Source organism: Aquarana catesbeiana, linkage group LG07 (genome assembly GCF_042186555.1).
Source record: "Aquarana catesbeiana isolate 2022-GZ linkage group LG07, ASM4218655v1, whole genome shotgun sequence".
NCBI lineage: Eukaryota > Metazoa > Chordata > Amphibia > Anura > Ranidae > Aquarana > Aquarana catesbeiana.
In genome coordinates, this window is record NC_133330.1 from 302,113,393 (window position 1) to 302,174,340 (window position 60,948).

Consider the following 60,948-nt stretch of genomic DNA (forward strand, 5'->3'; position numbering starts at 1 on the left):
ATCAGTGTATGGGTACGGACCGTGTGGCATTAGCGGTGCCGCTGCGGTGCTGCCTACAGGTGTCATCCCTCTGGCAGGTGTCACCCGGTGCGGGCCCACACCCCCCCTAGCAACGCCACTGCCGGTCCATAAGGGGAGTAGGGGCACTGCCCTCCCAATGTTCCCAAAGTTAGTTTGCCTATAAAGAAAGCTAATCATAGAACGATTTATTTTTATACAACTGATAAAATGACTAACATTTTTTAACATCTTAAAGTTAAAAAATGTTAGTCATATTATGATTTATTTAAAAATAAATTGTTTCATGTGTGTGCGGAGCGCCAGACTAATGGGTGTCCATTAGGTCCATCAATGTTTGACAAGCATGTGATTAGAGCCTGAGGCTCTAATTGGCTTGTCTTAGGTTGTCCTCGGGGCGCAGAGCACTATATATTCGCCATTGTATCACTTCTGGTTTCTGGCTTCTCGCCCCGGCCAATCGGGAGGCTGAAGATTTGGAACCCGGAAAGAAGACAGGATTAACACAGGAGGCGTAAGAGCCCAGCGTCCTCTGGTGAGTGTGGCCTTGGAGTGGTTTGTTTGCACCCCCCCCCAAAAAAATGTATAGCACCAGCCACCACTGCATGTGAATGTGCACTGCTGTGTGCTACAATTAAATGTTATTACAAAGTGGAGCTTTCACTTTTTTAACTTTAAGTCTCCATTCCAACTAGTGCAACTCCAAAGTCATGCAACTTTGATGCAAATTTACACTCTCTGGCACTCAAGTCACAAGAAGGTTGCATTCAAGTAGTGCAGGAACCTTTTCAAAGTCGCATTGATTGGAACAGGTGCATTGAAATCAATGGGCTGTAACTTGCAATTTGACTTTATGTGTCCAAAGTCGCAGGACAAGTTGCATTAGTGGAAACAGAGCCTAAGATTTCATGCACACTCAACTTTTCTCTATCTCTCCTAGACACCTTTCTTCCTGGCAGCGGCATTTTGGCAGAAAAAAAATTAGATGTTTGGGGTGTTATAGAAGTTGTAATTCTATGCATTAGGATAAAAAGCCTTCTGTGTGCAGCAGCCTCCTAATACTTACATGAGCCCCATCTCTATCCAGCGATGTCCATGATTGTCTCGGCCATCCGAGACTCTCCCCGATTGACTGAGACACAGCAGTGGCGCCATTGTTTCCTTGGCAGTATGTTTTGGGTCATTGTCATGCTGGAAGACCCATCCATGACCCATCTTCAGTGTTCTGGGAAGGAGAAGAAGGTCCTCATCCAAGATTTTATACATTACATACATTGCCCCGTCCATAAGCCCCTCAATGTGCCAAAATCAGCCTATACCTTTAGCAGAGATACAGCCCCAAAGCATCATGTTTCCACCTCCGTGCTTGACTATAGGGATGGTGTTCTTAGGGTCATAGTCAGCATTTTCTTTCCTCCAAACACAGCAAGTCGAGTTAATGCCAAAGAGCTCAATTTTGGTCTCATCTGATCACAGCACTTTCTCCCAGTCCTTCTCTGAATCATTTAGATGCTCCTTGGCATGACTGTACATGTGCCTTCTTGAGGAGGTGGATTTGCCATGTTTGGAGCAAAAAAAAAATGATGACTTTGACCCTAATGGGGTCAGACTTTTCAACTACAAAAGTCCGACAGCCCGTCCGACAAACTTTCAACGGACTTGCGGCGGACTTTCTAACGAACGGACTTGCCTACATAAGATCACACAAAAGTCAGACAGATTCGTACGTGATGACCTACGACCAGACTTAATAAGGAAGTTGATAGCCAGTAGCCAATAGCTGCCCTAGTGTGGGTTTTTGTCCGTCGGACTAGCATACAGACGAGCGGATTTCTGGGTCCGGCGGAGTTACGACGTAAAGATTTGAAGCATGTTCCAAATCTAAAGTCCGTCAGATTTGCGACTGGAAAAGTCAGCTGAAAGTCCGGGGAAGCCCACACACGATCGGATTGTCCGCCGGATTTGGTCCGTCGGCGTCCGTCGGACTTTTGTAGCCAAAAAGTCAGACCGTGTGTATGCCCCATAAGAACACCATCCCTACAGTCAAGCATGGAGGTGGAAACATTATGCTTTGGGTCTGTTTCTCTGCTAAAGGTACAGGCTGACTTTGCCCCATTATGGGGTCAATGAATGCAGGGGCGGATCCAGGGGGGGGCAACGGGGCAATTGCCCCCTCCGAGAATGTGGGTCAGTGAGTGGGCGGGCAGGCGTCGCTGTGGGTGAGAGGGTCGGCGGGCGATTCCGCGGCTGAAAGCGCGGGCGGCTCCAGTGGGGAGAGACAGCGGGCGGCACTGTTGGTGAGCAGCAGTGCGGCTCGGTGACAGCGTGAGTGGCTGCTGGCCAATCAGGGAGCCGGCAGGCGGAGGAGCAGAGAGATAACACCCTCTCTCACTGCCCAGCGCCCGCCCTGCATCCCTGCAGTTCCACCCTCACTGTGTGTGCAGTGTGCAGGCAGCCGCGGCAGCAGAGAGATCACATCATCTCTCTGCTGCTTGACTGGGACACAGCAAGAGATGATTATAGCAGGCAAGTAACAATCCGCAACGTGTGGCATGGGACGTGGCAAGTGACAATCTGCAACGTGTGGCATGGGACGTGGCAAGTAACAATCAGCAACGTGTGGCATGGGACGTGGCATGTGACAATCTTCAACGTGTGGCATGGGGCGTGGCAAGTGACAATCTGCAACATGTGGCATGGGACGTGGCAAGTAACAATCCGCAACGTGTGGCATGGGACGTGGCAAGTGACAATCTGCAACGTGTGGCATGAGACGTGGCAAGTGACAATCCGCAAAGTGTGGCATGGGACGTGGCAAGTGACAATCTGCAATGTGTGGCATGGGAGGTGGCAAGTGACAATCTGCATCTGGTGACAGGCGACGTGGCAAGTGACAATCCACAACGTCTGGCATGGGACGTGGCAAGTGGCAATCTGCAACATGTGGCAAGTGACAATCTGCATCTAGTGACAGGCGACATGGCAAGTGGCAATCCGCAACGTGTGGCAGGTGACAGTGGCAAGTGACACGCTCGGGGCTCCCACTGATTCTGCATTATGGTGACTTGAACTATTTCTTTTTTTATAACAATGTAATAATAGTAATAATGCGCTTCAATCATCCTGATACCATAACAACCGTGGTGCCGGGATGATTGAAGCGCTAACAGCAGCCATTTCCCCATTAAAATTACCCCCAAAAAAGCATTTTCTGGCAGTGCCCCTCCCGAGACTAGGCTCTGGATCCGCCCCTGAATGAATGGGACCATTTATTGCAAAATCTTGGATAAGAACCTTCTTCCCTCAGCCAGAACACTAAAGATGAGTCGTGGATGAGTCTTTCAGCATGACAATGACTCAAAACATACCACCAAGGCAACAAAGGAGTGCCTCAAGAAGAAGCACATCAAGGTCATGGAATGGCCTAGCCAATCTCCAGACCTTAATCCTCTAGAAAATTTATGGAGGGAGCTGAAACTTCGAGTTGCCAAGTGACAGCCAAGAAACCTTAAAGCGGAGTTCCACCCTTTTATATGGGTGGAACTCCGCTTTAAGGATTTAGAGAAGATCTGTAAAAAAGAGTGGACCAAAATCCCTCCTGAGATGTGTGTAAACCTGGTCACCAACTACAAGAAACGTCTGACCTCTTACCATGTTTTGCTTTGGGATCAAATACTTATTTTACTCACTGAACTGCAACTCAATTTATAACATTTGCATCATGTGTTTTTTCTGTATTTTTGGTTGATATTCTGTCTCTATCATTTAAAATACACTTATGATAAAAATGATAGACCCCAGTGGCGTTGCTATGGGGGTGCGGGGGTGCGACCTGCACCCGGGTGACACTCACCAGAGGGTGACACCCGGCTCAGACTGGCACCGGTGCTGCATTGAGAGGGGCGCCGCGGCTCCCTCCTTCCCTTCCGGCATCTCCTCTGCTCCATACGATCTGCGGGGAGAGTGGGGGAGGAGGGGGTGAAGCAGAGATAGATCGTCCGATCGTCCCCACACACCTCCACACAGCGCGGCTGCAATCAGATCTCTGTCCCCGCTGGTTGCACTCACTTCCGCTTCCTCCTCGGCTCTGATGTGTACACAAGCAGGGAGGAGGAGCCGAGGAGATGGAGGGAACCATCCACGCTACAGCACCTGCCCTGAGGTATGTAACAGGGGTATTGCAGAGGAGGGGGACATAGTGGTGGTGGTGGTGGTGGGGGGGGGGGCGGTCATTGGCAGGTAACAATTATGCTGCCAGGAGTGATTTTAGGGGGGTTAGTGAATAGGTGCTAGGGGGTACTCTTTGTTTTGGGTTAAAGAGGACTTGTACTAGAAGTAGGAGGGAGGCAGATTTGAAGTTTGACCCCCCTTTGCAATTCCTCTCCCCTCCCAAACCACATATGCTTTAACCCCCCCAAATCAAAGATCCCATCCTGGCTCCACCCCCCCCAATCGCATCCTGGCTCCATCCACCTCCTGATCCCATCCAGCTCCACCCACCCCCCAATCCCTTACCGCACATCCATCCCCACTGATCCTGATCCTATCCCAGCTCCATCTATCCCCCGATCTTATCCCGGCTCCATCCATCCCCCCTGATCCCATACCTGCTCCATCCCCCCTGATCCTGATCCCATCCCGGCTCCATCTATTCCCCGATGCCATTCCAGCTCCATCCATCCCCCTGATCCCATCCCGGCTCCATCCATTCCCCCGATCTCATCCCCGCTCCATACATTCCCCCGATCCCATCCCGGCTCCACCCAGCCCCCGATCCCATACCCCCTCCAGCCATCCCCCTGATCCCATCCCGGCTCTGACCATGCCCCCGATCCCATCCCAGCTCCATCCATCTCCCCCGATCCCATACCCGCTCCATCCATCCCCCCTGATCTTATCCCCGCTCCATCCACCCCCCTGGTCCTATCCCCACTCCAGCCATCCCCCTGATCCTATCCCTGCTCCATCCATTCCCTCTGATCCCATACCGGCTCCATCCATACCCTGATTCCATCCTGGCTTCCTCCATCCCCTTAACCCATTCCGGCTCCATCCATCTCCTAATCCCATGCCAGCTCTATCCACCACCCCAATCCAATCCTGGCTCCATCCATCCCCCCAATCCCATCCCAGCTCCATCCATTGTGGTAGGTAAGGGGGCGAGAGCCGCACCGACGCACTAGCCTGCTTAGTGCTGGGGGTTACACCATGTATTACCGCACCAGGTGACACCAACCCTAGTGACGCCACTGCGATTTCCCCCTACTGCCTGGGCTTCCCCCTCCCCTTGTTGGCCCCCGCAGTGCTACTGGTTTCCGTCTTTTCCTCTCCCGCTGCTGCAGGGAGATGTTTCAGCATGGAGAGCGGGGGGAAGGGGCTAGTAAATATGTAGTTTACTGGCCCCTTCCTTTTCTAAGTGAACACAGTGAACACACTCGCTCACTGTGTCCATTCATAACTGAAGCATAGCAAATGCTTGAGTTTGTGAATGAACAGAAAGCCGCTCAGCACAGAGCACTTCCCATTCATTCACTGTCCAGTGCAGCTGTGGCTGCAGAGAAAGGTATGTTTGTTTGAGCTTTGGGGTGCACACCCTAAGGCAATAGGTTGAGCACACCTATGATGGCTAGGTCCTTCAGGATGTCAGAATTGTTGCTGACACATCAATTATCTTAAAGCAGGTTGGGGTGAGGCAATCAGTTGTTAGGGGTATCGGATTTTATGAGGTCAGATGATTTGAATATTAACCCTCCCAACCATAATGTCTCCATCCAATAACTGCCACCACCTTAACGCCTTTCATCATGAATGGCTTGTTCACAAGGCTTGCTAATTGTGATCAAGCCATTTGTGATGAAATGCATTAAGGAGGTGGTGGTTCTTCTGTGCAGACATTAAGGTTGCAGCTGTACTGTAGTTTTGAATAAAAAAAACTTGAAAGAGGGATGAATGGAGCATGACTCTTATTTATTTGATTTAATGATGAGTGAAGATGGGCACCCTGTCAGCGCATGGACAAGCAGGAGGAACAGGTTTTGGAGCAGTGCTGTCGGCTTAGATCATTTTCAACCCGATTTACCCACTACTGTTATATAAGTCTATTAATAAAGCAGTGAATGTGACGGTCACTAAATATTCTCTGGTGGAGAATCTTCCAGGTTACAAAGGTTACAAAGAACTTACCGCCGGTTGCTGACATCTTCAGGCAGCCAGCGGTCTCGATCGGTGGCTGCTGTCATTGGCCCAGCCAAGACAACGTCACTTTCGCGCATGCTCAGGAGTTCTGTCAGGTTCGACATTGCAGAATTTGTGCAGTTTCCTGTACAGGTACGGACAGGCAGGTAAGTAGCTGTAATGCAGAAGAGACAAAGCATGTCTCTTCTGCATTGAAAATCATGCTTGTCGGCCCATTTTCACTTTGGAGCCAAAAGTTTCACTTTAACCATTTCCTTACCACGCTATAGCCGAAAGACGGCCACATCGGGACTCTGTCCATGGACGCCCCCCCCCCGAAACCAAGCCCCTTGTGGGACCCCTGGGGCACGCATCCAGTTTGCTTTGTGATCACTGTCGGACACAGCCGATCATAGATCGTGGCAGCGGTGGCCCGTCCATATGGGGTGCAGGGGCACCAACCCCCTAATCCATGCACCCGGCCCCTTATTTACGTGCAGGCTGCTGGACGCATGGATCCAATGGATTTTTTAGAATCACATGATTAGAGCCGGAGGCTCTAATTGGCTTAAAAAAAGTGTGGGCTCAGAGCGCAGAGCATTGCGCCTGAGCCCACCCAGTTGTGTGACAATAGCGAATTATTATTCGCTATTGTCTTCCTGCTTCTCCTCCTGGCCAATCCTGGCTCAGGAAGCTGGTCCTAAACCCGATTGGCCTGGAGCAGAAGCGATCCTATTGACCACCGAGGACAAAGGAGGAGATGCAGGGGGAAGCCATGCTGCCATGAAGCCAAGAAAGGAGGAGACGCAGAGGCCTACCGCCCACCGCCTGAAGGAAGCCCGCAACCTAGATGGGGTATGTGCGGGGAACGATCGACCGACCGGGTGCAGGAGTTCCTTAACGACCGCTGGGGGGGTTTCATTGGACAGATTGCCGCCCCCTCCCCAAAATATACCACCAGTTGCCACTAGATCGTGGTAAAGGCCCAACCACTGTGGCTCTTGGCCCTTTACCACACGATCAGCTGATCACAGTGTAAACAGACTTGTCGGTTATTGGCAGTACTTTCCTCATGTGCTGTCACAGTGTGAGGAGAGTACACAGATAATCAGGACACTTATCATAATTGCCCTGATTATCAGTGCAGCCCGTCAGTGCCTATCAATGCTGCTCATTAGTGCTGCCCATCAGTTCCTCCTCATCAGTGCTGCCTATCAGTACCACCTTTCAGTGCCACCTATCAGTGCCTCCTTTCAGTGTGGCCTATTAGTGCCTCCTCATCAGTGCCAATCAATGCAAATCAGTGCTGCCTATCAGTGCCCATCAGTGCTGCCCATCAGTGCACCCTCATCAGCGCACATCAGTGAAGGAGAAAGATTACTTGATTGCAAAATTTTATAACAGAAACTGAAAAAAAGTTTTTTTACAAAATTTTCCATATTTATTTCACTTTTAGCAAAAAAAAAAACAAAAACAAAACAGTGCTGATTAAATACCACCAAAAGAAAGCTCTAGCTGTCTCAAAAAATGTATAAAAATTTCATATGGGTACAGTATTGCATGACCACGCAATTGTCATTCAAAGTGCGACAGTGCTGAAATCTGAAAATTGGCCTGGGCAGGAATAAGGTATAAGTGCCCCGTAGGCAAGTGGATAAGCTATCCATACACCAGCAGAATTTCTTTCGGACTTTTGTTCAAAATTCTGAAAAATTGTTTGGGAGAGGGGATCACCCCATACTTACATGGGGCAAGAGACCTGTTAGAGGTCCTCAGGGATGCAAAGTTGTACCAACGTTTTCTCTGCCCTGCCTACAAACGTTCCAAAAACAAAAACATTCTAAGTTCTCCTGGACTATGGCCAACTTTTGAGTAGCAGCAGCCAACAGTAGTAGAACTTATGGTACTTAAATAAATTGTAAGCCCTCACCTGTTCTCCTCTGCCCATCCAAGGGACTGAGAGGGCTCTTTAATAAATGATGGGCAGAGTGCAGGGTGCCCAAGATTCTGTGCTGGTAAGCTCTTGAAGTATAAATACACCCTTTTGTTGGTGAGCTGCCACAATAGTTATGTCTACATTTCCTCCTCTATGACACTGCCAACCCTTTTCATATCCCAGATAACTCAAGCACTTTAATTCCATTAAGTGCTTTGGCTTTTGTGTGGGTGCCATCCTCCTTCCCGTGTCTGGCAGTCTATAAATCTCCACCGATCGGCACCAGCCTGGTTGCCTAGGACTCGGCAGAAGAGAGAGGTGAATTTAATCAGGGTGTGATCTGTTTATCTCCAGCTGAAAGGCCTTTTCTCTCCTCGTGCGGTCCCATTCAGCGAGGTTTGTTTAGCCTGCTGCCCCCCCTATTCACCTTAACACTTCTCGGGTTAATAAAAGCAGCCTTTGTTTCTATCAGTGATCTATAAGGACGTGTCGTTCGGTGCATTTGTTTCTGCTTGTTGTTCCAAAGCTAAACGGTCTGACCAGAGATCGTTTACACCCAGCAATTACCACCTACAATATGGGTTAGCGATATTGATGGCGGCCATTTGTGATAATCGCCAGTCTATTCTGAAGGATGTTTTTCGTTTGACCGTGTCAGCGCAGCTTTGTGTCGCATGCAGCAGTGGTAATCAAGGCTGATGAATGGTATAAGATCCTATACACCTGGGGCTTTCCCATATGGGGAAAAAAGGCCAACTGTAAGAGAAACCTCAATTAATTAGAAATACGATGTCATGGAGCTAACAGAAATATTTCAAAGTTAATAGTTTAAAAAAACTATTCAAACATGTATTCTTAAAGCTGAGCTCAAGGCTCCTTCAAAGAAAAATAAAAGTCAGCAACTACAAATACTGTAGCTGCTATCTTTTAATATTCGGACACTTACCTGTCCAGGGATCCCGCAATGTCGGCACCCTAGCTGATTTTTCAATCGGCTCTCGGGTGCTGCAGCCACCATTCCTTGTAAGGGAAACCGGCATTGAAGCCTTGTGGCTTCACAGCTGGTTCACTTATGCTCATGCGCAAAATGCACTGCTCTTTGTGAATGGCCCGGCAGCGGGGAAGGAGGAGGGGGGACGTGGCAAGGTCACCCAGATGTGGGGACGGGTACCTGTCAAAAACAGATGCCTGCTCCCCCTCAAAGGTGCCAAATGTGGCAGCGGAAGGGGGGGGGGGGGGGGCGGAGGAAGCAAACAAGCAGAGCTTCCTCTTTTGGGTGGAGCTTCACTTTGTAGGAGGAGTTGTCATTCTCCCCTGATTGTCCTATGAGGCTGCAGGACCCCGGGCCCTCTGTCTGGACAGTGCTGATTGGCCCTGTGCTGATCACGTGCACCCTCCCCAAAAAAAAATACTCTCTAGCAATACACACCAAAGTGAGCATGTGCAGAGTGCCCCCAAGGCTCTGTACTTTTGTACTCTCAGGAGATGGATTGGGGACTGTGGAAGAAGGGGAGGATAAGAGAAGACAGGATCAAACAGCCTTTTTACACAAAACGGAGGATTAATCCTTTAGGTTCCACAGTGAATATAACAAACATGCTTTACTGCATATATAGACTGATTTTACTGTTGTGGGTTTAGTAACACTTTAAGGGTTGTACCCATGGACTGAATAATGGGTGGTATCGGGCAGTTCAATAGAAACCGGCCGACTTTTGGCCCATGTGTATGGCAGGGGCATGGCCGAAAAGGGTCTACCGATCGACATCTGACCAGCGCTCTCAGCCAATTGCTGACCGGTGTGTTCTAGCCGGGCGGAGTCCCCCTGTCAGAACACAATAGCTCAGCAGGGGAGATCGTTGTACTAACATTGGATTGTTAGTACAGGATCTCCTCCCAAACTCTTCAGTTTTTTTTTTTCGTTCAACCAGTTGGGTTGAACAAAAAAACTGATAGTGTGGAACGGTATCTCACTATACATGATACAAAGGAAAAGTGGCTTAGTGCCTGCTCTAGGTGCCACATGCACAATGACAGCGTATGACATCTAATTATGTATACATCTATACTTTTGAGAGATATGTTTGCTATGTACATTTTGGGACTATTGGCTCAGTACTTTTACATATTGATATTAATGAAAATAAACTAATTTTTAATCACTTGACCACTGGGCACTTAAACCCCCTTCCTAACCAGACCAATTTTCAGCTTTCGGTGCTCTCATATTTTGAAAGACAATTACTCAGTCATACAACACTTTACATATATGAAATTTTTGTCCTTTTCTTCACACAAATAAAGCTTTCTTTTGGTGGTATTTAATCACCGCTGGGTTTTTTATTTTTTGCGCTATAAAAGAAAAAAGACTGAAAATTCTGTAAAAAAATGAATTTTTCTTAGTTCCTGTTATAAAATTTAGCAAATTAGTAATTTTTCTTCATAAATTTTGGGCAAAATGTATACTGCTACATATCTTTGGTAAAAATAAGTATAAATTGGTGGATATTATTTGGTCTTTGTGAAAGTTATAGAGTCCACAAGCTATGGTGCCAATATCTCAAAATTGATCACACCTGAAGTATTGACGGTCTATCTCATTTCTTGAGACCCTAAAGTGCCAGAAAAGTACAAATACCCCCCAAATGACCCCTTTTTGGAAAGAAGACATTCCAAGGTATTTAGAAAGATGCATGGTGAGTTTTTTTGAAGTTGTAATTTTTTTCCCACAATTCTTTGCAAAATCAAGATTTTTTTTCTTTTCCTTTTTTTTTACAAAATTGTCATATTAGCAGGTTATTTCTCACACACAGCATATGCATACCACAAATTACACCCCAAAACACATTATGCTATTACTCCCGAGTATGGCGATACCACATGTGTGAGACTTTTACACAGCGTGGCCATATACAGAGGCCCAACATGCAGAGAGGACCTTCAGGCATTCTGGAGCACCCAGGCCAATTCTGGCATTTCTCTGCTACATGTAAAAATCATCATTAGTACAGCCGAGTATGGCTGAGCATGGCAGAGTATGGCCGAGCATGGCTGAGTATGGCAGGGTATTGCAGGGTATCGCCGAGTATGACTGGGTATGGCTGGGTGTGGCAGAGTATGGCTCGGTATCACTGAGTATTGCGGAGAATGGCTGTGTATTGCAGAGTATGGCTGGGTATGGCTGGGTATTGCAGGGTATTGCAGGGTATGGCAGGGTATTGCAGAGTATTGCAGGGTATTGCAGAGTATGGCAGGGTATTGCAGAGTATGGCAGGGTATTGCAGAGTATTGCAGGGTATTGCAGGATGTTTCAGGTTATTGAAGGGTATTGCGGGGTATTGCAGGGTATTGCAGAGTATTGCAGGGTATGGCAGGGTATTGAAGAGTATGGCAGAGTATGGCAGGGTATTGCAGAGTATTGCAGGGTATTGCAGAGTATTGCGGGGTATTTCAGAGTATTGCGGGGTATTGCAGAGTATTGCGGGGTATTGCAGAGTATTGCAGGGTATTGCAGAGTATTGCGGGGTATTGCAGAGTATTGCGGGGTATTGCAGAGTATTGTGGTGTATTGCAGAGTATTGCAGAGTATTGCGGGGCATTGCAGAGTATTACGGGGCATTGCAGAGTATTGCGGAGTATTGCGGTTTATTGCAGAGTATTGGGGGGTATTGCAGAGTATTGCTGGGCATTGCTGTGTATTGCAGAGTTTTGCGGGGCATTGCAGAGTATTGCGGGGTATTGCAGAATATGGCTGATCATGGAGGGATTGCTGAGCATGGATGGATGGATGGCTGGATGTGACTGCAATTGTCACAGAGCAGCGCTGTGGGTACTACAGATCCAGCCCACAGCGCTGCTGCCATCCGATCCCTCCCCCTCTCCTCTCAGACTGTACCGGTACACAGAGGGGAGAGAGGAATCGGCGTCATAACATGACACCGGTTTGTTTACAAGTGATCGCTCCGTCATTTGACGGAGCGATCACGTGGTAAACAGCCGCGATCAGCCGTGATCCATGATGCGCCGGGTCCTCTGGATGTCGGTCACGGATGTGCTCGGGTGCGCGCCCCCGGGATTCTGGGAGGACGTCACTGTACGCCCTCCCAGAGTTATTCAACCGCCCTGTAGCCGTCATTCGGCTATGGGCCGGTTGCCAAGTGGTTAATTTGTCTCCTCGTGGCACCTGTAAAGTCCATGGCAAAAATGTATTTCTTCTTGTGTTTGTAAAATTATTACGGATGTGGTACGGAGTTGGCCCTTACCTACTATATGTCACATGTTTATATGTAATAAATTATATTTTTATCTGTGACGCCCATGTTTTTCCACCATCTCTCATACACATTTCATTATAAAATTTCTTCAGGAGAGCTTCTTGGGCAATGAGGCCTAAAGAGTATGTATTGTAAACCCTAACATTGGACTTCTCCTATTTGATCCATTTTGGTTTGTATAATAATGTAACATTGGCAGCATTTTATCTGTTTAAGAAATGAAAAGAAACTGTAGATCTAGTCAGAAATTCAGAACTGTCCTCTGTAAACATCCCGATTTATCTCAAAGAAACCACCTAATTCTTATCTTGGACAACAGAATGATTAGCCTTTATATTGTGGAGCTCTAAAGACCCCTTGACCCGCCAACTGCTTTGACAAAATGAGCAACATACACCATTTAATAAATTATCATTATATATTGTTTTTTTAATTATTATTATTTTTATTTTTTTTGTATAAACTCGATAAAAACTTTAGACATAAAAATACAACCACTTACCTATCCACCTCGCTAACCCCTAACACCAGGGCGGGTGGTTGGGAAGCTGCCACTTCTCCTGACTCCTTGGAATGTGGGAGAACTACCTCACCGCAAAGACCCTCTCATCTGAACCCTGCCCCTTCAACCTTTGCCTCCAATCAGGTAAGGGCTATACCCCCATCAAACACACTGATCTAGCTGACTGTTCCCTGACCGTGTTCCTCCCTTAGTCATGTCGCCCCACTGTCCATATTCTCCTCCAGGTCTCACAGTAGATCTGTTATTTTTCCACTTCCTTTAGCAGGGTGACAACACTGATTTAAGGTTCTGCATACGTGTTTATGATATTGCACTGCCTTAATTGATTAGGTGTCTGATGAACATTAACCTGAATTACCTACAGTATGTGGATACTATGAACACTCAATAGTCCACTGCTATGAAGGAATGATTCCTTTGATATATAATGCTAGATCAGGGATCTGCAATTAGCGGACCTCCAGCTGTTGCAAAACTACAAGTCCCATCATGCCTCTGCCTCTGGGTGTCATGCTTGTGGCTGTCAGAGTCTTGCTATGCCTCATGGGATTTGTAGTTCTGCAACAGCTGGAGGTCCGCTAATTGCATATTCCTGTGCTAGATGCTTTAAAGTTTATATACAGCCAAAACTTTTTGCTTGTTTGTTTTGGATAGGGATTTTCCATCTGTGTACTACTGCGGACATTTCTGTTCACTTCCTGTACCAGAGATGAAACAGGAAGTTACAGCAAATCTGCCAAAGTGAGGGGAATTCCCATCTTAGACTGTTGCCCCCATTGGAAGATTTCCCGTCACCTCTTGTTCTGGGGACTACTCCAACATTTTGGATTTCCCTTCACTTTCTTTTTTCATGACAATGGTCTCCAGTACAAAAAGAGAGGGTGAATCAGCCCAGTAGTAGTGTCACATGCCTGATGAAGGGGTCCAGCGTGGCCCCTGAAATGTTGCTTTTATTTTTTGATACTATGTGATTAAAGTTTTGGACCCATTTTTGGAGATCCTGGTGTGCTGGTGACACTTCCTTCTCAGCCCAGTAGGGACATGAACATCAAAAAAAAAAATTGACCAAGGTATTCCCTCCCTCTATAAAGTAATTGTTTTTCTATGACAATTGTGAGTGTTGTTTACCTCTCTTGTTCTTTTTCTTCCTGTTATTTATTTTGGAGGATTTTCAACCACATGTTTATACCGCTCCCCAAACACAAGTTAGGGAAGAAAAAGAAATGCCCAGGATGGGTTAGAGCCCTGAGCTGGACCTAAAGAAAGTGTCAAACAAATGAAAGCCCAACTCCAACCAACACGGGACCTTTACCCACATGGTGGGACCCCAATCAAATGGACAATATGCATTTTCTTGGAACCCCCCCCCCTTTAAAAAAGTAACACCTTGCTCTGCATCAGTTCCCAGTAGACTTTCTGCACAATGATATCTATTAGAACAATAATAGCAAATAAAGCAATAATTTAAGATGAGCCATTTTATCCGGCAATGTTATGGAGTCTTTCCAATTAAACTCTCCCTGGAGGGGCGGCTACTTCTGCTCCAAGACTCTATCTCTTCTCCGCAGCCCCGGCTAATGAAGCTTCGTCAACTGCTGCCACCGCATGCATAATAAGACCCCATCTCAGAGGTTACAGGACAGCATCGCTCCCTGCTCCTGGGAAACGTCTTCCATGAATTTCTAATTATAAGTCCATGTTCGAGAGGGATTAGCATCTCCGCTGAAAAAAGAGCATTTCAATTAGGAGCAGGAATTCAATTTCTTTGTAATCACTGTTTGTGCAGGCAAGGTGTTTGGGTGACACCGTTATACATCACACGCAGGGTGCATGCCTCTTTATAGAGATTTAAAGGGTACAGAAACTATTTTAACAACTTTGTAAAAATTGAGGGGATAATTTCTCAGATGTCATTTTAATTAAGTGTAACAAATGTTTTAAAAAAAAGGCGCACCTATTTTTATATCTATTTTTTTTACACTTTCTACTGTAAGAAAGAACGACGAAGCACACATTTCACTTTGTGGGTTATTTAAGGCAGCACTCCAGTCATTAATTCCCTAATAGCTTTTGCCCCCACCCCATTCCCCTTTAACTGATCACTATTTTATTTACCTACACCCTTTTACTTACTGAAATCTGCTGTCACATGACATGCCGGTGTCCCAAGTTTTCTATCTTCTTAAATGCAGAGTAGGATGGTATTCTTGGGATGTCTACCTCACTGCCTGGGTGACATGATATGGGCACTTCCTGTCCAGCATTGGGTTATTGACTTGAGTATTGGAACAAGATAGTGACGGCAAACTCTGTGTGTCTCTCAGAGAATAAAAAATGTAAAAAACAATTCTAGCAAAATGCATTTATTTATTTTTATTTTTTCACTTCTCCCTGACCTAAAGTACCCAGTGGCACTGGCCTAGTCTGTCTCATGTTAAATGCAGCCCTGACAGTAAATTATATATACACTGGAAAAATGTTCCTAATCCAGAATGGCCAAGGTTGGGGCTAGTACAATGCTAAAGTGTCTTAGCAGGCAGTATGTGTAGAAAAGGTGTGTGTGGGGTATGAAGGTGGGCTATTTGTGTAGCAGGGGAGCATGCAGAGTATGAAGGTGGGCAATATGTAAAGGAGAGGTGTGTGCAGGGTATGAAGGTGGGCAGTACTGTCTGTGCAGGAGAGTTGTCTGCAGGGTATGAAGGTGGGCAGTATGTGTAGGAGGGGAGCGTGTAGGGTATGAAGGTGGGCAGTATGCCATGAGAAGTGTGTACAGGGTATAAGGTGGGCAGTATGTGCAGGAGAGGAGTGTGCAGAGTATGAAGGTGGGCAGTATGTGCAGGAGAGGAGTGTGCAGGTTATAAAGGTGGGCAGTTTGTGTGGGAGAGGAGTGTGCAGGGTATAAAGGTGGGCAGTATGTGCAGGAGAGGAGTGTGCAGGGTATGAAAGTGGGCAGTATATGTAGAAGAGGAGTGCGCAGAGAGTGAAGGTGGGAACTATGCATAGGTGGGCAGTACTGTATGTGCAGGAGAGGTGTATGCAGGGTATGAAGTTGGGTATCATGTGTAGGAGGGGAGCGTGTAGGGTATGAAGGTGGGCAGTATGCCCATGAGAGGTGCATGCAGGGTATGAAGTTGGGCATTATGTGTAGGAGGGGAGCATGTAGGGTATGAAGGTGGGCAGTATGCCCATGAGAGGTGTGTGCAGGGTATTAAGGTGGGCAGTATGTGCAGGAGAGGAGTGTGCAGAGTATGAAGGTGGGCAGTATGTGCAGGAGAGGAGTGTGCAAGTTATAAAGGTGGGCAGTATGTGCAGGAGAGGAGTGTGCAGGGTATGAAGGTGGGCAGTATGTGTAGGAGAGGAGTGTGCAGGGTATGAAGGTGGGCAGTATGTGTAGGAGAGGAGTGTGCAGGGTATGAAGTTGGGCAGTATGTGTAGGAGAGGAGTGTGCAGGGTATGAAGGTGGGCAGTATGTGTAGGAGAGGAGTGTGCAGGGTATGAAGGTGGGCAGTATGTGTAGGAGAGGAGTGTGCTGGGTATAAAGGTGGGCAGTAAGTGCAGGAGAGGAGTGTGCAGGGTATGAACGTGGGCAGTATGTGTAGGAAAGGAGTGTGCAGAGTTTGAAGGTGGGCAGTATATGTAGGAGAGGATTCTGCAGGGTATGAAGGTGGGCAGTATGTGTAGGAGAGGAGTGTGCAGGGTATGAAGGTGGGCAGTATGTGTAGGAGAGGAGTGTGCAGGGTATGAAGGTGGGCAGTATGTGTAGGAGAGGAGTGTGCAGGGTATGAAGGTGGGCAGTATGTGTAATGTGTAGGAGAGGAGTGTGCTGGGTATAAAGGTGGGCAGTAAGTGCAGGAGAGGAGTGTGCAGGGTATGAACGTGGGCAGTATGTGTAGGAAAGGAGTGTGCAGAGTTTGAAGGTGGGCAGTATATGTAGGAGAGGATTCTGCAGGGTATGAAGGTGGGCAGTATGTGCAGGATAGGTGTAAGGTGGTCAGTGGGATGAAGAATATGCCTGCCAAGATGATCAGTAGGAAGAAGAATGTTCCTACATTAGGTGTTCGATGGGAGGAAAAAATGCCCCACATAGGTGGTCAGTGGGAGGAAGAATGTCCCTGCATGGGTGTTCGGGGGGGAATAATACACCTGTATAAGTGGTCAGTGGGAGGAAGAATGCCCCGCATAGGTGGTCAGTAGGAGGTCCTACAAGTACATGAAAGCTGATGGTAAAAAAGCATTTGTTAGTTTACACAATACGTATTTTTCAATGTCATTGTAATGTGAGTGTGACAGGAGTATGTCCTTTGCCTCTATGCTTTGTGCTATAACATGTCCCCCCCATCTCAGAAAGGTAGGGGTATGCTTTAGGTTGGGTGGGGGTAGGAGTGGAGGGATATGAACTCTGTTTTAAAGCAAACCTGTAAGAAACATCCTATTGGCCAAAGAAAATTTCAACGCTTCCCCATATTTGATATACAAAGCAGCTCACAGGTTTGTCATTTTATTAGCCCATGGAAGCCTCGTGTGACATTTTCTGGCCTTTATAAACATGTAAATCTTTATTTTACAGAGCTGGAACCTCCTGCCCTGCAATGCAGGAATCTGCAAAAGCTGATCAAGACTAACCTCATCAGTAAGTGACATTAGCACACAATCACTAGACAGTTATCTATTCATTTGTAAAATAAACAGGTGAACCTTTATCACCAACAATACATCAAGATGACAGGGACAGAGGACCATCCATGGAGGGGTCATATTTGTTCTGCGAGGAACTCCAGGAAAAGCACACAATGCACTTAAAGGGTAACTCCACTTTCATTGAAAAATTATAGAAAATAAAAAAAAACAATAATGTAGCATATTACATGACTACACAGGTCATATTAAAATGTAATGTTATTTAAAATGAGTTTTTTCTTTTCAATCTGCAGCTTCTGTAATTTTCTATAAGATTCAATGCAATATGGCAACCTGTTGCTGTATAGAACACCCAAAGAAAAGTAATTTCATGCTGTGATTGGCTCACTGATTTTCCCAGAAGGCCATACACAGCTCCAATCTGAACTGGCGGCTATAGCTGCTAGCAATAATCACTGTCTTTTCCCAGCGCGGATGGCTTCCCCCGCCCTCCTGCCGGGAGAAGACAATGGCAAGAGGGGCTCCAGAATCAACACTGTCAGTTGATGGGGGGAAATCGAGCGAATTTCGCTCCATGTATGGCCGGCCTTAGATACAAGTCGGATTTTAGCCATTCCCTGCAATTTCTTTTCTTTTTTGTTGAGATATTCCCCAAGGGTTAAATACTTCTAAAAGGGATGCAGACACTGCAACTTTCCTAATCAAAACACTGAAAGTGCATCAGATGAATATAATGAACCAGACCTTTCCATTTAGAATTCCATTTAGAGTCTGCACAGGATAAGGTGAAAACAGACATTTCTTCAGGGCAGAAAAAGGTAGGAATCTGCAACAATTTTTTTTTTTAAAACCCTGCAATGTACATCGGTCATCCATAGAGGATTTCTTTTTTTTTTTTTTTCTCAAAAAATAAAAAAAGTGAAAAATATACAAGAACCTCTGCACAATACATGTGCTTTTTTCCTCCATACTTTAGCCCTTTAACCCCTTCTGCTGGCTGTACACATAGGTGGCACCACAGAGGTGGGTAGAATTCTGTGCTGCTCCAAATATACATCTCTGCTTTGCACTCCATAGCACGCCTCAAACACTGTGATTCCTTTCAGTGGCAGCTCCCAGTCACAGAATATTGATCACTTAAGCTGCCAAATATTTTTTGAAAATGATACAATATACAGTGCCTTGAAAAAGTATTCATACCCCTTGAAATTTTCCACATTTTGTCATGTTACATCCAAAAATTTAAATGTATTTTATTGGGATTTTATGTGATAGACCAACACAATGAGGCACATAATTGTGAAGTGAAAATGATAAATGGTTTTCAATTTTTTTTACAATTAAATATGTGAAAAGTGTGGCGTGTATTTGTATTCAGCCCCCCTGAGTCAATACTTTGTAGAACCGCCTTTCACTGCAATTACAGCTCCAAGTCTTTTTGGGGATGTCTCTACCAGCTTTGCAAATCTAGAGAGTCATATTTTTGCCCATTCTTTGCAAAATAGCTCAAGCTCTGTCAGATTGGATGGAGAGCATGGTGTGTTCAGGGTGATGTGCAGTGTTAAATTTCCGCCACCCATAGCGTTTTGCTTTTAGGCCAAAAAGTTCAATTTTGGTTACAACTGACCAGAGCACCTTCCTTCACATGTTTGCTGTGTTCTCCACATGGCTTCTCACAAACGGGACTTCTTATGGCTTTCTTTCAACAATGGCTTTCTTCTTGCCACTCTTCCATACAGACCAGATTGGTGGGGTGCACAACTAATAGTTGTCCTGTGGACAGTTTCTCCCACCTGAGCTGTGGATCTCTGCAGCTCCTCCAGAGTTACCATGGGCCTCTTGGCTGCTACTCTGATTAATACTCTCCTTGCCCGGCCTGTCAGTTTAGGTGGACGACCATGTCTTGGTAGGTTTGCAGTTGTGCCATACTCTTTCCATTTTCGAATGATGAATTGAACAGTGCTCTGTGAGATGTTTAAAGCTTGGGATATTTTTTTTATACTCTAATGCCCTGTATAGACGATAGGATTTTCCTGTAACAAAACCGTGGATTTTTTTCCGAAGGATGTTGGCTCAAACTTGTCTTGCATACACACGGTCACACAAAATGTTGTCGGAAATTCCGAACGTCAACAACGCGGTGACGTACAACACGTACGACGAGCCGAGAAAAATGAAGTTCAATGGCCAGTGCGTCTCTTCTGCTGGATTCCCAGCATGCGTGGAATTTTGTGCGTCGGAATTGTGTACACACGCTCGGAATTTCCGACAACAAGTTTTGTTGTCAGAAAATTTGAGAACCTGCTCTCAAACATTTGTTGGCGGAAATTCCGACAACAAATGTTCTATGGAGCCTACACACGGTCAGACTTTCCGACAACAAGCCCACATCCAACATTTGTTGTCGGAAAATCCTATCGTGTGTACAGGGCATTACCCTGCTTTAACCACTAAGCCACCGCCCACCGTCATATGACGGCGGGACGAGGCTTCTGTTGTTCTGGGAGGACGTCATATGACGTCCTCGCCCTCCCGAGCCACTAGGGGGCGCGAGCGCGTGCCCGCTGCGTCGCTCGGGACCCGGTGCGCGTGCCCGGTGGCCGCGATGTCCGCCGGGCACCTGCGATTGCCGGGTAACAGAGCAGGAGCGTGGATCTGTGCATGTAAACACAGATCCACGTCCTGTCAGAGAGGAGAGGAGACCGATGGCGTGTCCCTTGTACATAGGGACAGCGATCGGTCACCTCCCCCAGTCAGTCCCCTCCCCCCACAGTTAGAATCACCTCCTTAGGTCATACATTAACCCCTCGAGCACCCCCTAGTGTTAACCCCTTCCCTGCCAGTCACATTTACACAGTAATCAATGCAATTTTATAGCATTGATCGCTGTATAAATGTGAATGGTCCCAAAAATGTGTCAAAAGTGTCCGATGTGTCCGCCGCAATATCGCAGTCACAATAAAAATTGCAGATCGCCGCCATTACTAGTAAAAAATAAATAAATAATAAAAATGCTATAAATCTATCCCCTATTTTGTAGACGCTATAACTTTTGCGCAAACCAATCAATATACGCTTATCGCAATTTTTTTTTACCAAAAATATGTAGCAGAATACATATCGGCCTAAACTGAGGAAAAAATTTGTTAAAAAAAATTGGATATTTAATATAGCAAAAAGTAAAAAATATTGTGTTTTTTCAAAATTGTCCCTCTTCTTTTGTTTATAGCGCAATAAATAAAAACCGCAGAGGTGATCAAATACCACCAAAAGAAAGCTCTATTTGTGGGGAAAAAATGATACAAATTTAATTAGGGTGCAGTGTAACATGACCGCGCAATTGTCATTCAAAGTGCGACAGCGCTGAAAACTGAAAAATGGCTTGGGCAGGAAGGGGGTGTAAGTGCCCTGTATTGAGGTGGTTAAACTTCTCCACAACTTTATCCCTGACCTGTCTGGTGTGTTCCTTGGCCTTCATGATGCTGTGTATGAGATTAAATGACACACAGGTGGACTCTATTGGCTAATTAGGTGACTTCTGAAGGCAATTGGTTCCACTAGATTTTAGTTAGGGGTATCAGAGAATACAAATGCACGCCACACTTTTCACATATTTACTTTTACAAAATTTGGAAAACCATTTATCATTTTCCTTCTGCTTCACACTTATGTGCCACTTTGTGTTGGTCTATTACATAAAAATCCCAATAGAATACATTTAAGTTTTTGGTTGTAACATGACAAAATGTGGAAAATTTCAAGCGGTATGAATACTTTTTCGATGGCACTGTACCAGTCCGGAGTAAAAACGTTTACAGTTGATGCCCAGCAAAATATTAAGACCCAAGATAAATTTAAAATTTAATAAAAGTCATTTATTTAATTAAATATTTTTTATTATTTTATATCATTTTTTTAATATTATTTTATAATGTTTTTGTACAGAAGGAAGCACCTTCGGTCGGGGGGGGGGGGCAGGGCAATTGCTCCTTTTGCCTCCTTACAAATCAAACAAAGTTCTCAGCCCTGCTCCTCTGCTGGACTACAAAACACCTTCCCCTTATGTTACGAGGATGAGGAGATGTCCTGTACTTCAGCAGAGAAGGACTGTGCAGGGATTTTGTTGCAGCAAAGACAACATTTTCATCATCAACCCCACCTGGGGAGCATGAACATTGTCGATGTGCAGATGTGTTGAGCAATGTTTTAGATCACCAGCACAGGGTCTAATAACCCCAGCTGCAGAACACATAATAAAAATATAAAAAAAAGGACACCCACATCTCTTATGTTTTAAGCAACCTGACTGTATTACAACAATACAAATGGAGGCATCAATTAATAAGGTTGTGTCCTCAATTGTTCCAGCTGGTTTAGTCTTAATCCAGCCCTTTATTTCCTTTTACCTGTCATTGCTAAATTCTCTATAGATATGAGTGCTAGGCTCCTCCCAAAAGCCAAGAGGTAAGAGGTGTTTCCAAATTACAGACAGGTTTACCATTAACTGCTCTGGAATTCTTCCTGGTTTTCGAGTTCTGTATTGATGTGATTCTAATTTCCCTATCCACACAGGAGAAGGTACACTCTGGAAGACCATGCTGTCCCTAAAGCTTGCCTTTCTCCTCCTGCTCTCCCTGGGGCACGTTTACTGCCAGTCGGGTAAGTCCTATTTAGGTATATCATTGGCAATTTATTATTTTTCTGTTTAATTACAGCTGCAAAGTTTATTATGTGACTTTTATTAGACTATAACTTGTCTGTTTTACCTTTTTAACAGCTGATTTATTGTGCTAAATAATTTTGTCATTTTGAATCATTTTGTGCTAAACTTATCTAACCAAATTCTGAAAAAAATCTTAAGGAGGGAGAGGAACCAATAATTAAGAAAAAAACAAATTGCGGTTGTTTTTTGTTGCTGCCATCACAAAGTATACCTTTACCTTCTTTCCTTGCGATGGACAGTAGGTAGTAAGTTGATGGAGCACTGGACCCAGGGCAGGGACAAGGGGTGGGCAGGAGGGACAGCTGCCCTGGGTACTGTGGTATCATGTGAGGTTGGTTGAGGGCACTGCAAGGAGGTTGGGGAGAGCATTTGTAATGGGATGGGGAATTGGGGGGGGGGGGGGGGCAGGGGATATGAATTGTTCTAGGAGGGGAAATTTTGGGAGTGGTGATTTGAGGGGATTTGTGTTGGGAGTAGAGTTGCCACCTCATCCCTTTAAACCCAAATACATATGAATTACATAGGTTCTAAAGCTAATTTAATGAAGATAAGGCACCAAGTGACCTCCTTAAGCAGCCACAGAACCTGTAATCCAGAACATGTAATTATTATGTGTTCAGTTTTAAAGGGATGAGGTGGCAACCCTAGCTGGGAGAAGGTTTGTGCTGGGAGGGGGAATTGTGCTAGAAAAGGTAAAATGGTAGGGGGGATGGGATTTGTGCTAGTGGGGATTATTTTTTCTTTGGGGGGGGGGGGGGAGATTTGTGCTAGCATGGATGATTGTGGGTATTTGTGCTAGGAAGGGAAATTTTAGGGGGGAGACACCATAAAGGATACAGCACTTACAAAGGCTACCAAAGAAAAAAGGAAATTTGGGGGTGAAATGTGCTAGGAAGGGGAATTTGAGAGAATTTGAGGGGGGAGGGGATTCATGCTCATAGGAGAATTTTTTCAGGCATAGAGGATTTGTACTAGGAGGGGAGAATTTTTTTCAGGGGTGGGGGCGGGTTCGGATTGTGCTAGGGGCATATAGGGAATGAGAAACTGTGAGCTGGGGGGGTTGGGCAAAGATTTGCGCTGGGAAGGGGATTTCAGTAGGATGCAAATTTTATATTGGAATGAGGGTAGATTTATGCTTAGGGGGTAAGCATGCAGATTAGTGGTTTTTTTTTTTTGGGGGGGGGGGTGCATTTTTGCTGACACATAATGCTCATACCTCTTGGGGGGGGGGGGGGATGGCAGGGCGCAATTTTGCATGTTCGCCCTAGGCTCTATTCTAGATGACTTTGTCCCGGCATTGACTGGACCCAGAATGTGAAGGGAAGTGATGATTTCCGGAGGCAGCTGGATGCCAACTGGGGTATTCCAGGAGGTTTCCGGAGTAGTCAAAGGGCTCATCTATACAACCAACACCATTTGCCAGGGGTGAAAAGCAGTCCACGGGAAATCACTTTTCAGAGGTGGTGAGGATGAGACATATCGCTGTTTTAACTCTTTAAATGCCGCACAAGCATTTTATGTGGTTTTGGCACAACCTTACACACTTAAATGGGATGCATGCCACATGCTGTTTGATTTTGGCCATGCCATGTGTACATCCCTGAGTGGCTGCATGCCCTTCTTTAGGTAGGTAGGTAGGTGGGTGGGTGGGCAGTAAAACCTTCTTTTACCACCCTCAGGCCACCCATGTGAACAAACCCAAAGGGCTGGTTCACACCAGTCCTTGCATTGCAGCGCAGCATCTGGTGTACAGTGCGATCTGACTGAGATCAGAGCTGCGATGATGCCCTGTGCTCAGCAGATCTTCCCTTTTTTTTTTTTTTTAAAACAAACTTGAGATGTCACACAGACCTCTCATAAAGTTCAAGTAGCAGCCGCACGGTGCAAGGCAGTGGATTGCCTCCCACTGCCCTTGTGCTGAAAAAAAGTACCGCATGCAGCACATTGTACCTGCACACCATCGTAATGTAGTGGTGTGAACTGGGCACAAAGGAGACAAGGCATTTTGCCTTGTCCATGTGATCGAACGTCGCCGGAATAGCCGCCCAACACAGTCCCACCGCATCTGGTGTCAATCTACTCACAGAGATGTAGAAGGACTGAGAGCACAGAAACCGTGTAAGAGGTGGCGTCCGAAATAAGCATAAATGTATATTTTTTGTTAGAACTTGTCCAACCTTCTTACTGTTATCGGCATATAAACCCTGATGAAGGTATGTTGAGCCTCTGAAACGTGTTGGCTTTTGTGTGACCACCTTACTGGACTTAGTTTCTGCAGAGCTCTCGTTCTTTCTACTTCTTCTCCTTGCAAAGGGAGAGCAGAAGAGTTTTTGGTGCAGAACTTTTTTACCCATGCCCATTCACCCAGTCTGATGTCCTATGAGATGAAGTCATTGTTCAGCTGACAATCTTCCACCGACTCCTTAAGATTTTCAATTGAATTGAGTGCCGACAGAGCCAACCATGACTCAAATTATTCCCCATTCAACGGGAATCGGACAAAATTCAATGTGTATAGCCAGCTTAGATGGAAATACTCTGGGCTCTGAAATCCCAACTCTGTAAAAATGTTCCATTTATGGCCAACAAGAGATTCCTGAGACCTATCTTCTTCCTGAACTAGGAGTATTCGGGGAGGATTCAGTTGGAAACTGATCTTGTAAAGAAATGTGAAAAATTCTACAGGACATTTAGAACGGGAGTCTCGAGTAAACAGAATCAGTTGTGTAACAAGGCAGACAAAGGCATCATTGTTCCCTATTCTTTGCCAAAGCAGTTGAATGTGGATGTATACGCATGTTGAGATTTATTCATTTTTTTTTTTTTGTGCTTGGATGGATATATATATAGAATAATAAAAGGGCCAATATACATCGTTTTCCTGAAGAAAATACTGCTGAAGACTCCCTCCAGTGCCGGTCATGTGATCAGACGCCTAGGGGAGGATGAAGCTGAGATTCAGACAAAGCAGAAAGAGAGCACCAACTTGTATACTGGTAGATCTGCAGAGGAATAGCTCCCTGAGAGTGTGACTTCCCCCCAATGAGTTGTACATTAATCCAGCATCATAGGTTGCAGCTCCCCCCCCCCCCCGAATGTAGACAACTGCCACTCCTGCCTATCCTCAACCTGGCCCTGAGTCAAGGAAGGGTACAACTATGACTTACATAAATATGAGTCAGTTCAATGTTTGTTTGAAAAAGGCTAAAAGTGCAATGCTCACTTCTGTTACTCGGGGGAGGAGACATACAACCATTCTTTCCTCTTATTGGATGCACAACTCCAACCTCTGAAGTCCTGGTGTTCAATATGCTGCCTGGGGGCCACATGCAGCCTTTTGCCACTTTTTGTGTCGGGGACCCTGCAGACACTAATTCTGTGTTTCCCTTTTGCTCTGTTATGGTAATGATGTCTAGCAGCCTCTTGTATCATGTCTACAGTCTCTGACCATCTCCTGTATCATGTCTGCCATCTCTGACCAGCTCTTGAGTCATGTCTGCCGTCTCTGACCATCTCTTGTATGATGTCTGCCGTCTCTGACCATCTCTTATATCATGTCTGCCGTCTCTGACCATCTCTTATATCATGTCTGCCATCTCTGACCATCTCTTGTGTCATGTCTGCAGTCTCTGACCATCTCTTGTATCATGTCTGCCATCTCTGACCATCTCTTGAGTCATGTCTGCAGTCTCTGACCAGCTCTTATATCATGTCTGCAGTCCCTGACCATCCGTCTCTGACCATCTCTTGAGTCATGTCTGCCGTCTCTGACCATCTCTTGAGTCATGTCTGCCGTCTCTGACCATCTCTTGAGTCATGTCTGCCGTCTCTGACCATCTCCTGCGCCATAAAAAAGCAGCACTAAATAGTCCCAATTGATGTATGTAGATCAGGGATATGCAATTAGCGGACCTCCAGCTGTTGCAAAACTACAAGTCCCATCATGCCTCTGGCTCTGGGTGTCATGCTTGTGGCTGTCAAAGTCTTGCTATGCCTCATGGGACTTGAAGTTCTGCAACAGCTGGAGGTCCGCTAATTGCATATCCCTGATGTAGATCATTGATTAAACAGCATAGATAATGTAGTTCCGTATATGAGGATAATATGAGAAGATCCTTCTCTCATTGCCACCACAGTGATTCACATCAATTAAGTGCACTGCCACCTTAAGAAAAACTTGCTTACCAGACAGCAAGCAGAACAGGCGTGTGGATATATCCCAGCCAGATGCTCATTTGGAGTGTTGGCCACAGGACACTTAGCAACTGTGGAGTCCATTCATGTCTCATTCAGAAGAGGACCCAGAAAGAAAAACTGGCCATAGTGTAATATTGTCTCATTTTATTAGATAGAAAAAAGTATTGCACTTACATTTTTTAAATTCGCATGGATAAAGAGCTGGCCGGCTAAGAACAAGCGTCCATCCTCCGGGTTACGAACAGCGTGGTGACGTCAACACATACCCTCCTCCCATCGCGTTTCGTCATAAGGTGACGTCGTCTTGGGGAATGTCCTGTGTCATGTCTGCCGTCTCTGACCATCTCCTATATCATGTCTGCAGGCTGACCATCTCCTGTCTCATGTCTGCACTCTCTGACCATCTCTTTTACCATGCCAATCTGCTGTTACTGATAATGAATATTCACTGAATTTTGGTGACGTTTGGTGGGGGTGTCACTCTTAAACCCACCATAAGAAGTGAGTTGACCACCACTGATTTAAAGTTCCAGTGTCTATTTTCTGGAGTCTGCAGAGTCCCCCCCCCCCCCGCCTTCTCCACAGCTCTGCCCCCTGCACAGGCTTTGTACACCACAGCACAGCACAGCAATGCTGTCACTGCTACCTCTACAAAGTAATATCTGGGTTTTCTAAAGACATCAGGTGCACAGAATGTGAATGTATATTTTTGTGCCTATTGAAGAATAATTCAGATTTCAGTTTTGCACAGTTGTACAGGCTTCTCTCTGAAATTACTTACTCTGATTTGACTGCACACTGTAAGCTTCACTATGTGCATTAGAAGCTGCAGTCAGACAGCGTCCCCTCATTTCCTGGCTGGATGAGGTCCATCATCATCTAGCCCTTTGCTTCCCCAACCCTACTGTCCCTGGCCTGCCTAAAGGCTGAATGAAAAAAAATCTTAGAGTGTATTGCCAGCTTAAATATAATAGGTCAGGTATTTATTACCTCTTATAGTTTACAGGGCCCCCACTGACAATGTCATCTGCTTTCCTCTCCAGAAGGACGGAGCCATCTTTGTTATTCCATTATCCACCTGGATTGTGATACGGGCTCGCAGATGACACAATCAAGTAATTCCTGGCGCCTGTGCAGTTCTTGGCTGTGTTCTCAAATGTCTGACACAGATCAGCCCCTGCTGCAGCCTCTCACCTTCTGACTTGCTGCAAAGCTGTCATCTCATACCTGTGGCCTGCTAAAATGTGGTCAAAACATCTTTGCATTGGGATCTCCTGCTCAGTTGTAGTGAAGGAAAGGTTATTTTAGGACGGGGTGGGGGGGGGGGGGGCACAAGGGAAAAGTGTACAAGTCAAAGAAATCATATTACAACATCTATATTAGGTTAACAGAAACCTGCTGGATCCTAGTGGGGCAGCCAGGTGCAGAGCATTACAGCCAGGATGAAAATCAGAGAGTGTTTTCACAACCTGTTTTCATTATTGCCAGTAATACCTTAACAGCCTGTAAATGGTTGCTTTACAGGAGGAAATAAAGAGGTGAGGACGATTCCTCAGTGGGGCAACGGCCTCATAGCAGTGACAGTCTTCCTCTTCCTTGTCCTCGTCTTCTATTTGGCCAACATATTTTGGAAAAAAAGATCAAAGTAAGTTGTTTTGTCTCGATTTCAGCTTAAAAAAACAAAAACGTTTCATGCACAAATGAAATACACATACACTATATTGTCAAAAGTATTGAGTTGGCCCCTCCTTTGCAGCTATAACAGCTTAAACTCTTCTGGGAAGGCCGTCCACAAGGTTTAGGAGTGTGTCTATGAGAATGTTTGACCATTCTTCCAGAAGTGCATTTGTGAGGTCAGGCATTGATGTTGGACAAGAAGGCCTGGCTCGCATTCTCAGCTCTAGGTGTTCTATTGGGTTGAGGTCAGGACTCTGTACAGGCCAGCCAAGTTCCTCCACCCCAAACTCGCTCATCCATGTCTTTATGGACCTTGCTTTGTGCACTGGTGCGCAGTCATGTTGGAACAGGAAGGGGCCATCCCCAAACTGTTCCCACAAAGTTGGGAGCATGAAATTGTCCAAAATGTCTTGGTATTCTGACGCCTTAAGAGTTCCCTTCTCTGGAACTAAGGGGCCAAGCCCAACTCCTGAAAAACAACCCCACATCATAATCCTCCCTCCACCAAATGATTTGGACCTGTGCACAAAGCAAGGTCCATAAAGACATGGATGAGCGAGTTCGGGGTGGAAGAAATTGACTGGCCTGCACAGAGTCCTGACCTCAACCTGATAGAACACCTTTGGGATGAATTAGAAAAGAGACTAAGAGCCAAGCCTTCTCGTCCACATCAGTGCCTGACCTTACAAATGCGCTTCTGGAACGATGGTCAAACATTCCCATAGACACACTCCTAAACCTTGTGGACAACCTTCCCAGAAGAGCTGAAGCTGTTATAGCTGCAAAGGGTGGGCCAACTCAATATTGAACCCTACGGACTAAGACTGGGATCCCATTTGTGTGTGTGTAAAGGCAGGCTTCCAATTCTTTTGACAACATAGTGTATGTTGTACCTGCATAGTGTTGTAACTCTGTCCTTCCGGTCCTAAGATTTACAAAGCTCTGCTACACAGCACAGTCCTGTCTGACAAACCAAGAGACCTGATTTTTTTTTTCAGTAGTTATGTAGCATCTACAGGTCTCCCGCATTTTGTAACTGGACAGTTAAAGGAGAAGCAGCACACCAATGAGCTCATCTCTCCACTCTCCCCTCCTATCAGCATGCTTCTTGCACTATAGCACACCTGGCTAGCTCCTTCTACAGCTTCCTTTCCCATCTGAGCTCTGCTGTATAGTAGACTAGAAGAAGCTGAAGAAGCTGATACCATGTCAAATCCAATGTACTTGTACTGCTTGCCGTATCCTTTTGAATGATATTATTATTATCATACAGGATTTATATAGTGCTGACAATTTTACGCAGCGCTTTACAGCAAAAGGGCAGACAGTACAATACAGCCGGAATCGGAGAGCCCTGCTTGTACAATTTAAGATATGTTAATGAATAGAGAGCTGTATCAATTTCTGCCTTTTTATATCTGTTGGAAGCTGAACTCTGCAAAAAATGGCAAAAAAACAATAACCCCAATAATCCAAACCAATAATCATTTGTTAAAGAAGATACCCAAATAGTCTTAACAATAGCTGAGGGCGGGGCCACCCGGTGGCGTAAACGGGTGACCCCGCCCTCCAGTGATGCCACGGGGGCTTCCCCGTGGCACCAGTGGGGGGTGGGGTCACCCGTTTACATCACCAGGTGGCCCCGCCCTCAGCTATATAAGAACTGTCACAGAGAAGAAGCGTCAGTCGGCGGGAGCCTCCCATGGAGGCGGAACGGTTTTCGTCTTTTTTTTTTTTTTTTTTTCTTTTTCAGTCCGTCAGGCAGCGTGAATTTACATCACGGGACATTTTTCTTTTTTAATGAAGGACTTGTCCCAAGCTGTCTCTTGTCATTTTTTTTTTTTTTTACCATTTTTGACACTTGTTTTTGTGAAATGGTAGGGGTACAACGTACCCCATTACCAATTCACATGGGGGGGAGGCCGGGATCTGGGGGTCCCCTTGTTAAAGGGGGCTCCCAGATTCCGATAAGCCCCCCGCCCGCAGACCAGGTAAGGGTTATGGGGATGAGGCCCTTGTCCCTATCAACATGGGGACAAGGTGCTTGGGGGTCAGACCCCAAAGCGCCCTCAGTCATGTTGAGGGCATGTGGCCTGGTACGGTTCAGGAGGGGGGGAGAGTGATCTCTCGTCCCCCCTCTTTTCCTGCGGCCTGCCAGGTTGTGTGCTCGGATAAGGATCTGGTATAGATTTTGGGGGGACCCCTACACCATTTTTTTTTCTAAATTTGGCGCAGGGTTCCCCTTAATTTCCATATCAGACCTGAAGGGCCTGGTATGGATTTTAGTGGGGCCCCCCACACAATTTTTTTTTTTTTTTTCTAGTTTTGGTTTGGGGTTCCCCCTAATATTCATACCAGACTCAAAGGGCCTGGTAATGGACTGGGGGGATCCCATGCTTTTTTCAATGAGTTGTATCTATATTGCCAAGACCAGACAATTCATTACAGCCGTGATCAGCTTTGAATGATAATTTTTCCTTTTAGAAATGTCATTTTGCTGTGGTACTGTTCTAAACACGGGAAAATGCGCCACTTTACAGGCATACTATAGACACCCCCCAGGCACGATATTTAAAGGAATATTTCATTTTTATTGTTTCACTTTAAGCATTAAAAAAAATCACTGCTCCCAAAAAAAACGGCCGTTTAAAAAAAAAAAAAAGTTACATTGATACATGTCACCTGGGGCAGGACCCGGGTCCCCAAATACTTTTTATGACAATAACTTACATATAAGCCTTTAAAATTAGCACTTTTGATTTTTCATTTTAGTGACCCATAGACTTCAACGGTAATCCGGCGGCTTTCGAATTTGCTGTGAACACCCGATGTTCGAGTCGAACATCGGGCTCATCCCTACTCTCCATCCAAACTGACAGAGCTTGAGCTATTTTGCAAAGAAGAATGGGCAAAAATGTCACTCTCTAGATGTGCAAAGCTGGTAGAGACATCCCCAAAAAGACTTGCAGTGAAAGGGGGTTCTACAAAGTATTGACTCAGGGGGGCTGAATACAAATGCCCCCCACACTTTTCACATATTTATTTGTAAAACATTTTGAAAACCATTTATCATTTTCCTTCCACTTCACAATTACGTGTCACTTTGTGTTGGTCTATCACATAAAATCCCAATAAAATACATTTACGTTATTTGGTTGTAACATGACAAAATGTGGAAAATTTTATGGGGTATGAATACTTTTTCAAGGCACTGTATATGTAAGACACTTCCAAATATTTGTGCAGTCAGTATCATATTATTCATTCATTAGCAGTGAAGTTTGCAAGGAGTGTTCCTTTCAGCTAATTGCTTGCAACATAGAAAAACAAAGGCTTACGTGAGCCATGCATAGTTTACTTTAGATTGGAATAGAAGGATTGTGTAATGTAAAGGTACTTGTACAATGCAAAGTGGTTACACTGACACAGGCACACCCCACCCTCATAACTCCTATCTGTCTTCACTAGCCGGCCTGCATCTGTAAATGAATTCTAACTGAGGGCAGAGGACACCTTGTTGGGTAAAAAGAATCTCACGGACCACAGATCATTGATGTAACATGCTGTCCGAAAAAAAGAAAAAAAAAAAAAGAGGATGCCATTGTTGGCCTTCTCCTGAAAATACTAGTTATCTGGCTATTATGCTTATCCAGGGGTGTGCCGCTAATAAGGAAAAGTGAGGTGACCGTCTCAGGGAGCACTTGTTGGGGGTCAGCACGGGCAGGGCTGCTGTTGGAAATCACAGGGCCCCATACAGCCTACCTGACAGCCCCCCCCCAAACCAGAAGTGACTGAGGGCATAGATTTATCAGTCCCTTTCTTAGAAGCCTCAGCACAGTTTACTATGCTTCAGTGATGAATGGACAAAGGTGTGATTGGTAACAATCACTCTCTGTGTTCATTCTGGAAAGGAGGCGGCCAATAAATGATATATTTACCGACCCCTTCTCCTGCTCTCCATCCTGAGACATCCCCTTGTGTGCCCACAGTAGCTGCCATAGGAGAGAAGCCTGTAGCACTGCGAAGGAAAGGGGTACACAGGGGGCCCGGACAGCAGATGGAAGGAGTGCATGTGCTAGAACCACTCCCCTGCAGTGCAGCCGGATGGAGAAGCTGGCAGCATTACCCGGGAAGGCAGAAGAGGATCGGTGTCTGCAATAAGACAGTACAGCCGTCCCTCCTACTCAGCAGGTGACTGAGCCCCCCTTTTGAACGTATGCGGTCCGGGCCTAGTACAGGAGAGCTGGCTGTACTGCCTTATCAGCAACCTTGAGCATGGGGACTGAAGTGTCTATACCAGACACTCTGTTCTCACTGCAGCTGAGTATACAAAGCAGTGTAATTTGGGGTGGTTCGTTGGATGCTGGTGGATGGGCCACATAGCATTATTGGTTGCTATGGTGCAGGCAGCTGCCTGAACCATAACAACCAATGATGCTGTACAACCACTTTAATATACATTGATTCAAACCACTGTCAAGTACTGGGAAGTCATTTGTCATCTAATATCTTCTGCAGATGGCAGCTCTTTGTTCTGAATGGCGTATGTGTATTTTGTTTTTCTCTAGGTCTAATCTAGAGTCAGTCTCTATGGGAAAATTTGATGATGGGGCTATTCTCAATGGCAGCGCTGGGCTTTATATTACAAGGTAAGTGTAGAAATCTTTTACTATATTTTAAAGCTGAACTGCAGGCACAATAACTTCCATTTAAACCTATTCCTTAATAACCACAAGGGATATAAGTCTGTGGGTAGATGCAGCGGCAGTAAACGCTCAGTCCACTTGCAGAAAACAGAACTGTATTGAAATTGAAGTTCAGTAATGCACAACAAACCCAGCAGGAAGACAACCGACTGGGAGCATTCACAGGAGACAGCGATAAGTAGGTCTAATGCCGCGTACACATGAGCGGACTTTACGGCAGACTTTGCCCGGCGGACGGGATTTGGTCGGACAATTCGATCGTGTGTGGGCTCCAGCGGACTTTGTTTTCTCAAAAGTTGGACGGACTTAGATTTGAAACATGTTTTAAATTAATCCGTCGAAATCGAGTCTGTATACTAGTTCGACGGACAAAAAGCCACGCTAGGGCAGCTATTGGCTACTGGCTATGAACTTCCTTGTTTTAGTCCGGTCGTACGTCATCACGTACGAATTCGACGGACTTTGGTGGATTGTGTGTAGGCAAGTCCGTTCATTCAGAAAGTCCGTCGAAAAGTCCGCCGAGCAAAGTCTGCTCGTGTGTACGCGGCATTAGACCCCATACACGCTATTTGATTTTCTTCAGATTTACCAAAACCATGTAGTGCATGGGCCTGCCTGATTGCATACATATTGAAACTCTAATGCCCTGTACACACGATCGGACATCCTGACAACAAAATTGATCAGATTTTTTCCAACGGATGTTGGTTCAAACTTGTCTTGCATACCCACGGTCACACAAAGTCGGAAATTCCGAACGTCAAGAATGCGGTGACGTGCAACATGTACGCCGAGCCGAGAAAAATTCAGTTCAACAGCCAGTGTGGCTCTTCTGCTTGATTCCGAGCATGCACGGCACTTTGTGCGTCAGAATTGTGTACACACGTTCGGAATTTCCAACAACGGATTTTGTCATTGGAAAATTTTAGATCCAGCTCTCAAACTTTGTGTGTCGGAAATTCCGATGGAAAAAGTCCGATGGAGCCTACACACAGTCGGAATTTCCAACAACATGCTCCGATCGCAAAGTCCGATCATGTGTACAGGGCATTAAGGTTTGACCTCATGTTATATGGTTTTGGTAAATCTGAAGACAAAAATCTGCAGAAAATCTAATAGTGTGTATGGGGCCGTAGGAGTTCCGGCAGCGTCTGTCTTGAGGGGCGGAATGCGGCCTGGCCGGTCTGTAACCATGCGGGGAGGCTTACAGGAAGGATGTTATGTTCCTTTACTTTCCCTACTCATCTGGACCTCTCCCTGACATCAAGCACTGTCCCTGACTCTAGCCAAATGCAAAATGAGCACCAAACCCCGAAGCCAGGGTCTTAAATAGGCTCTTCCTGACCCAGTATGGACGCCAAAGTCACATGGGGTGCCAGCATCCAATCAGATGATGCCTCTCTGTGACCGAGGAGATCATAGAGGAACTAGTTTCCTCTTGACTTCCTCCCCCTCCACCTGCATTGCTGCTGCAGATGAGCACCACCTGCAGTGGAGAAAATAGACTGCATCTGCCTCGAAGTCCACTTCGTGTGCAGCAAACACTTTTTGCATGCCCAGTTATTACCTTGTGAAAGTAGCAGTGACCTCATCACTGTACAGTACATAGCCTTTACAAAGAACTAAGCTATGGGAGGGACCCCACTCTATGCTGACTGTAGAAAGCTACAGGAGGGGCAGAGACCAGACCAGTAGCTCTGCACAAGGAGAGAGGGCAGGCCAGGACTCCAGTGGCCGATCATCGGTCTCCATTACCCAGGCAAGGCACTGTGAAGGATCATGTAACAGCGGACTCCAGTTAGCAAATAAAGGTCTTGGGGATTGTTTAAAAAATACTTAGTATAGGCAGGTGGTGATTATGGACTGGGTGAGGGTGGGGTTTTTACCTAGAAGTAGACTTGTTACTAAACTGATAAGAGTATCTTCTAGCAAAGAGCCCGTTCTTCATATTCTGATGATTTTACAATTTATTTCAGATCCAGTGATGATGAACAAGTTCAGCATGCTTATGAAAATCCAGTAAAAATCACAGATAATGAACTTTCTACACCTATGTAACCAAGGCTCGGTATTGCCCATCATGTTATCATGAAATAAAGACTTTTCACCATGAAAGGAGACATAATTATCGAATAAATAGAATCAAACACCTCATCCCTCAAGATGCAGTTAGAACATATTCCTATGGATGGATTCTGCTGTATCACTCATGAGTCCTGGCGTTATGTCTTGATCCAACAAAAGTACCTATCCTAACTATTATGGAAATTCTGCATCTAGATCAGCCTTTCTCAACCTTTTTAACATGGAGGAACCCTTGAAATAACTTTCTAGACTCTGGGAACCCATATTAAAAAATACTATATCTACAGCTCATAGTACATTAGCAGAATGGTCACTGGAAACAATGCTCCTTATATTGGGGGTCACTGGGAAGAATCTCCATTTACAGATAGCTAAAAAAAAAGATCAATAGTGTGAGTGCTTACTTATCCTAGAGGCAGAAATTGCTCAAAGTATCCACTAATGCTGGGGGACAATTTTTGCACAGTATGTTTTTGTAATTTAACAATTCAATAACATAGTACTTTTTATATAGATCCAAACCACGACTTTTTGTCACTTGAATAACCAGTTTTTTTACCCGGATAGTCTGTCTACTTGGGTGTCCCTATTGTGTGCAGTTGATGCTTGTGACAACACCATATAAGTGAGTGGTAAATTGGGTGAATATACTTATATGTTTTATTTATAACTCCTAGCAACCTCTGGAGAACCCTAGGGTTCCATGGTTGGTAATGGCTGAATTAGACCACATCACATGACTATCGGGTCTGGTTTAATTACAATTTTACTAAATATATAATCAAAGGGACCATTACCTCATTTGGATCCCCTGAATTAAAGCTGCAGCCTTCCAAGATCTGTGAAGTTTTGGTAGAGAAAGTAATGAAATACCCTTCCACAATTCAGGAATAACTTTACAGGCAATGTTTGCGGTGTGTGTTATTGGTTTATGCTATTTTAAATGTTTTACCAGTACACAGGTCTTGCTGTTCTAAAGTGAAACTTTAGAAAAACTTTTTTTTTGCTTTGGGATATAATACAATGGACACTGTGCTATTAGTCTAGGAAATCAAAGCTGCTAGCACCACAATTGGCAAACTATTGTGTTACAGTAAATTTTAGTACAAGTGCTGCTCTATGTAAATATGATAAGTGCTTATCACTGTCAATCTAGGTGAACCATATACATAAATGTGCTTAATCTAAATAAAAAACATTGACAAATACTTAGTACATTCTCCATAAAGTGCAACGTGCATATGAAAATAAAAAGTGATGTTTGGCTATTATAGTCCAAATGTAATTAGTCCACTTAATAGTTTGATGTATTATTTGAATTTGACATGAATATCCATGTACAAGTCACTAAGAAGTGACTGGCTGCCACCAAAAGAGGGTAAATACGCTTACCAGAGCTCATGGACTCGGATACCAGCTGTACTGAGTCAAATTAGCTGATATAGACATATATCTCCAGAGGGATGATCCATGGGGCAGCTCCAGGAGTCTTGCACCTTATCACTATGCCAGGGGCACCACTCTCTTGGTTACATCATTCGATCCGAACATCCATGAAAACAAAACATCTCCACATAGTGTAAAACCGCAATTATGGTATTTTATTCAAAACGTGCAGAACACTTACATCAGATATGATGTTACAACGCTTATCAAATCATCCAGCAAGTATGAACACAGAAGACCTGTAGTATGCAATGGCCTTGATAGGACTCGAACCAACGTGTTTCGTCTACTTGGACATCATCTGGGCCTCCTCTCAGATGTGCTGCAGGACTTGGGTCCCAAGAGATCTGCACATGTGGCAGTTTTCCCTCAGCTATCTGTACATGCACAGGGTTTCCCATGCAGGTGTAATCGGAAAGTCCAAAATATTCCCTGTCTTTGCACATGTGTGGTAAATCGTAAATGCGCGGTGTGTTCTCAGATGTGCCGGTGGACCCTGCCAGGACCTGAAGGTATAAGAGGGCAGTAATCTACCCCCCCCCCCCATCACCACCACCGCTCCCTTTAAAACAAAAAAAATGTTGTGGCCTCTGTTATTGTATATTATGTATCTGTTATAATACATAGAAAAAAAAAGTAAAAAAATCAAATTCCTTCATCAGTTTAGGCCAATATGTATTCTTCTACATATTTTTTGTAAAAAAAATCCCAATTAGCGTATATTGATTGGTTTGCACAAAAGTTATACCGTCTACAAACTATGGGATAGATTTATGGACTTTTCTTTTTTTTTTTTTTTTTTTAATTATTTTAACTGGTAATGGCTGTGAGCAGCTATTTTTAGCGGGACTGCGACATTGCGATGGACAAATCTGACAATAAGTGACAATTTTAGGGGACCAGTGACACCAATACAGTGATCTGTACTAAAAAAAATGCACTGTTACTGTATAAATGACAATCGCAGGGAAGGGGTTAACATCAGGGGCGATCAAAGGGTAAAGTGTGTTCCCTGGGAGTGTTTTCTAACTGTGTGGGGGATGGACTGATAGGAAGAACACAGAGATCTGTGTTCCTGCTTACAAAGAACAGAAGATCTCTGTGTACTACCCTGTCAGAAAGGGGATCTGCCTTGTTTACATAGACAGATCCCCGTTCTGTCTCTCTGTGGAGCGATCGTGGGTGGCCAGCGGACATCGGTTCCACCAGCCCCGCTGATTGGCTCCCTCTCCGTGCAGTAGGCGTGCCCACAGTATCCATTGCACGAAATGACGTACAGGTACATTGTCTCGCGCAATAGTGCCGCCCCGCCGCAGTATATATGAGGTGGGCGGTCTTTAAGTGGTTAAATACAGTATGCAGAATGATTGCGTTCTATTGCTCTGGCAACTCAAGTCTGTCTGCCAGGACTGATTGAAAACAAAAAAAACCCCATGTATGGCTGAAAAACAACTACCTGCTAGAGAGAATCTGAAGGACTGGGATAAAATAATAAAGATAGGGTACGGCAAATAGGTTAATATGTTTTGAAAACTGAAAAATTACAAATACAAAGTACTATACAAACTATGGCCAAATGTTTGTGGACACCTGACCATTACACCTATTTTTGCTTGTTAGTCATCCTATTCCAAAACCATGGGCATTAATGTGGAGCCCCCCTCCTTTGCAGCTTTAATCGTCTCCAGTCTTCTATTATCGCACAGGAACTACGCACACTGACATGCAAAATATTATTTTTTCATTATTTAGGTTGCCAGCAGGAACATATTCTAGTCTGATGCCTTTTGCGCTAGAAACAGGATTCTCTCAAGCATTCTTTGAGAAAGTCCTGTGCCTAGCAGGTAACATAGTTACATAGTAGGTGAGGTTGAAAAAAGACACAAGTCCATCAAGTCCAACCTATGTGTGTGATTATATGTCAGTATTACATTGTATATCCCTGTATGTTGTAGTTGTTCAGGTGCTTATCTAATAGTTTTTTGAAATTATTGATTCTCCCTGCTGAAACCACCGCCTGTGGAAGAGAATTCCACATTCTAATCACTCTTACAGTAAAGAACCCTCTACGCAGTTTAAGGTTATGGGGGAATGCAATTTTAGACAGTTGTTAGTGGAGCAGATGTCCAATGTGCTGTAGGGTATTTGTATTGTATTTTCGGACGACAGCTGTACTGATTAAACGAAAATTGTCATACTTGGCTCTCAAAAGCTCTGTACTAACAATCTGATTATCGTATGATCGATTCGAAAGCTGTATTTTTTGTTTGATTTTCGGATCCTGTGTATGGACCATTAACGTGGTAATAAACCCAAAAGCAAACATTTATTATATTACAACTTACTAATTATTTGATGTGGCTGCATTTGTTTTCTTATTTGGCTTTCTTTCTTTTATTTTCACTTGGTGATCCAGCTAGTAAGTCTGTTGTTTTTCAAAAGCACAAGCTGTCCTGCAGATGTATCAGTTACAGGGAAGAAACAAATATTTACTACTGACAGTGATGCTTACAATGATCAGCTTTTAATTATTTACGTAAAACCTTTATCTCAAAAGAAAAAAACTGTTGCTGTAACTGATCATAAAGCAGTGTATTCTGACAGTGGGGGAGTCCCGCTATCAAAATACAAAGACACAGGCCCAGTACATTGTGAATGCAGGCTGGTACTGGAGTTGGAAGGCGATCATGTTGGCACACTGTACAAGGCAACAATGCCTTCTATAAGTACAACCATAGTTAATGGATTGCAAGGCCAGTGAGGCGTATTGAAGCAGTCACTGCCCTCCAAGGCAGCCAGGGTGGTGCTGTGCACCTATGCTGGGTGCGCCTTTTCTCATGCCAAGTAAAAGCAATTGTAAAGGAAAAAAAATGTTTTTTACTAAAAATAACAAACCTCTCTATACTTACCTGCTCTGTGCAATGGAATTACACAAAGCAGCTCGAACCTCCTCTTCTCGGGTCCCCTGCTGGCACTTCTGGCTCCTCCTCTCTGTCCAGTGCCCCCACAGGAAGCCACTTTCCATGGAGGCACGCATGCATGCTTGTTCCTGCGCCCCACTGCTGCGTCCATTGACACATACAGCGGGACTCGACCCCTCCCCCTCCCCCGCGCTCCATTGTCTCTGGCTTTGATTGACAGCACTGGGAGCCAATGGCTCCCAGTGACCCAGCAAAGCCAGTGAGACCAGGAAGTAAGGGGAGAGAAGAGCTTCAGATGTGCACAGCGCTGGATCGAATGAGGGCTCAGGTAAGTATGCCTAAACATTTTTTACCTTAATTCAAGGAATGCATTTAGGTAAAACATGTTTAGGCTTTAGAACCACTTTCAGGCCCGGTTCACACTGATGCGAGTTCATGACGAATGTGATGCGTCAAAAACACTTTAAATTCGCATGTCATCCCTAAAGTCATTGTTTTCAATGACGGTTGTTCACATACATGCGTTGCGATTCCTCTACGAATGCGATGTGATTAAAAAAAGGGTCTTGTGCGAGTTTACTGCGTTGTGTTGCGAATTTAGTCTCCATACACATCAATTTAAATCGTTCTTGAATCGCATTGAGGGTTCACATATGTGCGAATTCCACCACACTACTCTCCACAAAAACCAGGAAGTACACAGGAAGGTAACACCTTTTTTTTTTTTTTTTTTTTTTTTACATTATGATTTCATTGGCTAGAATATCAATCACAGCTATGTCTAACTCCTGAAATTCGCGGTAAAATTGCGGTTAATTCACACCTCACAAAGGACAAAAAAACGGAACAAAATCACAGCGCATCAGTGTGAACCGGGCCCATGGATGAGTCTGTGGTGGGTCTGCACCTTCTTTACAGCATATAGGGAAGGTCCGTCTCTGGTCCTAATATCCATATTGAGGCCATCTACAGAATATGCTTTCCTATTTACGGTATTTACTAAGGCTAGCAGCATCGGGATTAAAAATAGTTAAAGTTTTAAAATCTCAACTTAACTACTGAGGGCAAATTTTTTGATACAAAGATACAAAGACCACCCTGGCACTCAGAAGCCATTTAAAGCCTATTTCAGTAAAACCCACCTTAATTTCACTCTCCTGCATTGACACCAATGCATTTCATCCCAAGCTAAAACTCTCAGTTTCGCTGATCTCTAATATGTAGAACTGAAAACAGTTGTCTAAACCTTACACTGTGCAGTTACAACACAACAGTAAGTGGACCACAAAATCATATGCACAGCGGTAAAACGGTAAGTGCTTAATGTGTGTACTGAGCTGTGTGGCTGCCATTACAAAGTTATTTATTTCCAGGGCAGAAGTCCAGGTTAATACCATGTCTACTCTATAGTCAATGTTTTGCTTAGATACTCAATACATCTGTTAATAATAACTTTGGTATCTTCAAACTTCCCGGCTGTCTCAGCACTTTCCTCTAGCTTTACAAACACATCAGTCTCGTGGACTTGTAATAGCCAATCTTCTCTTGTAGGCAAAAACACTTGCTATAAAAGCTTGACCAGACCAAAGTCGGGACCCTTCGGGCTAAGATCGGGCTATATTAAGATTCAACTCAACTCTCAACTCAAAGTTCAAGAGTGGTTAAGTTATAAGCCCATAACTTGTCACCCTGACCAGAGGATCATTTTACGTTCCACTGTTGCAAGCCTGCCAAGGCCTGGGGGTTCTTAATAGAAAACATAGGCTGAGGCTTGGGTGGCTGGGTCAGTTAAACATCCCAAAGTATAATAAAAGGTTCCAGACCTATATTAGGCCAAAAAGTTGTTTGGCCAAGTCTTTCTACTTTTGCTATTTGTGTCCCATTGGAGAGATTTCCCTTCATGTTCTGTCTTATAGACCCAATAGGAAGTGGGAAGACATATCTCCAAATTGGGGGGAATGAATTTTCAGACAGTTGTTAGTGGAGCAGATGTCCACACTGGAAAATTTCCCATCTGTTCCTGTTCTGGTGATGACTGGATATTTCCCTTGCCACGTACACACGGTCGGACAAAAGTCCGACAGCCCGTCCGACAGACTTTCGACAGACTTTCGACGGACTTTTGGCGGACTTTCTAATGAACGGACCTAACTACATACGATCACACAAAAGTCCGACGGATTTGTACGTGATCACCTACACCGGACTAAAATAAGGAAGTTGATAGCCAGTAGCCAATAGCTGCCCCAGCGAGGGTTTTTGTCTGTTGGACTAGCATACAGATGAGCGGATTTCTGGGTCCGGCGAAGTTACGACGTAAAGATTTGAAGCATGTTCCAAATCTAAAGTCCGTCAGATTTGCGACTGAAAACGTCCGCTGAAGGTCCGGTGAAGCCCACACACGACCGGATTGTCTGCCGGATTTGGTCAGCGTCCGTCGGACAAGCCCGGTCGAAAAGCCGGACCGCGTGTACGCGGCTTAACTTTCACTGCCTGGAAAAAATGGACAGGACAATTAGAGAGGGTGAATCTCCATGGAAGGGGAACAAACAGTAATAAGAATATGACAAGGGTCCTAAACCTTTTTTACTTCATCCAAAACTAATTTTAAAAACATTTTACTTTAGATACAGCTGCAAAATATGGTGAAGCTGTGCATGGTAGCCAATCAGTTTCTAACTTCAGCTTCTTCAATTAAGCTTTGACAAGAAAAAAAAAACTGGAAGTTGATTGGTTTCTATGCAGAGCTGCACCAAATTTAGCACTCTCCAGTTTAAGTAAATCATCCCCTTTAAGTAGCTATGAAGCTTTTTTTGCCTTTTATGACAAAAAAACAATAACCCCCAATAATCCAACCCAATAATCATTATCTGTTAAAGAAGATACCCAAACAGTCTTAACAAGTACCAACTGTCCAAAAAAGTTTGGATGATGACACGAGGAGGATGATTGTTAGGATAGTGGTTAAGATGTAAAACACCAGTTATTATGAAGCTGGTGATGATGAAGATGAGGGTAATACACTATATTTTCAAAAGTACTGGGACACCTGCCTTTATGCGCACATAAACTTTAATGGCATCCCAGTCTTAGTCCATAGGGTTCAATATTGAGTTGGCCCACCCTTTACAGATATAACCGCTTCAACCCTTCTGGGAAGGCTGTTCACAAGGTTTAGGAGTGTGTCTATGGGAATGATTGACCATTCTTCCAGAAGCGCATTTGTGAGGTCAGGCACTGATGTTGCTTTGTGCACTGGTGCGCAGTCATGTTGGAACAGGAAGGGGCCATCCCCTTCATGAAATTGGCCAAAATGTCTTGGTATGCTGATGGCTTAAGATTTCCCTTCACTGGAACTAAAGGGCCAAGCCCAAGCCCTGAAAAACAATCCCACACCATAATCCCCCCTCCAGCAAATGATTTGGACCAGTGCACAAAGTAAGGTCCATAAAGACATGAATGATCAAGTTTGGGGTGAAGGAACTTGACTGTCTGCACAGAGTCCTGATCTCAACCCGATAGAACACCTTTGGGATGAATTAGAATGGAGACTGTGAGCCAGGCCTTCTCAACCAACATCAGTGCCTGACCTCACAAATGCGCTTCTGGAAGAATGGTCAAACATTCTCATAGACACACTCCTAAACCTTGTGGACAGCCTTCCCAGAAGAATTGAAGCTGTTATAGCTGCAAAGGGTGGGCCAACTCAATATTAAACCCTACGGACTAAGACTGGGATGCTATTAAAAGTAATTCAAAGGCAGGTGTCCCAATACTTTTGACAATATAGTGTTTATGAAAGAATAAGAACCAAACACTCAATATGAAAAATGAAGACATTTTAATGAAAAGTACTGGCTGATCTGCTCAGGAACTGGTGACTGATCTTTAAATTCCTGATCTCCTCACTCTACTCGTGGCTCATCATCCATACAGAGTATCAAGTGGGAGTATACCCACTCATAATAAATTATTGCTAGCTTTTGAACCTAGATACTGTCAAGAAGATATAATTTCCCTAATAAAGGATTTGGCAATTCACTCACCACCACGGGCCCCAAAAGTGGGGATTATATCTACCCAAAACTGTAGCATCAGTTTAGGCCATTGGCACTATTTCTTTCACTGACACCAATGATGAGGCGCCATTCCTCCCAATGACATCAATGATGGGGCACTATTCCTCCCACTAATACCAATCATACAGCACTATTTCTCCCACTAATATCAATGCTGGGACACTCTTCCTCCCACTGACACCAATGATGGGGCTCTCTTCCTCCCACTAAAACTAATGATGGGGCAACATTTTTTCCCGTGATACCAACCATGAGGCAATAACCCCCAAAAATACCAATGATGGGGCATTTTCTACTCCCATCGGCCACAGTCCAGCCATACAGAGTTACATAGTTAGTAAGGTTGAAATAAGACACTAGTCCATCTAGTTCAACCTGAGTGAGTGTGGGTGCGTGTCTACAATTGTCCCTATCACTGTACATTGTGTCTCATTAAGATGCTCATCTATTATATTATTATTTTAATTTAAGGTACCCATATATCGCCATCAATTTACGCAGCGCTCCACACATACATCGCACACTCCCGGTCCCTACCCTCAAGGAGCCCACAATTCAAGGTCCCCAACTCACATTCATAAACTAGGGCCAATTTTTAAATTAGAAGCCAATTAACCTACCAGCATGTTTTTGGAGCCATCTTAAAGTCTGAAGGACTGGCCCATTCGTTTAGAAAGTTTGGAGACCCTCAGTTTAGGCCATACTAGCCCTTAGCTGCTCTTCAAGATACAGTTATTATTTCTCAAGCACAAGACAAGCCGTTACTTTATCACCCCTCCAAGTAGAAAAACGGTTTGAAAGCTCATATCTACAGATACCATCTATGTACTAAACTTTGTTGCCAAACTTTAACGGATCCAGGCTCCATGTCATGTAATATCAGTTGCAGCGAGACAGTGTCCGCGGCTTGTCGCTTTTTTTTTTTTTTTTTGGAGAGATAAGACCAACCGTTCCGATCCTCTGACCTGATGGTGAGACTCAGTACTAGGAACAAATGACAACTGTATAAATTGATATTGATGTTCAGAGTGGCAGAGAAATGAGAACTATTCCTCTCTCCCCATCAGGGATGGCTGTGGGAGCCCTGCTGACTCTAAACCCAACATTACACAGTGCTGGAGGTTGTTGCTTCAGCCTCATTTGTTGCCAGCTCTGTAGGCTGCCGAGTCACTGGTGGCAATCAGCCTGCAGTATCAGCATTATCGCACAGACCTGGCGTGTGCATTGTAATGATAGGGGGGCTTGGAGGCTCCTAACAGGAAGATGGGAATTGTGCAAGTAACTTCTTGCTGAGACAGCCACTGATACCATGTACAAGGCAGCCCTTGAGAGACTGCCGGGCCCCCCAGATAACATCACTGGCTGATAATGTAATGTTTTGTAATACAAACTGATGAAAAGGTGAAGAGATTAGGAGAAAAAAAAGTTGATGAATGATACCGTCATTAGCATAACACTTCTGATCTTTAAAGGCAAAGCGTGTTTTTTTTTTAGCAGGTACATCTGCAGAGCTATTATTTTAACTAGGGTTGCACCGATATTGTTTTTTTAGTACCGATGCTTCAAGTACCGATACTCTTGGTCAAATATTCGCCGATACTGAGTACTAATGCCTATACAATTTGAGCCCATACAAAATGATTGTGCTCGAATCGCACTCCAAAGAATCGCATGCGATTTGAACAGGAATGGGATGCGACTCCAGTCCAAATCACATGCAGTTTCCCGCAACGCTAGTGTGTGAACCCATATGGCAAGCCTGGGTTTGCACAGGAGCGGTGGGGGAAACCTGTCTGAATGTAATTATTCATGAGACATTTGTGGGGTTTTTTGCCATGCATTATTGTAAATAAAATATTTCATATACAAATTCCTAACTGCTCCTTTTAGTGGTCATCCGTATACCAGGAATTGTGATTAGCACACAGTAGCCATTCTCAACCTAGGTTTCCTTCCACAATTGCTAGGGGTTCCATGAGCTGTGGTTGATTGGCCTCCAATTTGATGATGTCTGCATAGTTCCCAGGCCAATACCTCTTGACAGAACCAAGTGGCATGACACCAATGATCTTTCTAGCTGGGTGGTATTCTGATCACCGCTGTAAGGAGGGTATTCTTTCTGTTGACCACCAATGGGGCATTTGCCCCACTAACCCCCCCCCATGCATTATTTTTAGCAGGGGTTCCTCTACACCTGAAAATTATTTAAGGGTTCCTGTGGGGTCACCTGTATACCAGGAATTGTGATTAGTATACAGCAGGAATTCTCAACCTAGGTTTCCTCTAGACTGAGATTGCTGGGGTTCCATGAGCTGTGGTTGATTGGCCTCCGGTTTGATGGTGCCTGCATAGTTCCCAGGCCAACACCACTTGGCAGAACCAGTGACATGACACCAATGATCCTTTTAGCTGGGTGCCACTTTGACTACTGCTGTGAGGAGGGCAATTGCCCCTCTGACCCCCCATGCATTGTTTTTAGCAGTGATTATCCTACACCTGAACCACAAGGTTGATACATAGCCTTATAGAATGCTGTGTTCGGTGATATAAACATATTAATACCATCCCCAATCCAGCCACCATTAAATGGTGTGAATGGAGGAATCGCCACTGCCGACTGTTGTACTCAGATAGCACCTGAATCTGTCCGAATACCTGTATAGTGACTGCATCTCATTGAATGCAGTTTCTGTTCCTCTGACAATTTTACACCTGGCTAAGTCGATTTTTCAAACAAAGTTTGCTACCCAGGGCCACCCATGGTTTGAGTTTCATCTCATTCAGCAGTCATTGACTGAAGTTTGACCCATGCATGACTAGCCTTATTCTATAGAAAGCCATTGGTCTAGCAAACAATTGCTACTTTTAATGATTAGTCAATGATCCTTTTAGTAGAACAGTTTGTGCTACTTAAAAATCTCCTCTAGCCTGTCGCCAGACCGTTCATTTCAGCAAAAAACTTCCCATAGGATTATATGTGTGTAGTGCACTCCTATAGATAGGCTGCTAAGTTACATTTCGTTTTTTTTGGCTTTACTGCAGTCATTGGAGCACTAATCAATTGTTTTTGCCTGTTCAAGGTTTTCCAAGCTGGTGTTTGATTTCTCTTACCTGTTTCCTGGAAAAAACTTCCAGAATATAGGGCAGGGAGAGTCAAATGACCAGAATGGATATTTATCATGCTCCAGCCAATCCCTGGAAGGAGGCATCCAGAAGTTGGCTGGGGAGGTTATAAACATGTGGGAGGTCCGAGCAGAGTGTTCTTTCCTCTCCAGGGAAGGCTCCAGTTCTCTGGCTCCGTGGGAAAAAACTAAACTGAACCAATGTAAAGCTGGCCAAGCACTAGTAGAATTTTGTTCAAAATTTTTGATTTTAAAGTGATTCTAAGGGCACTTTTTTAAAAAAATAAACAACGGTATACTTACCTACTCTGTGTAATGTTTTTGCCCAGAGCAGCCCCGATCCTCCTCTTTATGGGTCCCCCGCTGACACTCCTGGTATCTCCCCCCTGCCAAGTGCCCCCAAAGAAAGCTGCTTGCTTTGGGGGCACTCGTGTGTGCTCGCTCCTGAGTAGGCTCTGTGTGTCACTTGCCTGATGAAGGGGCCCTGCGTGGCTCCAAAACATTGCTTTTTGTGTACCATGTGATAATAAAGCTTTGGACCCGTCTTGAGGAATCCTTTGTGTGTCGATGACATTTCTTCACATTGACACACAGAGGACAGCTCAGCCTCACCCCCCTCTCTCTCCTTTCTGGCTGTGATTGACAGCAGCAGGTTCCAATGGCTCCCACTGCTGCTTTTCTGTCCAATAAGGAAAGAGAGAGTCGAGAGAACCTCTGCTCTCATTCACATCACTGGATCAAGATAGGGTTTAGGTAAGTATTTTGGGGCGGGGAGCTGCATGCATTAAGGTAAAAAAACCTTGTACCTTCAGAACCACCTTCAGAATGTTCGTTCAGTTTTCTAATCGTTAGTGGGGTCAAATCGCTGCTCATTTTTGAGCACAGTGATGAGAAAATTTGAAGGAAAATTTTTCTTGAACGAATGAATTTCTAACAGTAAATGTGGTTTTTGTTCAAGAAATCATATTCATTCCAAACTCAAATGTTAAAAGAAAATGTAATTTTAAAGTACTTTAAAATGAATTGAAGAATATTCATATAATTGTACTTTTTAATAACCAGCTTCGTATGCAATTAGGATGGTTCCTGGAGTTCAGCTTTAACTTTTTGTCCTGGGATAAGGCTCAGAGACAGATGGCTGTGCATGCAGATGACACTTCTGGGCACATTGCAGATATCAGAGTGTATCATTACCTCTAAAGACAGCTCTATCTGAAAGTCATAAAACTGCTCCTACTGTCTGCCGACTTGTAAGAAAAGCTAAGAGTATTGAGCAACCACCAGCTACTGTATATAGATGGAGCACAGCAGGTACCAGACAGCAGACAAACACTCCTGATTAACTCTCAACTGTCAGCAAAGTGCTAGGAGATAAGAGGAGATAACGAAACAGATAAGGAGATGGCACAGAAAGAGTCAGTCCTCACTCCAGGTTGTGAGTTTACCTAATGATAACCACAAATGCTGCGGAGGTACCCAGAGTGCCTTCAAATAGACGTCAGACGATCTAGCGGTATAACGGCCACGCTCTGCTCTATACAAATATAATTATACAATGATTATAATTATACAATCACGATAGGACCCAAGAATTAAGTTGACATATTAGTGGCAGCACAGTGGCTTAGTAGTTAGCACTTTTGCATTGCAGCACCAGGGCTCTTGGTTCAAGTCCTCACCAGGATGCATGGAGTTTGCATGTTCTCCCTGTGCTTGCATAGGTTTCCTCCCACACTCCAAAGAGGTAGCGCACCCCCTTAAGGGCCGCAGATGAACTGGTATCCCCCACCCTGCACAGTCAGGCACACCCAATTTGCACAGGCACTCCAGAGTCAGAGAACAGTCTGTGAATTTGTTTTTCTGTTTATTGAGGGTTAACAACTTGGATAGGGGTGAGAGGTTATGGGATGCCCACTTGACTTCAACAAAAAACTTTAGGGACAACTCTTCCTATATACAGTCTCTATATACAGCTCCAATTTTTCCTCCAGCACTCACTTCCTTGCATAACTTAACTGGATCACCGTGAAGACCTGACAGTCACTCAGTCAGATTAGAAGCAATGGCCCATTACAGGCAGGAACCCGAGGCCCCTTGGTTGTGTAGCAAGGATTTACAGTGTCCAGCTTGTATCACTCCTGTGGCTGCTAATCCCATCACCACCTTTTCAGATACTGCAAACCCACCTGGCTGCAGCTGCCCCTTTCACTAGGCTAACTTCTCCCCACAGTCCTTCAGATTGACTTTTACCAGCCCACCCGGCTGACTCTTAGAAGATCTTCCAGTAGTGTTGACCTGCTCCCGCTGTTCTCTCTCCTTTCTAATATGCCTCTAGGAAGGGCTTCCTCTGTGTGTTTTGGTAGGGTCCTTCCAGCACCCGAGCCCCGGCCCAAGGAACCACCCCCCAGACTAGAGCACCCTCGAGGGGAACCAACAGCCTCCTCAACACTCCATTTCCATCTTCCACCTGACTCCCCCTCTGGCATGACTCATGCCTATTTATGAGGTAGCCTGCCCCCTGCCAGCCCTTTACTGGGGGTTGGCTGAGGCCCTCATAAATATTCCAAGTAGCTCCTCATAACCTCCACCCACTATGTCTAGAACATTCTCCATTGTCCCAGAAAACAGGGGGAGGCACCAGAGAGGCTGCTAGGATGAGTCATCCAGCCCTGAGTCACTGAACCCTGACCCAGATTCACAACTCAGACCTAGCCCTCAGCCAACTAAATTTACCTACTCTAACATCTAGTACGCAGACTAGAGGGTTCTACACTGGTAAGTCGATTGGCTCATTCTAAAGTTGGCCCTACTATGGTATTCTATTTAGCATACCCAAGGTGGCTGCCTCACCATCTACCCCAACAGTAGCTCTAAATATTAGAATGGAGCACCAGACTAAAACCAGATAAAAGTGTCCAAGACCATCTTGATTGTTGTTAAAAAAATAATAATTATAAAACAGCCAACTTGTTTCGGGGGGGCAACACCGCTCCCCCTTCATCAGAGATCAACACAGGATAAAACAGTGATTTGTACAGATGTATATTGCAACCACTACTAAACTCTCCACATGGAGTAACAACTTGATGGCAGTTGCTGAGCAGCAACTGTGATTTGCAGCTGTGATATGACTTCCTGTTAGAGGGTGGCTACATCCATTCTCCATGGTCCCACTGTATGTAGGAATGTAGCCATACTTTCTTGCTTGCTCCCAAGATAGAGCAGTGCACATGACACAAACGAATGTGCATTGCTTGTTCCAAAGAAAGTGGAGGGAAAAGGAGAGGTTTGGGAGTTCACGGAGGACATTGCAAATTCATCTATTTTTCCCTGAGCCGTCATTTGGCGGTGACTTATGGTGGGTGGGGTCGGTGTCAACTGATTTTTTTTCCCTTGCTGGTTGGCTGCCATCATTCATTGTGATTGATGAGGACTTTGCTAGATGATGTAATTGACGATGGATCTACATTGGGGGGACAGTTTTTTTTTTTTTTTTAAAAAGGACTTGCCAAAAACATTTTTTTATGATTTTATTTACATTTGACATTCTTTTGGTGAATAAGTAGGGGTACACCCATTTACATGGGGGGGGGGGGGTGCTGGAATCTGAGGCCCCCCTCGTTAAAGTGAGCTTCCAGATTCCGATAAGTCACCCTGGTACAGGCCAAGGTTGTGGAGAAGGGGCCCTTCCTCTCATCAACATGGGGACATGGTTCCTTGCCAGGGGAGCCCTCTGGCAAAGCCCCCCCATATCAAGGGCATGTGGCCTGGTATGGTTAAGGAGGGAGAGAGCCACATGCTATTACACCCCCCTCATTCCTGCATGCTTGGATAAGGCTCTGCTATGGAATGCTATGGCGTGGGGTCCTCCCTCAAATCCATACCAGACCCAAAGGTCCTGGTATGAATTGTGGGGGGACCTCCAAACCAATTTTCTTTCTTTCTTTCTCTCTTTCTTTCTTTCTTTCTTTCTTTCTTTCTTTTTTTTTTACTGACAGCTCATTTGTTTGCATTCTGTCGTCATACGAGAATCCCCTGGCTGACCACAGAGATGAGTCACTGGTTGTAAGGATGCTGGTGAGTACCAGCTCCCTACATTAATGGCTCATCCTTGCTGCCAGTGCAGAAATGAGTCACTGGTTCTTAGGAAGCTGACGGGTGCGGCTTCTTAACAACCAAAGTCTCAGGCAAAAACACACTAAAACACATGTACATGCACTTTTAGTGCATCTTCATTGAAGTCTATGGGGCACAAAATCATGCTGCATCACTCCAAAGTAGCAGAGGTACCTTCCCCAAAGAGGCATCGCAGTTGCGTTGCATTGATGTGAATGGGCACCATTGAAATCAATGCAATTTCCATTGTCATGTGATTGTATGCGACTCAGGTCACATCTGAAATCGCACTAGTGTAAGCCAGGCCTTAGATCTACCAAGCATGTAGTGCAAGGGTCTGCTTGATTCTGTGCAAATTAGGTAGTTTTGGTAGGTCCTCATATTAAAAAGATTTGGTAGCTCTAAAGCTGATTGTACAGTCAGACTCTGACATGTATAATGAGCCTTGGATCTACCAAACAACTATCTAGTACAAGGGTATGCCTGACTGGATTACGATGATTTTTTGGCTAGTTTGGGTAGGTCTTCATATTACATTTTTTTTGGTAAATAAAAAGTTGATTGTACAATTATATACAATCTTTATGATTACATTTTTTTATTTCCAAAACTTTTTTTTTTGTAAATGTATTTAATTAACAATACTTCATGATTAGATTTATTTAATGTATGTAGAATTATTTCCACATGTGTATTTTAATGACATATTTATCTGTTTGCCTGAACTTTTGCTTTAAATGTCAATTTCATGATCAAAACTAGAAATTAAACACCTACACTAAGAGATGTATTTATAAAATGTTATATAGCTGTTCATCCATCGAAACTGCATGTTAAATTGTTCTATGTGACTGGGGAAAAATTGAATGTTCTCATGCTACATTCTCTGTCATTTGAAGGTGTGAATTGGGAAAATACCACATTATGGCCAATAGATGGAGCTGAATATCAAAGGAAATAAGTATGATCCTCAGCGCCATCTAGTTGCCGCTGACTATCATAAAAAATAAGTATGCTACTGAGCGCCTTCTAGTTGTTGCTGATCATCATAAGAAATAAATATGCTCCTGAGCACCATCTAGTTGCTGCTCATTATTATAAGAATTAAATATGCTCCAGAGCGCCATCTAGTTGCTGCTAATTATCTTAAGAAATGAGTATGCTTCTCAGCGCCATCTAGTTGCTGCTGACTATCATAGGAATTAAGTCATCTAGTTACTGATTATTCTAGGAAATAAATATGCTCCTGAGCGCCATCTAGTAGCTGCTCATTATTATAAGAAATAAATATGCTCCTGAGCGCCATCTAGTTGCTGCTCATTATAATAAGAATTAAATATGCTCCAGAGTGCCATCTAGTTAATGCTAATTATCTTAAGAAATTAGTATGCTCCTCAGCGCCATCTAGTTGCTGCTGACTATCATAGGAATTAAGTATGCTTCTCAGCGTCATCTAGTTGTGGCTGACTATCATAAAAAATAAGTATGCTACTGAGCGCCTTCTACTTGTTGCTGATCATCATAAGAAATAAATATGCTCCTGAGCGCCATCTAGTTGCTGCTCATTATTATAAGAAATAAATATGCTACTGAGCGCCATCTAGTTGCTGCTCATTATTATAAGAAATAAATATGCTCCTGAACGCTAACTAGTTGCTGCTCATTATTTTAAGAATTAAATATGCTCCTGAGCGCCATTTAGTTGCTGCTAATTATCTTAAGAAATGAGTATGCTTCTCAGCGTCATCTAGTTGCTGCTGACTATCATAGGAATTAAGTATGCTTCTCAGTGTCATCTAGTTGTGGCTGACTATCATAAGAAATAAGTATACTCCGGAGCGTCATCTAGTTACTGATTATTATAGTAAATAAATATGCTCCGGAGCGCCATCTAGTAGCTGCTCATTATTATAAGAAATAAATATGCTCCGGAGCGCCATCTAGTTGCTGCTCATTGTTATAAGAATTAAATATGCTCCAGAGCGCCATCTAGTTAATGCTAATTATCTTAAGAAATGAGTATGCTCCTCAGCGCCATCTAGTTGCTGCTGACTATCATAGGAAATAAGTATGCTCCTGAGCGTCAGCTAGTTACTGATTATTATAGGAAATAAATATGCTCCGGAGCGCCATCTAGTTGCTGCCGATTATCATAGGAAAGAAGTATGCTCCTGAGTGATTACTGATATTGATTATTATAGGAAATAAATATGCTCTAGTTACTTCTGATTATCATAAGAAATATGCACGTGAGCACCATCTAGTTGTGGCAGACTATTATAAGAAATAAGTACGCTCATCAGTGCCATCTAGTGGTGCTGACTATTATAAGAACTAAGTATGCTCTCGAGCTCCATATAGTGGCCAAAATGCGGTATTTACCCCATTCAAGCATTTGAATTGCACAGAATATAGCCTGGAAACAATTGATTTTGCCACATTTGCACAGAACAAATTTACATGCAGTTTACATTAAACCATTTTTTAGAAATACATTCAGTCGTAGAGGTTTAACAGCTATGTATTGTTTTTTTTTTTAATAAATACATTCCTAAGTGATATAAATTGAACAGTTTAATTATCCTGAGTTAAAAACACTCATGCATTTTTAGAGCATTTAGTCTTGATGTATGTACAGATTGGCACAAAACAAAACAGAACCAGAAGGATGATGCAAATGAAAGGATCAGGAAAAAAGGATAAAGATACAAAATATAGCCAGATGAAAAACGTTCAATAAATGTCATAGACAGAAGGGAAATTGGCGGTAAACCTCTGAACACTTTATTGTCAGTATGACCCTTCGGTAGAATATAACAATGACCAAACTGACATAGACTGAGCAGCCAGGCTCTCGGGATGGGAGGAGCCAAGGAGAAATATATTTACCGCAGCCGCCATGATAGGCAATCCCCAGCAGCCAAGCCATCGCTGAAGCTTGCCGTTATCAGCATATTACACCTGCTACAGTTAAGAGATCAGGCTGAATTTTTTTTTCTGTAGCATACTGGGTTTTGGTACTGTTAATTATTCTCTGAGGGTTAGAAGGGCCCTAATCTCTAACTGGCACGCAGCATCGCTAACTGTCTGCAACCTCCTCCTGTAGGAGCTGATAATACAGCATCTGCATGAATGAACTCAATTATCAGGCCCTGTGCAGTGGCACTGACATGACTGCAGGAGCAGATAATAAATGTGCGATGTGTAGTAATGACACGCCGCTCACGATTATCTGCCTGATAGGTATACGTTTACTTCAATTGTTTGGCTATCGGAAAATGACGGCTGATAAACGTTTGGTCTCAGCCACCGCTGCGCTAAAATACCATCTTTTCACCGTGCCCCCTGATGCCAGCCGGGGGGTATATTAACCCTTTTTTTAGGATCTTGGGATTAACATCTAAAAAAACAAACTGTCAAAGCTTGGTCTATACAGATTTAAAGGGTTGTATAGATATGATGTGAACATACTTTTAAAGTACCTGTCAGCTAAATACAACCGCTAGGGTCTGAAAAAAAGTCCTGAGCTTTAGAGGGCAAAATATTAGGGGAGGGGGGGGGCTGCCACATTCTTCATCATAGGATAACTAGGTCAGAGATTGGCACTGGAATTTAAAACTCAGCTCCGGAAATAAAGAAAAAACAATATAGGCTTGCAGTTGGTCCCTGCTGCAAGGGTTACCCACTTTCCAACCTTCTACATGTAAAAATCTGTGTTTTTTGCTAGAAAATTACTTAGAACCCCCAAACATTATACATATTTTTTTAGCAGAGATCCTAGGGAATAAAATGGAGGTTGTTAAAATGTTTTATGTCACACAGTAATTGCGCAGCAATTTTTTAAACGTGTTTTTTTTTGGGGAAAAAATCAAAACACTTTAATGAATAAAAAAAAACAAAAACAAAAAAAAACCCACTAAAGTTAGCCCAATTTTTTTATATAATGTGAAATATGATGTTACACGAGTAAATAGATACCTAATATATCATGCTTTAAAATTGTGAAATGGCGACAAACTACGATACTTAAAAATTTCCATAGGTAACGCTTTAAATTGTTTTACGGGTTACCAGTTTACAGTTACAGAGGAGGTCTTGTACTAGAATTATTGCTCTCGCTCTAACGTTTATGGTGATACCTCACATGTGTAGTTTGAATGTCAAACATATGCGGGCGCGACCTACGTATACGATCGATTTTGTATGCGAGCACGAGGAGATGGGGATGCTTTAAAAAACATTTTTTTATTGTTAGATTTATTTTTGTTTTTTTATTTTTACACTTTCCCCTAAATATTTTTCTGGGATCACTTTTATTCCTATTACAAGGAATGTAAACATCCCTTGTAATAATAATGATAGGTCCTCTTTACGGAAAGATGTGGGGTCTATGACCCACATCTCTCCTCTGTGCTGGAAAGCCTGAGATAAAAAAAAAATAAAATCGATTTCAGGCTTTCCCGCAAAAAAAAAAATAGGATTTTTATAACAGCTTACCTGTAAAATCCTTTTCTTGGAGTACATCACGGGACACAGAGCACCATAGTAACAACTATATGGGTTATAGGCCACCTTTAGGGTCGGTTCACACTAGGACAACTTGTCAGGCGACTTAGCCGCCTGACAACTAGCGTCCCGTTCTGTACAATGGAACCGTTCTAATCGGAGCGACGCAAGTTGCTCCGACTTAGAAAAAGGTTCCTGTACTACTTTGGGGGCGACTTGAGGTGACTTGCATAGACTTCTATATAGAAGTCGTTTTGCAAGTTGCCGCCCCTGTTGTGTCCAGGTCGCCTGAGGCAGTCGCGCTGCCTCAGTGTGAACCGGGGCTTAGGTGAATGGACACTGGTATAACCAAAAAGGAAACAGGAAGTGCCCCTCCCTATATAACCCCTCCCATACAGGGAGTACCTCAGTTTTTGTAGAAAAGCAATATATACATATCCCAACAAGAGGGGAGGGACCTCTGTGTCCCATGAAACCAAGTACTCCAAGAAAAGAATTTTACAGGTAAGCTGTTATAAAAATCCTATTTTCTTTATTGTACATCACGGGACACAGAGCACCATAGTAATAACTATATGGGATGTCCCAGAGCAATGCCACCTGAGGGGAGGGAGACACAAAGCAAATAGCCGCCGCCAGGTGTGAGGACCTATACTACTGCCTGCAACACACTGCGCCCGAAGGCGGTGTCCTCCTGCCATCTTGCATCCATTTGATAGAATCTCGTGAATGTATGTACTGACGACCAAGTAGCGGCCTTGCAAATCTGACCCACAGAGGCTTGGTGATGCACTGCCCATGAAGCACTGACTTCCCTGGCAGAGTGCGCTTTAATCCGAAAGGGAGGAACCTTTCTTTTCAGGCCATAGGCCTGACTAATCACCTGACAAATTCACTTAGCAATAGTAGATTTCGATGCTGCCTGACCCTTTCTAGGGTCTTCTGACAACACAAACAAAACATCAGTTTTTCATATCTCAGCAGTCGCTTTAATTGCTCTCACTACATCGAGAGAATGTAATCATTTTTCTTCTGCAGAACCAGGTTCTGGGAAAAAGGAAGGTAAGGAAACATCTTGATTCAGATGAAAACCAGACACTACCTTTAGCAAAAAGGTTGGGTGCGGACGCAGCACCACCTTATCCTTGTGAATGATTAAGTATGGCTCTTTACAGGAGAAAGCAGCCTATTCTGATACTCTTCTTGCAGAGGTTATCGCAACTAGGAATACCAATTTCCTTGTCAAAAGGATCAAAGGAATATTCCGTATAGGTTCAAAGGCTTTGCAACACAGACAAAACCAGATTCAAATCCCATGGGCATAAGGGTATTCTAACTGGCGGAGTTATCCGAGTTACCCCTTCAATGTCCGGACTAAAGATTGCAAAGCAAGCGGCAAAGGCCGAAATCTGACCCTTGATTGGACTAAAGGCCAGCTTCATTTCTACTCCAAATTGTAGAAAGGCCAGAATTCTTCCTATGACAGACTTACGAGGATGCCAACCCTTGGTTTCCCACCAAGTGACGTAGGCCTTCCAGACCCTGTAATAAATGGTCCTGGAGGCCAGCTTTCTGGCAATAATCAGGGTGGTTACTACCGAACCTGAAAGCCTCTGATTTTTTAGAATGTGGGCTTCAACAGCCACACCGTTAAATTTAGCGTTTGTAAGGCAGGATAGAATACCGGTCCCTGCGACAGCAGGTCCCTGCATACCAGGGTCTTCTGGGCCATGCCGGGGCCACTAGGATTACCGGCTTCCCTTCTTCCCTGATCATGTAAAGCAGCCGTGGTAGCAGCTGAACTGGAGGGAATGCATAAATCAGTGAAAACTGATTCCACGGGATCACTAACACATCTACTCCAAGTGCAAGTGGATCCCTTGTTCTCGCCATAAAGTTGTCCAACTTCTTGTTGAACCTGGACCCCACTAGATCTACGTCCGGTGTAATTTCCACTCCTGGAATGAAAACAGCAGATAGGCAAGGAACATGTTTCTCTGCCCAAGACAGAATATGGCTATTAGAGCCAGACATACTGCCCGAATCTCTAGGATATTGATGAGCAAGGTCTTCTCTGACCACTTCCCTTGAACAGTGGTCTCTTCTAGAACTGCTCCCCAGCCCCATAGGCTGGCATCCATTGTTACTACTTTCTGGGAAACTGGAATGAAGGATTTCGCCTTCTCTAAATTCCTGGTTATCAACCACTAGTTGAGACTCTGTCGTACCTTTGGAGCCAGATTCATTGTATAATCCTAGGCTTGGATCCGTTTGTTCCAAGCAGACAGAATACTGTGTTGCAACAGTCTTGAATGTAACTGGGCATAGGGAACCGATTCGAAGGAAGCTACCATCTTCCCTAATAATCTCATGCAAAGGCGAATGGAAGGACTCTTCTTTGCCTTGACCGCCTGGACCAGCTCTCTTAGAGCGTTGACCTTTGCCTGAGGCAAGAACACCCTTTCCTGGGTTGTGTCTATGACCAGGCCCAAATACTGCAGCCTTCTTACCAGCTGTAAGGATGATTTCTCTAGATTGAGAATCCAGCCCAGGTGTCTCAGATAACTGACTGTTCTGTATACCCCCTGATTTAACCCTGCTATTGACTGATCTACCAGTAGCAGGTCGTCTAGGTATGCTATTATTGCTATACCCTGGCCCCTTAGTCTTGCTTGTACTGGGGCTAACACCTTTGTAAACAGTCGGGGAGCGGTGGCTAACCCGAAAGGCAAGGCCACGAACTGAAAGTGGCACTGCTCTACCGCAAACCACAGAAACCTATGGTGAGTGGGAAATATTGGCACATGTAGATACGCATCCTTGATATCAATGGATGCTAGAACCTCTCCTCCCTGTAGGGTGGAAACAACTGACTGAATCGACTCCATTTGAAAGGAGTGAATGTTTAGGAAGTGATTCAGATTCCTGAGATCTAGAATGGGTCTGACATCTCCATTTGGTTTTGGTACCATAAAGACATTTGAATAAAACCCCATGCCCCTCTCTTCTGAGGGAACCTCTATTATCACTCCCTGATACAGTATCGGTCCAGTGCCAGAAATAAGGACTTTTTCTTTACTGGGTCCTTGGGAATGTTTGATTTTAGAAAACGCGATGGTAGAAACTCTTGGAACTCTAGTTTGTAGCCTAGGGCTACTATAAAGAGGACCCACTTGTCTTGGATTTCCTCTTGCCAAGTTTCTGAAAACCACCGCAGTCTTCTCCCCACTCGGTCGAGCGGGGGCGCCCCTTCACAAGGAAGCCTTGGTACTCTGCTTTGTGGACTTCTGACTCCAGGGCTTTCTGTAGCCCTGTGTCTGGTTATGAGGCTTACCCTTTGCCGCTGACTGTGGAGGCCGTCGAGACTGCCTGGAGGCTGTTGCCCCAGACATCTAATGAGAAGGTTGCAACCTTTCTCCATGAAATGGAAACCCAGCCAAGAGCTTCTTGCATGGTAACTCGGCTCACCAGTTCTTTAGTCACAGAATCCTGCGCATATGTATCAACATGAGCGCAAGGCGAGATGCCTGATGGATAGAATCCTTGATAACGTCCACTGCAAAGTATAGGGCCCTAGGTAGCTCAGCTAAACTTTGGGCCTCTTCAGTTTGAGCAGGAACTTTTTTAATAACCTGCTTGAATTCATCACAAAGGGATTGACAGATGCCTATTGCTGCCACTGCAGGTTGTACTACTGCACCAGCTACAGCAAATGAGGCCTTAAGTAGCGATTCCAACTTCTTATCAGCTGAATCACTAAGTACTTGTACTTGTCCACTGTTCACAGAGGAGATAGCCGCATCTACCGCTGGCAAATCCCATCTCTTTGAGAACTTTTTCTCCATAGGGAAAATCTTTTAGGAGGAAAAAACTGCTTATCTGGGTGATCCCAATCAGCATAAATCAGTTGCTCCAGTAACGGGTGCATAGGGTAAGAATGAGAACCCTGTGGGGGTTTTAGCGAACCCAAAGAGGGGAAGGAAACATTTTCCACCTCTGCAGGAGGCAACTTATATCCAGAACGAACCAAGTCCGTAAGGGATTGGATTAGCAATTTCTGAGATTGCGAAGTTGAGAAAGGTTCTTCAGATGTTGAATCCTCAGAAGAGGAGTCACCTGAACCTCCGTCTCTCAATGGCACCCCAATATCATCTGCCCATTGTTGCTCCAATACTGGAAGGTCAAGGGCAGGAGAAGGTGGGGTCTGCCGCGTTTTCTCCTGGGAGGAAGACGCTAACATCTTGGCTATTTCCCCTTCCAAACCAGCCATAGCCAAAGCCAAATCGTCCTTAGTGATGTATGCAGAGGCTCGGACATTGGAGGTAGCCACCATGCCTGTGAGACAAAATGGCTCAGATTTGCCAGATGTTCCAGGTCTTTCAGGGGAGGATGGAACTGCAGGCATGCGACTAGGAACCTCAGGCTCTGACCGCAGTGACTTTGCACTCCCCCCTGATGAATTATCCCTCCTGCGGGAAAACATAGTCCTAAGCATAAAAAAGCAGAGGTACTAAACAAAGTGCATCTACTGCCGAGCTTTAGTCTAGCAATTTACATAACATGCTGCTATAAATGCTCAGTCTTAATGCTGAGTAAAACGTGCCCCTTAAAAATGCCTGTATCCACATACCCATACAGCTTACATACCAATTGTGTGCTCTGTGTCCCCCCGTCAGCCAACCAGACACTTCCAGAGTGCAAACTTTTTAAGCCAGTGAGCCTTGCGCCTGTGCCGTATCTCACGTGCACTCCGCTCCGCGTTCCAGAACGCCGCCCCCCTTTTTTAAATTATTTCCCTTTTTTAAAGTGAATCATAAAAATATACATTCCTTGTAATCTTTCTGACTTACCTGATCCCAATGCAGGACTGCTGGAAATGATCACAGACAGATCCAGCCTTCACCCATCATGATGGGCCGTGTCATGCCAGACTTTCAAGGACCCGGTCCCCTTTCACGGGTCCACTCCCTTGGACCTGTACAGCACCCTGCCGGAAAACTCTTTGGCTGTATCAACATGGTCCCAGGGTCCAGCTCTCAAAAGAGAAGCATTACAGGCAAAAACTTGTTTCTTCTTCCACGAGGCCCGTCTACCATCTATTTAGTTTTCAAGCATTTTAGATGGATCTTATTGCACAGCCCCTTGATCCTGTCAGGGATTACTTAGCGGAGCTCTCTTAGCACTTCATCAACCGTGACCAACACCTTGGACACTGGCGAAAAAACTGAGGAACTCCCTGTATGGGAGGGGTTATATAGGGAGGGGGACTTCCTGTTTCCTTTTTGGTTGTACCAGTGTCCATTCACCTAAAGGTGTCCTATAAACCATATAGTTATTACTATGGTGCTCTGTGTCCTGTGATGTACAATAAAGAAAAACGTCAGTGTTTACATCATGATGTCGCTTCCGGCCTCCGAGGGTCATAGAGATGCCGGGGACCATCTGGTTCTCAGTCAGCTCTATGGTAAATTTCATTCTCCGGCTCCCCGATCACAGGAAGGGCGAAAGGTGACTCTCACAGCCTGTAAAATCCATCAAGCGGATGAAAAGCCGATATGATGGTCTTTACATTGCAGAAAAAAAAATATCTGAATGATGCCTGCAGCTGCACCCATCATTCAGATATCACCACTTGAAGCCAAGGATGTCATATGACGGCCTACAGTGGGCAAGTGGTTGTAAACCTCTGACATGAAATTTGAACAAAGCATATCCTTCTATAATGGGAACATGCCTCTATCCAGTGTATTAAGTGTCATTCCTGTCTGCTGTCTCCTTCCTCTGTTATCTGCAAGTCAAGTTTTCCT

At 44.5% G+C, this 60,948-nt stretch overlaps 1 protein-coding gene across 1 annotated transcript; it reads left to right on the forward strand.

The window, feature by feature from the left end:
- The first annotated feature begins 22,032 nt into the window (after positions 1-22,032).
- Positions 22,033-38,027, forward strand: PDZK1IP1 (PDZK1 interacting protein 1). Its single transcript, XM_073593591.1, has 4 exons — positions 22,033-22,222; positions 28,008-28,128; positions 32,729-32,809; positions 34,843-38,027. Exons 1-4 carry the CDS (start codon positions 22,159-22,161, stop codon positions 34,922-34,924), a joined length of 348 nt encoding a protein of 115 aa, XP_073449692.1. The 5' UTR covers positions 22,033-22,158; the 3' UTR covers positions 34,925-38,027.
- Positions 38,028-60,948: the final 22,921 nt, after the last annotated feature.

Coding starts and splice junctions, on each gene's coding strand:
- PDZK1IP1 (XM_073593591.1), top strand. CDS start 22,159: ATGCTGTCCCTAAAGCTTGCCTTTCTCCTCCTGCTCTCCCTGGGGCAC. Junction 22,223..28,007: donor GCACGTTTACTGCCAGTCGG/GTAAGTCCTATT, acceptor GTTGCTTTACAG/GAGGAAATAAAGAGGTGAGG. Junction 28,129..32,728: donor TTTTGGAAAAAAAGATCAAA/GTAAGTTGTTTT, acceptor GTTTTTCTCTAG/GTCTAATCTAGAGTCAGTCT.